Source organism: Agelaius tricolor, unplaced genomic scaffold (genome assembly GCF_023055355.1).
Source record: "Agelaius tricolor isolate 1412-34295 unplaced genomic scaffold, bAgeTri1.0.p SCAF_32, whole genome shotgun sequence".
Lineage (NCBI taxonomy): Eukaryota > Metazoa > Chordata > Aves > Passeriformes > Icteridae > Agelaius > Agelaius tricolor.
In genome coordinates, this window is record NW_027269292.1 from 5,683,674 (window position 1) to 5,746,951 (window position 63,278).

General features: G+C 54.9%; 1 long non-coding RNA gene across 1 annotated transcript; it reads right to left on the reverse strand.

Moving 5' to 3' along the window:
• Positions 1–14,518: 14,518 nt before the first annotated feature.
• On the reverse strand, positions 14,519–53,119 carry LOC139601958 (uncharacterized). The gene is made up of 3 exons (XR_011683074.1): positions 52,894–53,119; positions 45,653–46,044; positions 14,519–15,423 (listed from the first exon to the last, which is right to left on the reverse strand). It is a non-coding gene; the product is annotated as an uncharacterized lncRNA (long non-coding RNA).
• Positions 53,120–63,278: the final 10,159 nt, after the last annotated feature.

Here is a 63,278-nt window from a genome sequence, read left to right on the forward strand (position 1 = left end):
TGTGGAGGTGTTCAGGGTGTCCCCAGGGTGTCCCCTCAAGCAGGACCCGGCTCCTGCAAACCCCCAGAGCTGGAAGGAGTTAAACTCCTCATTTCTGAGGGATTTCTCCCTAATCTGTGCACATGGCCCAAGGGATCAGGGCTGTGGGTGGTGGTGCAAGCCTGTGGCAGTGCTCAGGCCCTGGGCCCAGCACCTGACTGCTCTGCAAACCCTCTTAGCCCAGCACTTTTCAAATTTAATTAAGAGGCTCCTCTGAAGGGCTTAAAGCTGCTGCTGTGCCAGCCCCAAAGTGCTCCCAGGAGCCTGACAAGGGCAGGAGGGAGCAGGGACACTCACTTTGCAGAGTTTCACCCAAACCACAAAGCCACGGCAGGGAGGGGGGCAAAAATGTAAAAAAAAAAAAAAAAACCAAACCCTGAAGGTGATGCTGAGAACTCGGGGTCAGATTCTTTTCTGCAGAGGTAATGGGGGAAGAGGGAGGAAATTCAGGTTAATAAAAAACGGGCTCTGGTGGTTAAAGTTTGCCAGCCCTGAGGATGTGCTCAGCCTGAGCCACCCTGGGGCTCCCAGGGCAGGGCAAGGCTGGCACTGCCAGGGCACAGGGCAGCCCTGCAGGTGGCAAAACTGCTGGAAATCCCCATCCCTCCTCAGCTCCTCAGGAGGAGGAGAAAATCCAGGAAAAATCCAGGAAAAATCACAGCAGCAGCAGCAGGCCCTGGGTTAACTGTGTAATACTCAGGACAAGAATTATGTAGTTATAAATCAAGTATTATGTAGTTGTAAATATGTGTATATATATATAAAAATACAAGTATTATATAGTTATAAATAGATATAAAAATACAAGTATAATATACAAGTGTAAAACATATACATATATATAAATATAGAAATACATATATATATGTATAATATATAAAATACCGGTATTATGAAGTTATAAATATATATATTTAAAAATACAAGTATAATACGTATATATGTATAGAAATACATATATATACATATAGAAATACATATATATACATACATAAATACAAATATAATAGGAATGCAAGTATTAAATCTTTGTATAGTTATAAATATAAATATATAAAGTACAAGTATAATACATAGAAATACAAGTATTATATAGTTATAAATATATATAAATACAAGCATAATACATATATATGCATATATAAACACATATATATACATATGAAATGCATATATATATATACATATATACATATACATATATAAATACAAATATAATATATAAAAATACAAATATAATATATAGAGAAATACAAGTATTATATAGTTATAAATCCAGGGAAGTTTTGCATCACTTCCCTAGATTTCCCTCAATTCCAAACTAGGACCCAGCACCATTCTCCTATCTCTCCAGGAGAATTTCTCCCAGGAAAACCAGCTCGATGCAGGCAGGGAGCCCGGTTTGGCAGTGTAGAGGTGAGAAGCTCCAAGCACCACCCAGGAGGAAGATCCCAGCTAGCCCAAACAGCCTCAGTTCCCAAAATTAGCCCCGGACCAAGCTCCCAGCTGGAAGTTCTGCCCGGAGCTGCAAACTCAATTACCTGCATGACAGCAGCTCCATGCCCTGACTTGAAATTTGAAGTTTGGGGTTGAGGAGTTTGGGTTCCCGCCCCCCCCCCACCCCCATTTTTGGCTACTTGGCAAAGTTCCCCCAGCAGGAAATTCGGAAGAGAAACAGTCTCAGTGTCAATAGTGCCCCGAGCTTATTTACCCAGGGCTATTTGCACGAGATAATCGCTCACAAGTGTCTCACCTCCTCCACTCCAGGTGATGTCATGGAAGTGGCATCCAGGGCAGGAGCCAGAGTGAACCAACATAACCCAGGCCCAGCAGGAAACGGCTCAGGAGCCTCTCCACGTGCAGGGAATGGAGCTCCCCTTCTCCCCTGGGACTGTCCAGGCCATGGAACCTGCTCCCCTTCTCCCCTGGGACTGTCCAGGCCATGGAACCTGCTCCCCCTCACCTGGAACAGAAGTTCCTGTCCCCAGAAGTGCCCTTCACATGAAATCTGCTACCCTTTTCCCATGGGATTGCCCAGGACATGGAATCTGCTCCCCTTTTCCCCTGGGACTGTCCAGGACATGGAATCTGCTCCCCTTTTCCCATGGGATTGCCCAGGACATGGAATCTGCTCCCCTTTTCCTTTGGGACTGTCCAGGACATGAAATCTGCTCCCCTTTTACCTTTGGGACTGTCCAGGACATGGAACCTGCTCCCCTTTTCCTTTGGGACTGTCCAGGACATGGAACCTGCTCCCCTTTTCCCCAGCACTGTCCAGGACTTGGAATCTGCTCCCCTTTTACCTTTGGGACTGTCCAGCAATGGAATGAGCTCCCCTGGGACTGTCCAGGACATGGAATCCTCTCCCCTTCTCCCATGGACTGTTCAGGATGTGGAATCAGCTCCCCTTCACCTGGAATAGAAATTCCTTTACCCCCAGAGCTCCCCTTCACATGGAATCTGCTCCCCTTTTCCTTAGGGACTGTCCAGAACATGGAATCTGCTCCCCTTTTCCTTAGGGACTGTCCAGAACATGGAATCAGCTCCCCTGAACTGTCCAGGACATGGAATCTGCTCCCCTTTTCCCATGGGACTGTCCAGGACATGCAATCTACTCCCCTTTTACCTTTAGGACTGTCCAGGACATGGAATCTGCTCCCCTTTTCCCATGGGATTGTCCAGGACATGGAATCTGCTCCCCTTTTCCCATGGGACTGTCCAGGACATGCAATCTACTCCCCTTTTACCTTTAGGACTGTCCAGGACATGGAATCTGCTCCCCTTTTCCCATGGGACTGTCCAGGACATGCAATCTACTCCCCTTTTACCTTTAGGACTGTCCAGGACATGGAATCTGCTCCCCTTCACCTGGAATAGAAGTCTCTTACTCCCAGAACTCCCCTTCACATGGAATCTGCTCCCCTTTTTCCCTGGGACTGTCCAGGACATGGACTATAAACCCCATTTCCTTTGGGACTGTCCAGGACACGGAATCTGCTCCCCTTTTCCCATGGGATTGTCCAGGACATGGAATCTGCTCCCCTTTTCCCATGGGATTGCCCAGGACATGGAATCTGCTCCCCTTTTCCCATGGAATTGCCCAGGACATGGAATCTGCTCCCTTTTTCCCTTGGGATTGCCCAGGACATGGAATCTGCTCCCTTTTTCCCCTGGAACCCACAGCAGCAGAGCACTTGTTTTGTATGTAACTGAACGCAGCTTTTGTAGGAGAAAAAAAAACCAAATTTATAAAAATAAATAAATAAATAAATAAAACTTTGTATCATTTCCAACAAGCACAGCCAGCAGGGTCCTGCTTGGAGGGGACTCCTGCACCTGGGTGGATTTCCAGGGCTCATTAAAACAAGGACAAGTGGGAAGCTGACGTTCCCTCCAGCTCCTTTCAGCTCTCCCTGTTCCCAAAAGCTCAGGGACCACAGGGACAGCCCTGCTTGGCAGCCCTCAAAAAGAACCCTCTTGCCATTTTATCCCATTCTTTAAACAACTAAAAGCCAAGAGGGAGCTGGAGCCCGGGGGGGGATATCAGACGATTAAATATCCCCAGCAGCCCAGAGAGAGAAGAGCACAGGAACAAAGGGGTGGGGAGGGAAGAAAAAAAAAATCTGCTTTTTATTATTAAACTATTCTCTCAAATTTCTAATAAGCAGGTTGAAGTTTAAATTACCAGATCTCTGACAAAGTCAGGATCCGAGCAGCTCAGGAGCCTGCAGATAACAATCGCCTTCCCCCGGATCGCTTTCAAGGCCCTTTCTGCCGAGACAAAGCTCCCATTCAGAGGGCACAGGCACCTCGGGGCTTCGGTTTCCCCCAGCCCCGGAGCCCCAAAGGCTCAGCCAGGCACAGAGGCAGCTCCTGCACCTGCAGCAGGACGGCACAGAAAGGATCGGGAATGTTGGAAAAGCCAGGATCCACGGCAGCCTCACGCAGCCCTACAAATCTGCCAGATCTGGGGGGGAAAAATGAGGGAATGAGGAGCCCTGAGTGCTCCCAGAGCTGCCCCAGCGTTTGGGTGCTGGGAGGATGGAGCAGAGGCAGAGGATGTGCCACAGCTTGTCCCAGGTGGGATTAAAGCTGGGAGAATTCCTGGCCTGGGAATGGGGCAGGAAGGATGCACCAAATCCCCCTGATCATCAAAGTTCTGAGGGAATGGAAGGAAAGGAGACATTTGATAGTGGATCAGGGAGGTGAGACCGGGCTGGGAGAAGGGGCAGGTGACAAACACAGAGCACCTGGGCAAAGAGCAGTGAAATCTCCATTTCCAGCACCACAAACACACCCAGATCCCAAATGCACGGAAGCATCTGCAGCTCCCAGGCTGATTCCTTCTAACTCCTGTGCCACGCTTCCCCTGGTGTGATACAAGAGTGTGTGCTACAAGCTACAAGAATGGAAAGTTTGGTGGGTGATTGGTTGATGATTTATGATCATGGTTTGTGGTTTTGTTTGGGGGTTGGTGGTTATGGGGGGACGATGGCAGCTGGCACGGGGTGACAGACACAGACACCCAACCCCACTTCCAGCTGGGGCTTTGCACATGCCAAACCCATCTGCAGCTCAGGCCCACGGGCTGTGTCACCAGGGGAGCCCCAAGGTGCCACCAGCTGCTGGGCAGGGCTGTGCCCCGGCTCCCCTCGACCCCGGAGGCACCAGCAGCGGCGCTAATTGGGGTTAATTAAGCAGGAGCCAGCTGGGGGACCCTGGCTCATCCCGCGGGATCAGCTGGCAAACAGCATCCCCATTCCTCAGCACGGGAATTGAGGATTCTCCAGGAAATGCCGTCCCTTGCGCCTCCCCTCGCCCCGGGGCTGCTCCTTCCTTGCTGAGTGCTGAGGATAATCTGCTTCCCCTGGGTGCTCCCAGCTCCCCCTGCTCGGCTTTGGGGCCGGTAATTCCGAGAATTCTGGCTGGAAAGGCTCCACATTCCCGCGCTGCCCTCCCTTCCCTCTGCCCCTGAAGCAGGAGGAAGCCAGGCAGGCTCACCTGGGGCAGGTGAGCTCCCAGGGATGCTGCACAGCCAAAACCTGCGGGAATTTCCCTCATCCTTCCCGAGAATGTTTAGTCCCAGCTGCCCAGCAGCTCAGGGAGGTGTCAAAGAGGAGAAGGACAGGAACAAACCAACATCCCCTAAATCCTCTTCTCCTCTGGAGCCTGGAATTGAGGCTGAATTTCCTCCCCCACGTAGCCCTGGAAGGGCCAGAGCCCAGCACTGCCCAGCCTCAGGGTGCTGGGTTCCACCTCCTCTACTTCAGGATGCACCAAAACTCCCAAAAAAGAGGGGAAATGCCCTGAATTTGGGATTTGGGATCTGGGACAGCTTCCCCAGGGACAAGCAGTGCCCAGGACCTTCCCCCCTGCCCACCCCAGTCGTGGCTGAGAGCGGCTCCAGAACCAGCCTGGGAAGGCAGAGGAAGGAGATTTAATTCCTGCTCTGCCAACAACCCATAGATCACCCTGGAAAAACTGCCCCCACACCTTCCCAGCCTGGCCTGCCGTCACAATTCCTCTAATTAATTCAGGAGAAAATTAATTACAGCAGGATTTGCGGCAGCACAGCATCTAATGACCGACTCCAGTGCTCCAAAGCAGATCATCCCAGCTCCCGCCTGCGCTGCCAAACCCGGCCCTGCCTCCTCCCCCTTCCCAGCCCAGCACAAAGCCCTGCTCTAAATTAGGCAGGGAAAGAGTGGCTTGGCAAAAACCAAGCAGAGCACCGAGGTCAGGCCCTGAAAAACAACAGCGGTGCCTAAAGAAACGCCGGCCTTAATCCCGTCATGCTTCCGCCAAAGATTCCCCTTTTCAAGGGTTTTCTTCCTGGTAAACAAAGTCCTCTCCATTGGGCTGTGAATTTTAGGACATGGTTGCTTGGTAATGCCAGGCTGCAAGGCAGGAGGTTTGTCCTGCAGAGGATGGCTTGGGCTTTAGGGAGGAAATTCAAAAGGAGTTGGAATCTCAGGGCAGCCAGAGCTGATCTGCACCACAATTGCTCTGACCCGAAGCAGAATTCTGCTCCTGGTAGTTTGGTTTTTGTGAAGCTGCTCTTCCCATCCCTCCCCTGCAGCTGGCTCTGCCCATCTCCCCCTGCTCCAGAGGAAATTCCCAAAGCTCTGTGATGCTGAGTGCCCAAAGCCCAGGATTCGCCTCTCCCAGCCAAGCCCTGGCTGCCCCAGCCCTGCCCTGCACCTGCTCCCCATCACCCAGGGCTGGAGGTGTCCCCTCCGTGTCCCTGGGGTCACTGCACGCCCTCAGCCCCCTCAGAGGACACAAAACCCTTCCCATTCCCAGGGAGCAGCTCCTCCTCCAGCGCCCCCACACCGCTTCAGGCAGGACGAGCTGGGGCACCAGGCAGGGTGGGGCATGAAGGGAGAGCAGGAGCTGGGAATGCTGGAGCCAGCCCAGTGTCCCTGAGCATCCCCAGTGTCCCTGAGCATCCCCCTGTGCCATCCCAGTGTCCCTGAGCATCCCCCTGTGCCATCCCAGTGCCCCTGAGCATCCCCCTCCCAAACCCCAACCCCAACCCCACTGATTCAAAGGCAGCTCAGTGCCCAAATCCAGCTGCATTCAGAGCATCCCCCGGGTCTGAGCGGCTCCTGGAGCTGCCACATCTGCTCCCAGCACCCTCAGCCCTGCAAACAGCACCCTGAGCTCCCTGAGCTCCCTGTCCCTGTCCTGGAAGGAGCTGCCCAGCCTGGGCACGGGGCTGGCACAGCCTCCACTCCCAAACCCCAACCCCACTGATTGAAAGGGACCTCAGTGCCCAAATCCAGCTGGCCCCAACTTCAGATCATCCTGTGGGTCTGAGCGGCTCCTGGAGCTGCCACATCTGCTCCCAGCACCCTGAGCTCCCTGCCCCTGTCCTGGCAGGAGCTGCCCAGCCCGGGCACAGGGCTGGCACAGCCTCCAGCTGCCCCAGGGAGCCTTTGGGAAGGGTTTGTTCAGCTCCTGGCTGGCCCTGCCAGTGCCACTCGTTGTTATATAACGGGTGAGAGGTGCCAGTGCCCGAGTGGCACTGCCAGCAGCCAGCCTGGGGAGGGCACAGAGCTCAGCTCCAGGGCCACCTCGGCTGCCAGATTTTCATTTTCAGCCCTAATTTATCCCCTGCTCGTGGCACGGATGAAATCTGAGGAGATCAAAGCAGACTCGCGCTTATTTCAGCCTCTGGAAGCTCCAGTAAATTTTTGATGGAGTGGGGACACACCCAGCTGGGGCAGAGGGGTTCAGAGCATCCTGCTCCCACCTCCTCCTCCTCTCCCTCAAGTCCATTTTCCCCAGGTTTCTGCTGGAGGGAGCAGAACCAGGAAATTTGCATTTGCGGGAGCCCAGAGCAGAGCTCAGGAAATTTGCATTTTATCGGTATTCCCACTCCAGGGAACCCAGCCAAGGAAACTGCACAAAGTTCCAGAAAGGGCCAGAGGATGTTACAAAGTTACCTTCAAAGTTGCTTGGAATTTTGGGCACTGGGGGTGTTTTTCATTAAAAACAAAAAAAAAAAAACCATCCCAAACTTGTGCACAACTCAGCTCTTCACCCAAACAGTTCCTAAACCCGGATTTGAATAAAAACCTGATAAGATTTATAGGGAAAACAGAAGGGATTATTCCAGGAAAAGCCTCTCTCCCCTGAGAAAACGAGGCCTGAGGGTGCTCCCCCAGGCTCCAGGAGCAGAGAGTGAACCCCAACGCCGCAGTGGGGAGCCCCAAACGCGGCAGGGAGAAGAGAAAGCCCCAGCTGTGCCTCCTGCAGCCCCTCCAGCACCCCCCAGCTCCTCGGGCTGTTTGTTTTCCCAATTTCTCCGCAGCAAACCAGGCCAGTTGGAAAGAAAAGGAGTAAAAAGCAGAGAGGAGGGGGAGGGAAGGAGGGAGGGAGGGAAGGAGGGGGAATTAACTCTTTGCCACCGCGCTCTGTCCATCTCCAGCAGATTTTAATCCTGCCACAGCAAGGTCAGAGTTGAAGCCTGGGCTAAAGGGCTTTGTTTTGTCCTTGGGAATCGCGTGTGACCAGCGGCAGGTCGGGGCCGCGGGCTGGAGGAGGCAGAGCCGCAGCCCCTGCTCCGAGCACCAGCTGCTTTTACCTCCCACATTTCGGCGTTCTCGCTAAACTGTTTCTTTTGTAGCGTTTGAAAGTTTCTTTTCAGCTTTCTCCTGCAGCGGCCGGGGATTTAAGAAGTGTTATTGGGGGGCTGGGGAAAGATTAAACCGCGCTGGAGGAGCTGAACGCGGCTCGTTCGACTCCCAAAGGAGGCGGAGAGTGGAAAAGGCTCCCCCGAGCTGCTGGAGGTGCGGGCCGGGGCTCTCAGGAGGAGGCCAGAGGAGCCTCTCCCGCCCTTCCCCGGCTGCCAGCGGGGAATTCCACCAGGATCAGCCCGAATTCCACCAGGATCAGCCCCGAGTGCCGTCGCCGATGGCACAGGAGCGCATCCCCAGCCGGTCCCACGCTCCCCGCGGGCAGAGCGCGCATCCCGTTCCCATGGCAACGCCGCATCCCCGCCGGGATGGGAGGGATGGCGTCATCGGCCCGGCAGCCAATGGGAGGCCGCCGAGGTGATGTCATGGCCGCGCCCTGCCCGGCGGGAGCGACCCCCGGGCCCCGCTGGGGTGGCACCAAGCGGGGACAGCGACACCGGGGACACCCCAGGGGACAAATCCACCGCGTCCCGCCGCGACTCTGCGCCCACAGAGCCTCGGCCCTTCCAGATTTTTGGCCAAATTTTTGTTTTTTCCTTTTCCCCCGAGCTCGGCCAGGGGTTGGGAGCGCCCCAGGCTGGGCCCGGCCCGAGGTGATGCCCTGGGACAGCTCAGCCAGGCCGGGAGCAGAGCAGGAGCAGGGAGAGGCTCGGGGGCACCAGGAGGGACACGAGGGGCCCTGCAGAAAGGAGAGAACGGGAAAACGAGCAGGGACACGGCCAGGGAGCGATGGGAGCACACTGGGGAGGGGCTCAGCAGCGCCAGAAGGGCTCGGGATGGCACAGCTGGGTGACAGAAGTGTCCCCTCTCTGTCACACAGCACTGGGGAGGAGCCCAGCAATGCCAGGAGGGCTTGGGATGGCACAGCTGGGTGACAGCAGTGTCCCCTCTCTGCTCCAGTGTCCCCTCTCTGCTCCACTGTCCCCTCTCCGCTCCAGGGTCCCCTCTCCGCCCCCCGCCTGCCAAGGACACGGGTGACTCAAGGGTGACTCAGCCCCAGCCCAGCCAGCACGGAGCGCTCGGTTCCGCCGGGCTTTCCATGAACTCTGCCTCCTAAAAGCCTCTCCAGGGAGGGCCCCGTGCCCCTCGGCAGAGCCCTGCGGCCCCGGGTGGCCGTGGCACGGTGCCAGCAGCGCTGTCACCGCTGTCCCTGCCCGCTCCCAACGCCCCGCGCCACTCCCGGCCCGCGCTGTTGCCAAAACTGCGGCTCGGCCGCTCCCAAAGGAGAGCGGCAAAACCCGGCCGGGCACAGGCTGGGGACGGTGGCACCCGGCCCCTTCAGCCACCCCAGGGGACAGAAAGGTGGCACCGCCGTGCTGGGGTCATTGCCTGCTCCTGGAGCTGCCTGGGGGCTGTGCGAGCACCCTCAGGCCTCATTTCCTCAGGGGAGAGAGGCTTTGCCTGATATAATCCCTTCTGTTTTCCCTATAAATCTTATCGGGTTTTTATTCAAATCCGGGTTTAGGAAGAGTTTGGGTGTAGAGGAAGGGGCTCAGAGGGGAGCAGAGCCCCAGAGCCAGCCCAGCTCAGCCCCAGGAAGCGCCGCTAATCAGGGAATCGGCAGCGCAGGAATTTTATCACCTGGGGACAGCTCCGGGCAGGTTTCTCCTCGTCAGCCCCGGTTTGATAAACACCCGGCCCGGCCAGCACCGCACGGGCGGGTCCTGCTCGGCTCCGGGGCACGGAGCGGGGGGTGCATGCTGGGCTTTGTCCACCTGGCTGAGACTGAGCAGAGCCTGAGAGCAGGGCCTGAGAGCGGGGCCCGAGCCTGAGAGCAGGGCCTGAGCCTGAGAGCAGGGCCTGAGCCTGAGAGCGGGGCCCGAGCCTGAGAGCGGGGCCCGAGCCTGAGAGCGGGGCCCGGGCCTGAGAGCGGGGCCCGGGCCTGAGAGCGGGGCCCGGGCCTGAGAGCGGGGCCCGGGCCTGAGAGCGGGGCCCGAGCCTGAGAGCGGGGCCCGGGCCTGAGAGCGGGGCCTGGGCCTGAGAGCGGGGCCTGGGCCTGAGAGCGGGGCCTGAGCCATGAGAACGGGGCCTGAGCCTGAGAGCGGGGCCTGAGCCTGAGAGCGGGGCCTGAGCCTGAGAGCGGGGCCTGAGAGCAGAGCCTGAGCCTGAGAGCGGGGCCTGAGAGCGGGGCCTGAGAGCGGGGCCTGGGCCTGAGAGCGGGGCCCGGGCCTGAGAGCGGGGCCTGAGCATGAACAAGATCTTGAGCCTGAGCAGAGCCAGAGCCTGAGCCTAAGCAGCTGCGGTTCCCAAAACCCTTGGGGAGGTGAGGCAGCTCCTCTCCCAGCCATGAGTCACCTCCTGCCGGCATCGATCAGGAATTTCTAAAAATAAACCCAGATAAGGATCTCAGGCTCAGGTGTTGGCTCCCAGGCAGGGAGAGCAGGCACAGCCAGGGCTGAGCTCCAGAACATCAGCCCACCTTTGACTCAGGGCTGGGGTATGGCACGACAGCCCCAGACACCCCCGGGGGATTTCCTGCACGGGATTCGGGGGAAGAACAAAATAATCCCAAAAAGAAGAAAAAATAATCCCAAAAAGAAGAACAAAAATAATTGCAAAAAGAAGAACAAAATAATCCCAAAAAGAAGAACAAAAATAATAGGAAGAACAAAATAATCTCAAATAGAAGAACAAAATAATTCAAAAAACCAAAATAATCCCAAGAATAAAAATAAAATAATCCAAATAACAAAATCATCCCAAGAACAAAATAATCCAAAAAACAATATAATCCCTAAAACAAAATAATCCCAAGAAGAAGAACAAAATAATCCCAAGAAGAATCCAAGCCCATCCGACCTTGAACACCCCAGGGATCCAAACCCATCCAACCCCAAAAAATCCCAGAGGCAGGGACATTTCCACTTCTCCCAGGTTGCTCCAAGCCCATCCAACCCCAAACACTCCAGGGATCCAACCCCAAACACTCCCAGGGATCCAACCCCATCCAACCCAAACACTCCAGGGATCCAAGCCCATCCAACCCCAAACACTCCCATTTACTGCCCTCTCCCCTGCTCCCTGCCCCTTCCCGACAGGAATTCTGCGATTAAATCCCATTTACTGCCCCCTCCCCTGCTCCTTCCCGACAGGAATTCTACCGGCTGGGCAAGGGGAAGGGCTGCTCTGGTCACTGAGGGGAGGGAAATCAGGAAATGTTTTATTATTTTGGAATAATCCTCCCCACGAGCCAAAACCCCTCGGCTGGGTGCAGGGCTGGCACTGCCCTGGGCATCCTTTGGTGCTCGCTGATCCAAACCCCTGGGAATCACCACCCTTGCCTGGGGCGCTGCTTAATTAGCAGGCCCTAATTACCACTTGAATCCCCGCTGGGATGTATTTTTAGCCCAAACCGAGGAGATCCATGTGGGTTTCTCGGCGTTCTCTCAGCCCAAAGCCGCAGCCCCATCACCACCGCAAGAACCACGGGAGAACATTCCTGCGCTTCCCACACCCACAGCATCCCCGGCGGGGGCAGCCGGTGCCTCCCAATTACAGCAATTAACATTGATGGTGTTAATAAAGCAGCCCGCGTTTCCTAACAGGGAAACCTGCAGGGGCTTGTCGGAGGAACGAGGGGCCGCGGGCGATTTCGGGAATCATTGGGATTCCAGGGTGACACCGTGGGGTCTCTGCAGAGGTTTTGGAAGCACATCCCGCCGTGGGGACACCACGAGCGTCCTCCCCGTCCCCAAAGCTCCCGCAGAGCCTGGGAGCACGAGGTGAATGAAGCTGCATTTCCATCCGGGAAGGTGAAAACTCCGTTCCCATGGAATCATCCAGGGGAGATTTCTGTGCCTGCACCCCCCAGGATTTATGGGCCACCCATAAACAACGTTCCCTGCAGGAATGCGCCCCAGGAGGAGTGCAGGGAGACAGGGAAATTGAATATTTCCTCCTCTGAGGCCAAGAGCAGCTCCTCACCCTCTCCTTCCAGCCTGGGAAGGTTTATCCCCCTTTATGGATGGGTTTTTGGTGTTTTTTTAAGGCTCCAAGTCCTGCCCTCCCTCCCCTCTTTCCCAACACCTCAGTTCTTGTTTTCCTTTTCCAAGCACCGGAGAAAAGGCTCAGGAGCAAGACCAGACACAGAGAGAGGAAGCAGCAGCTTCCTTCCCCATCCCAGGCCAATTATCCCAGTGTTACACAAGGCACCGTCCCCACCCCAAACTTTGGGATTGGGATCCTCCACCTCCCCTGGAGCAGCCTGGAAATGCCCATCCCAAAGGAGTTTTCCAAAGTGCCCAGCTGGGATTCCCTGTAAATCCCCCTGGGCCCAGGCATTTACATCCCATTTTATGTGGAAAACACTAAAAATGGGATCACACCTTTTAAAACAGATATTTCCACCTCACTGAAGCCCAGGCCCTGCCTCTGCCACCCCCCTCCCCACCAGGCTCTGCCATCAGGCCTGGGATTTTAATTGAAAAAACATGATTGAGGTTAATTGGCTGCAGATGAGTTACAGGGGAACATTTGATGCAGATTTGCAGATTTATGGCAGCAGGGACTCGACCATCCCAGGTTTTGCATCCCCCTCACAGCCCCAATGCCAGAACAGCTCAGCTGGCCAAAAAAAGGAAAAAAAACCAACAAGAAAAAAGTAATTAGTGTTTAATTTCTTAACAATTTTTTTTTTACCTTCCTTTTAATTGCTCCACATAAAACTGTCCTAGAATTTTACAGCCTGGCCCAGTCCTCATTGCTGGTTTTAATTAGGCTGAGGCAAGGCTGGCACTTAATTTGGAGAGGGGGAGGATGTCAGACCAGGCTTGGGGAAGGTTTTGCCATCCCAAGCACCCAGAAAACATCAGCAGGAGCAGGAGCTGGGGTGGCTCATCCTGCCCAGGGCTCCATGAAATCTCTGGTGGAAAGGAGCAGAACTTCCTCTCCTTGAGGGTGACCAAAGCACATTCCTAGAGGGAAAATGAGCTTAGCTCAGAGCAGCTTTGGGGTAATTCTCGTTCCTGGGGGATTGTGGCTCCCAGCCCTTCCTCAGAGAGGGGCTCTGGCACCCTACAGAGACCCCAAACCTCTCCCAGCCTGGAGGAACAGCCAAGGAATTCCCTGCAGGACAGCAGAACTCCTGCCCAGCAAGGGTTAATGTTTGCATTTGGCAAAGCAAACCCACAAATCCATGGATTCCCCCTGCAGGACAGCAGAATTCCTGCCCAGCAAGGGTTAATGTTTGCAGTGGGAGAGCAAACCCACAAATCCATGGATTCCCCCTGCAGGACAGCAGAATTCCTGCCCAGCAAGGGTTAATGTTTGCATTTGGGAGAGCAAACCCACAAATCCATGGATTCCCCCTGCAGGACAGCAGAATTCCTGCCCAGCAAGGGTTAATGTTTGCATTTGGGAGATCAAACCCACAAATCCATGGATTCCCCCTGCAGGACAGCAGAATTCCCACCCAGCAAGGGTTAATGTTTGCATTTGGCAAAGCAAACCCACAAATCCATGGATTCCCTGTGCAGGACAGCAGAATTCCTGCCCAGCAAGGGTTAATGTTTGCAGTGGGAGAGCAAACCCACAAATCCATGGATTCCCCAGGCTGGGGTTCCTGGCTGCTCACCCAGGAAGGTCCCACCCTTCCCTGGCTGTGTTTGCTCAGGCCTGGGGGATCCAAAGGGGAACGTTCCTCAGGAACCCCAAAAATCCCCAATGCCTGGATCTGTCCCCGTGCCCATCCATGGATCCACGCAGGATTCTGGGCAAGGATGGCACAGGGGGAGCAGGAGCTCGGGGTTGTGGTTTGAAGGACAAGGTGGGGATCAGCCACAGCTTGGACTCAGCCTTGGAAACCTTTCCCAACCTAAATGATCCTGGCAGAAAGTTCCAGCCACCCTGGCTGCTCCCAAATCACCATTCTGAACCCATGCTCATCAGGCCATGGTGCTTTTTATACAACAGGACCTCTTTTTTTGGTTAAATAATGTTCAAAATCCTAAAAAAATAATGGATATTTCCACTACCTAAATATCCCTCTCCTGTTCTGTTTCCACAGGGCACCTTCTGGTGCTCACAGGGTAGGAGGGAACAAGATCCAGGCCCAATTAACAACAGGATTTTAGGGGAAATAATTGGCATTTCAGTGGCTTTTGGAGCAGGAGGGAAGGCAGTGGTGGTTAAAGGCTGGAGAGGGAGGAGGGAAAGGACAGGGGAGAATTCTCCTGCAAAATGAAGGTGTTCAACTCCTGGGTTTCTCATCCTCAAGGTTTCCTGGACGATCCAAAGCATCCCAAAACCCCCTGGAAATGTGGGAAAACAACATCCAGCACTGACAGAGCCAATGGGGTTTATTAATTAAATGCAGTTTAATTGTCTCTGAGGGTGACATTCTCCATGCTGGGGTTTGGTTTCCCCCCATTCCTGCCCTGGGATCCACTGCAGCTCCAGCATCCTCAGGAAACACCCAAACCCCCAAAAAACAGCAAAAAAAAAAAAGGAGCAAAGGGGTAAAAATAAAAACCAGAAATATCCACTGGAAAGGAGGCAAGGTCTTGGTCCTTGCCAGAGAAAAGCACTGAGCTCCTGCTTGACCCAGGAGCTCTCCACCATCCATCCATGGCCAGGATCCACCGGGACAATTCCCAAATTCCCAAAGCCCAGCAGAAACTGCTCCTGAGTCCTGTCAGTTCCACGGGGAGGAGCTCAGCTCCTGCAGGGATGTGCAGCCCAGCACTGGCTGTCCTGTCCTGTCCTGGGGAGCTGCTCCTGGCTGTCCGTCTGTCCTTCTGTCCATCGTGTCCTCAGGAGCTGCTCTGGCTGTCCATCTGTCCATCCTGTCCTCAGGAGCTGCTCCTGGCTGTCCATCTGTCCATCCTGTCCTCAGGAGCTGCTCCTGGCTGTCCTTCTGTCCATCTGTCCATCCTGTCCTCAGGAGCTGCTCCTGGTTGTCCTTCTGTCCTTCTGTCCCAGCTGCAGTGTCCATCCCATCCTCAGGAGCTGCTCCTGGCTGTCCATCTGTCCCAGCTGCAGTGTCCATCCTGTCCTCAGGAGCTGCTCCTGGCTGTCCATCTGTCCCAGCTGCAGTGTCCATCCTGTCCTCAGGAGCTGCTCCTGGTTGTCCCTCTGTCCATCCTGTCCTCAGGAGCTGCTCCTGGCTGTCCATCTGTCCATCCCATCCTCAGGAGCTGCTCCTGGCCGTCCTTCTGTCCCTGACCCCGAGCCTGCAGCAGGGCCCCTGTGAAGGAAAAGCAGCGTTAATGGAAGGGCCAGGTGAGGGTGGCTCAGGGGCTGATCCTCGCCCAGCACCAACTCCAGGGTTTGCAGGGATGTGGGCAGGAGCAGCTGCCCCAAACCCTTCTCCTTTCCCCCAAGCTGTTCTGTGCACTCCCAGGAGCTGAGGGCTGCAAATCCTCCTGCCCACCCCCTGGGCACCTTGGAGCTCTGCAGGGCCCTGAGCCCACACCCCAGGGCTGGGGATTGCTGCACAGAGGGATGTGGGATGACCAGGCAGGTGAAACACTGCTGGGGACACCCCTGAGCTCTGCAGGGCCCTGAGCCCACACCCCCAGGGCTGGGGTCTGTCTGTCTGTCTGTGCACAGCAGGATGTGGGACAGGCAGGGACACTGGGGACACCCCAGAGGCACCCAGTGCCTGAGGAGAACATCCAGAGGGTCCAGGCCCTGGGCTGGCAGCTCACACACCCTCAGGGGGTGCAGGGGGGTGCAGGGTGGGTCCCCCCAGCCCAGGGTGGGTGCAGGGTTTGTGCAGGGTGGGTGCAGGATGGGTGCAGGGTTTGTTCCCCCCGGCCCAGCCCAGTCCAGGGGTGCAGGGTGGGTGCAGGGTGGGTGTAGGGGTGGGTTCAGGTTTGTGCCCCCAGCCCAGGGTGGGTACAAGGTGGGTGCAGGATGGGTGCAGGTGGGTGCAGGTGGGTGCAGGTTTGTGCCCCCAGCCCAGCCCAGCCCAGCCCAGCCCAGCCCAGCCCAGCCCAGGGAGTGCCCGGTGTTTGAAGGCGCCGCGGCCGGGAGCGATCAGAGGGCACGGGGCGATAGCGCAGCCCCGGGGCTGCTCTGATCTTCTGATCTCTTATCTCCAGAGCGGGGAACACCCGCACTTCAAAGCGCTTCCTGCCCAGCCCAGCCCGGAGGGGCAGCTCGGGATGCGGCCGGAGCTCGGGGAGAGCCGGCACTGCGGGGAGAGAGGCACGGGAGAGATGTCCCAGCCTGTCCTGGGGACACCACAGCGCTGGACACAGCAGCAATGATGTCCCCTGCCCATCCTGGGGACACCACAGCACCGGACACACTGGGAGCAATGTCCCCTGCCTGTCCCCTGCCTGTCCTGGGGACATCACAGCACTGGACACAGCAGCACTGATGTCCCCTGCCTGTCCCCTGCCCATCCTGGGGACACCACAGCACTGGACACACTGGGAACAATGTCCCCTGCCCATCCTGGGGACACCACAGCACTGGACACAGCAGCAATGATGTCCCCTGCTCATCCTAGGGACACCACAGCGCTGGACACACTGGGAGCAATGTCCCCTGCCTGTCCCCTGCCCATCCCGGGGACACCACAGCACCGGACACAGCAGCACTGATGTCCCCTGCCTGTCCCCTGCCCATCCCGGGGACACCACAGCACCGGACACAGCAGCACTGATGTCCCCTGCCTGTCCCCTGCCCATCCTGGGGACACCAGCACACCCTGCATGTGTGGATCCAGTTCAGTGCCCAGTTTAACCCACAGGACAGTTTAACCCTTTGCTCTCCCCCAAGGAAAACCCGCCCAGCGCCCCCTGCCCTACAAATCCCCGCTCCTCCCCCCAAACCCGGCAGATTCCAGGTGCAATTTTCTCCATTTCCCTGCCCCATTCCCCGGGAGGGCCCATCTGCTTCCCTGAGCCCCAGGCCACACACTGAGAGCCACCAGCAGCTCCTGGCCACCAGCCCCGGGGTTTTGTCCTCTCCAGGAGCCCTCACAACATCCCAGAAGAGCAGGGATGGAACAAGAGCTCAGCAGCATCCCACAGGGGGAGAGGATCCACCCCGAGCCAGCACAGCAGGTGCTGGGTCTGCAGCAGATGGGATTTGCCTCCTGCCCATTTTGGGATGGGATTTTGGGATGGGATTTGCCTCCTGCCCCCTCCTTGTTCTCCAGGAGCAGAGCAAAGAGCAGGAATAAAATGGGAATTTTGGCTGTGGAGGGTGGGAGCATCCACAGACAGAGAGAGCACAAACTGTGTGGGCAGCAAAGGCAAACAGGAAAGGGATCCAAGAGGCAGGAACAGGATTCTGGCAGCTCCTGCTGCTCCCTCAGACCCCTGGCCCTGCTCAGACATGTCCCAATTCCGCTTTTACTGCTGCAATTCTTCCATCCAAAGGGCTGGATTGACAAAAATGCAGCTGGAGAGCCACAGCCCCACTGCAGGAGCCTCAGCACACTCTGCCCTGGCCCTGCACCCACACCCAGGCTGGGCCCAGCCTGGCCCCAAAAAACTGGAAAATGGAAGTCCTGGCATTTCTGTGTGCATCCCTTTCTCCCTATTTCCATCCCTCTCACCCTGTATCCATCCCTCTCTCCCTATTTCCATCCCTTTCTCCCTATTTCCATCCCTCTCACCCTGTATCCATCCCTCTCTCTGTTTCCATCCCTCTCTCCCTATTTCCACCTTTCTCTTCCTGTGTCCATCTTTCTCTCCCTGTTTCCATCCCTTTCTCCCTGTTTCCATCCCTCTCATCCTGTGTTCCTCTCTCTCTCCCTATTTCCATCCCTCTCTCCCTATTTCTATCTTTCTCTCCCTGTGTCCATCTCTCTTCTCCCTGTTTCCATCCCTCTCTCCCTATTTCCACCCCCCTGTTTCCATCTCTCTCCCTATTTCCATCTTTCTTTCCCCATGTCCATCTTTCTCTCCCTGTTTCCATCCCTTTCTCCCTATTTCCACCCCTCTCTCCCTATTTCCACCCTCCCTCAGTGTCCCACATGTACCATCTCACAAGGGGACCCTCCCAGCTCCTTCCTCCCTGGGCTGGGAATTTAGGATCCTTGGGAAGAAATCCTCTCCACGCTGCCACCTCCAGCACTGCGGGATGTGGAGTCATGGAATGGTCTGGGGGGGAAAAGGGACCTTAAAATTCACCCAGTGCCACCTCCTGCCACGTCCCACTGTCCCAGGCTCTCCAAGCTCCCTTGAACAGCCCCGGGGATGGATGGAGCAGCTTCTCCGTGGGTTCCCAGGGCTGGAGCAGTGCAGGAGGATCTAAAGCAGCCCAGAAGGAGCAGGCAGGCTCAGGGAGCCGCTCACCACAGCCCCAGCAGCCCCATTCCCAGAGCTCTGTTCCCTGCTGGGAAGGTGTTAATGAGCAGCCCTGACCCAGACAGCGCCGTGAGTCACCCGGAGCCGCCGCTGACTCACGGACACCTGAGCCTGGGGGGATGCTCAGTGCTGGGGTCAGGCGGGACGAGACCTCCCAAACTCTGCTCCTTTAGCCCCAGAACATCCCAGGCTGCTGGAGAGCTGCCCTGAGATGTCGCCACAAAAACCTCAGAGGCGCAGGAGGACCTGCAGGAAGGAGGGGGATGGCGCAGGGGAGACCTGGCTGTGCCACATTCACATTCTCTGAAAAATCCCCCTGCCAGGATTAACTCCTGGGAAGCTGAGAAGCCTCGGAGAAAAAGGAAAACAAGAATGATCTGATTGCTTCTCCTGTGTTTTCCTGCTTTGGAATGTGGTTGGAGATTGTTTATCCAACAGGTGATTGTGTCATTGGTTCCATGTGAATTGTTTTCACTTAATGGCCAATCAGGGCCAAGCTGTGTCAGGACTCTGGGGAGAGTCAGGAGTTTTCATTATTATATTTTTAGCCTTCTGTCTGCATCCTTTCTCTACTCCTTAGTACAGCTTAGTATAGCATTCTTTAATATAATACAGTATCATAAAATAATAAATAATTATTTATTATTTTATATAATATATAAATACATATATGTATTATATCATAATATATAAGTATATAATATCTATTATTATTATATAAAATATTTGAAATTTAAATATATAAAATATTTAAATATTCTAAATATTTATTATTATTATAAAATTTATTATTTTACAATACTATACTATACTATATTAAAATGAATTATGTATTACTTTACATAATATAAAATATATAACATATTATAATATAATATATATTATATATATTATAATACAATACAATACATGCAATATAGTATCATAAAATAATAATTATTTATTATTCTATATAATAGATAAATATGTAATATGTATTATAATATATAAATACATAATATATACTATATTATATATACTATATATTAATATATACTATAATATATACTATATTATAATATAGTATAGTATCGTAAAATAATAAATTATTTATTACTTTGCATAATATAAAATAGATAACATATTATAATATATATTATATATATTATAATACAATACAATATATGTAATATATTCTCATAAAATAAGAAATTATTATTTATTATTTATTATGTCTTTCTAAGAACATGGAGTCAGATTCATCATTTCCTTCCTGCCACGGGGGGCACCCCGAAAACACCACACAGAAAACACCCCAGGAGTGAGTCCTGGCTCATTCCCAGAGGGATGCACCCAGAGCATGGCCTCCACTGCTCCCAGCTCCACCTGCAGCTCCCTCCTCAAATTCCAGCCCCGACCCAGCCCCCAAACCTGAGCACAGGTGGAAGCCTAAAAATGGAACCTCTCACCTTCCCGCAGGCCCAGCCCCGGGCACTTTCTGGCTGACACACACCAACCTGTTCTGCCTCCTGCTCTTTCCAGCAATGTCCCCTCCCTGCCTGCCCTCAGGAGGGGCCACCCCGGCTCTGCAGAGCCCCGGAGCTGTCACAGGGCCAGGAATGAAGAAAGTCCCATTTCCCTTCATTTTTGAGAAGGGTGACAAGCACAGGTGACATCAGCCCGGGCCAGCCTACACTGCCCCAGGTTTCAGGAAGGTTCTGGCGCCTGCTGACTGTTCTGGGTCATTTATTCCAGTGTCCCCACAGTGACAAACCCCTGGCAGGCTGAGGGATGGGCCTGACCCTGCAGGGACATTCCCTGAGCAGCAGCTCTGCTGATTTCCAGCATTTCTGCTTTTCCTGCCTCTGGGCAGGCAGGAGCTGAGCAGCTCCCCAAGGTTCCTGCCAGCAGCTCCTGGTGATCCCTGGATCCTCCAAAGGAGCTGGAGGGCTCTGCCCCCTGCTCACCAACAGGAGATCTCCAACAAGGGAGGGGATGCCTCAGGTTTGAGCTTTTCTATTTTTCAGGTTCTGTGCTGCTTTAGTGTGTGGGGCTGGGCTCACATCAGGGGATGCTGAGCTCTGTGCACAGAGCAGGGAGACAAAACAATTCCTGCTCCAGCTGGGCACCAAGGACAAATGATCCAAATCTCAGCCCAGGAGCACAAACCCCGTGGGCTGGAGAGAGAAAAACAAGGATGGGACTGCAGGGGCTAAAGCTGGGATGGGACAATGAACTGCAAGATGCAAATGGAGCAGAACTGATCCCAGGGAGAGACCCCGTGCCCGGCCGTGCATTTTGGGGCCATTTTGGTTCATCTTGGGCTCATTTTGGGGCCATTTTGGTTCATCTTGGGTGCAGCCCTGGCTGGGCTCTGGTGCTGCCCAAGGTGGATCCATGGAGGAGATGCTTTGAATAAATCCCTGCTTTATTCTGTGACTCTGCCCAGCCTCTGCTCCAGCTCAGCCTCCCCAAGGCATCCCAGGGATGCTCTGAGGTACCTCCTGCACCCACAGAGGTGAGCAGGGACTGGATCCCCAGGACAAAAGGGATTACAGGGGGTCCCCTCCTCATTCCCACACCTCCCATTCCAGTGCACAATGAGCTCCTCCCAGGGTGGGCAGAGCTGCAAAGGCCCCGTGTCTGTCCCCAGGGAGGGGATGGGTTTGGCTGTGCCTCCCACCCCAGGGACCAGCCCTGCTCCCCACGCCTGGGGGTGCCCCAAATCCGCACACCTGGGGCCAGGTGCTCTCTGGAAAGCTTTGGATCAGGGAGTGACACCAAACAAGGGTGCAAAAGCCACGCTGGAGTCCTGGCCTGTCCCCACCCCCTGTCCCTGGAGCTGGGAGGGAGGGAGGGAGGGAAGGAGGAAAACCCATCCGGAGATTTCGCAGCTCTGAGCTGATTTCCAGCCCAGGGATTACCCATTTAAGCAGTGTTTTCTCCTGTGCTGACCCTAAGCTGATTAATTCTCTGTGCCCCCCCCCCCTCTCCCTTCCTCCTTTCCATAGAAAATGAAGGAATGAAATCCCTGGAAGGAGCTGAGGCAGAGCTGGATGCAGTGAGAGCAGGGGACCCTCCCTCCCTGCAGAGCTCCCAACCACCACAATCTTTATCTCCTTATCCCAAAGGATCTGATATCCCTGAGGGAATGGATAAATCCCCCTGCCCACCATCCCAGCAGGTCATGGTGGGGCCCAGCAGCACCAGCACTGCCCTCCCAGTGCCATGGGAATTACTGGTCCTGGAGGTGCTGCTGGGAAATAAATAAAATAGACTTAAATAAAACAATTCACCAATTAATCAAGTAATTAATTAATAATTCACCAATTAATTAATTAACAATTCACCAATTAATTAATTAATGAGCTGCTGAAGCCATTCCCTGCTCCTGCTGCTCCCCCAGCACTTTGTTCTCCCCTTTGTTTTTGTTCTGGGCAGGACAAAAAATAAATTGAAATAAATAAAATAAATTTGAAATCAATTTGAAGTAAATTGCCCTGGCACAAACCGGGAGCAGGATGGTTACCCCAGATCCAAGGAACAACACCCCCCTCTCCCAAACTGCTCAGGGAGCCAGGGAATTCTGCATTCCAGGACAACAACAGCCCCAAAGCCAAGCTGCTTTTTCCAGCTGGAGCCTCGGGAGCCCCAGCTCCAGGCAGGAAGCTGGAGAGGACAGAGGGACGTTTGTGGGGTTGGAACATCTGCTCTGCAACACCCAGGAGCCCCTTCTGGCAAAAAGCCTCGGGGCTGGAGCACAGGGGGTCTGAGAGATGCTGCAGCTGCTGGAAGAGCCTGGCTGAGCTCCTGGCATCCCACAAATCCCAGGAATCCCAGGAAATCAGCCCAGGGAGCCATCCCAGGGACAGAGGGGTGGCAGGGGACAGCCCCAGGTCCTGTTTGCTGGGAAGAGCAGGGAGAGCCCCGTTCCTGCCTGGGAATCCCCCCAGCTCTGGGCTCTGCGCCTGGGGGCAGAGGAAAACAGGGATCGCACCCAGCCCTGAGGCCAGGGAGCCTCACACGGCAAAAGCAGCTCCCAGCCCTGCTGGAGCCCCTCCTGTGCCCTGAGCTGCTGCTGCCAGCAGGATCTGCCACCCTCCAGGCACGGGAAGGGCAGGAAAAGTCCCAGGCACAAGGCAGGGATCACCCAGAGCTGTCACTGTCCCCTGTCCCTCAGGCTGAGGGAGTTCAGCCCCGCTCCAGGGATGGAGATGCAGATCCAGGCCTTTTCCCTCCCCACCTCAGGGAACTCGCAGGGATTTCAGCATTTCCTGCCAAGGAATTGTGCAGATGTTGGACTCCTGGCAGAGACCTCGTGTGTGCTCCCTGAGGAGCTCAGGAAAAGTCTTGGGAGGGCAGGGACAATTCCCTGTGCCCACAGTGACCCATGAGGACAATTCCCTGTGCCCACAGTGACAATTCCCTGTGCCCACAGTGACCCATGGGGACAATTCCCTGTGCCCACAGTGACCCATGAGGGGACAATTCCCTGTGCCCACAGTGACAATTCCCTGTGCCCACAGTGATCCATGTGGGGACAATTCCCTGTGCCCACAGTGACCCATGAGGGGACAATTCCCTGTGCCCACAGTGATCCCAGCAGGGACAATTCCCTGTGCCCACAGTGATCCATGTGGGGACAATTCCCTGTGCCCACAGTGACTCCAGCAGGGACAATTCCCTGTGCCCACAGTGACCCATGTGGGGACAATTCCCTGTGCCCACAGTGACTCCAGCAGGGACAATTCCCTGTGCCCACAGTGACCCATGTGGGGACAATTCCCTGTGCCCACAGTGACAATTCCCTGTGCCCACAGTGACCCATGGGGACAATTCCCTGTGCCCACAGTGACAATTCCCTGTGCCCACAGTGACCCATGGGGACACTGAGAGGACCCTGAGGGGACACTGTTGCTGCTGGGCCTTGCCCCCTGAGCCCGGCCTACCTGGGGGGAGTTTCTGTGCCTACAAGAGGTTAAATCCCTGCCCTGGGTTTGCTTTCTTGGCTGCCTGGGTGCATGAGGAGCTGTCAGCACCTCAGCTTTGGATTTATTTGGGCATTAAAAAGGGCCCGGGGCGGGCGGATGCAAACACTCCCTGGAAAATGTGCCTGCAGCACAACCCCAGCCCCTGCACACAGCTCAGCCTTTAATAAGTGCATTTAATTAAAGTCATATAACTTTTTTTTTTTATTATTATTATTATTATTAAAAAGGAGGGAGAGGAGGGGAGGGATAATAAAATAAATAAAGAAGTGGGGCCTGCTGAGCTGTGAGCAAAGGCTGGGATACAAAGAGAGGGTTTAGAGTGGGGGTTTAATGGAAAAGTCATCAACAATGTGTTGTGTTGCTCCTTATTTCCCAGCCTTGCTTGGGCTTGGGGAGAGAATTTGAAGGGGTCTCTGAATTTCCAGGCTGCCTTTTCCTCCCTTTCCCCATCCTCTTCCCCGCTGCTGAAATTTTGCAGAATTATCCATTTTTCCAAACCCAGTTGCCAAAGGCTGTTGCTGTTGGACGGAGCTGCCGTTGCTCTCTGTGCTTGTTTAACCTTTCCTTTCTTTTCCTTGGATCTGGGGGGATCCTGGAGCCCCCAGGTTTGTTGTGAGCCCCTCGAGGGCTGCACTGCAGGGAAGAGGGGGAACAGGACGAGCTTTGGGAAGGGGCTGTGGGGTGGGTGAGGTTTTGGGATCCTTCATCCACACGCTGATCCCTGCTGGGCCTGGGGGCAGCAGGATCAGCCCTGTGGGATGGGAGCCACGAGCTCATGGTGGCCACCTTGAGGTGCTGCTCATCCCTGGGGCCCCACCTTGCCCTTGAGCAAGTGCTTAAGCCAGGTTTAATTCTCCAGGCAGGTCAGGCTGGGGCTGTTTCATCCCTGCAAGTGTCCAAGGCCAGGCAGGACAGGGCTTGGAGCACCCTGGGACGGTGGAAGGTGTCCCTGGCCAGGGCAGGGGTGGAGTGGGATGGGCTTGTCCTGCTCTGATATCCTGCACCAGGATAGCACAGCAGGAGCTGTCAGTCCCAGATTGCTCCTGGAGCCTGGCAGAGCCCTCCTGCCCCGGCTGCTGAGCACTCAGAGGGGGTTAGTGGTGTTAGACAGGGACAGGTGGGATATTGGGGAGCAATTCCCACCTGGGAGGGTGGGACAGCCCTGGAACAGAATCCCAGGAGAATCCGGCTGTCCCTGGATCTCTGGAAGTGTCCCAGGCAGGCATAGGAGGGATTCTGGGGAGCAATTCCTGCCTGGGAGGGTGAAAAGGCCATGGAAGAGAATCCCAAGAGCAGCTGTGGCTGTCCCTGCATCCCTGGAGTGTCCCAGGCAGGGATAGGTGGGATACTGGGGAGCAATTCCTGCCTGGGAGGGTGGAACAGAATCCCAAGAGCAGCTGTGGCTGTCCCTGCATCCCTGGAGTGTCCCAGGCCAGCCTGGGGCAGTGGGAGGGGTCCCTGCCCATGATGGATCCATGGCCTGCATGGGATTTCAGGTCCTTTCCGAGCCAAACCATCCCATAACTCTGTGATAACAGGAGGGCTCTGCCTGTCCCAGCTGGAATGCGAGGCTGGAGAGGTGATGGAGAACATCCTCTCCTCCCCTGGGAGCCCTGAGGGTTGGGGTTCTGGGGTTGGGGTTCTGGGGTGCCAGGCTGGGCCTGACTCCACAACACCCCCAGAGCCCCCAGGATTTGCATCCCTGTTCCAAAGCCCAGCCTGGGGTTTGCAAATTGGCAGAGGGGGAGCAAAGATGGAGCAGATAATGAGCTCCAAACTGCAAACAAAGCCAGGAGAGGAGGAGAGGAACCAGAGCTACAAAATGCTGCTCTTTCCCCGGGCAAAAATCGATGTTCCCCTTCTCCAGTGCTGGACAGGAGTTTCACCAGAGCTGCCACACTTGGAAACAGCAACTCTGAATTCCAAACGTGTCCAATTCCCAACTCCCAGTGCAATTAACAGCCACTAATTAACTCCGTGTGCTCAGGGCCTGCCAAAGCCAGGCTGGGCTCCTCAGAGCTGCCAAGAGCAGCAGCTCCCAAAGCCTGGATGCAGGAAACTCCTCCCGGGGATCCCAGGGGGCTGCAGCCCCTCCTTGGCCAAAAACCGGGAGATTCCAGCAGCCCCAGCTCCTGGGTGAGGAATTCTGAGGGGAAAGAAAGGAGGGATGGGATATGGGATATGGGATGGGGAATGGGGATGATAGGAATGGGGAATGGGGATATGGGGATATGGAGATATGGGGATATGGGGAACGGGGATGGGGAATGGGATTGGGATGGGATGGCATGGGATGGGACTGGGATGAGGTGGGATGATGGGGATGGCATGGGATGGGATGGGGATGATGGGATGGGACTGGGATTGGGATGATGGGATGAGATGATTGGGATGGCATGGGATGGGATTGGGATGATGGGATGGGATGATGGGGATGGGATGATGGGGATGGGATGGGATGATTGAGGAGGGATGATGGGACTGGGATTGGGATGATGGGATGGGATGGGACTGGGATGATGGGATGGGATGATGGGGATGGCATGGGATGGGACTGGGATGAGGTGGGATGATGGGATGGGATTGGGATGATGGGATGGGATTGGGATGAGGAGGGATGATGGGATGGGATTGGGATGATGGGATGGGATGAGGTGGGATGATGGGATGGGATGATGGGATGGGATGATGGGATGGGATTGGGATGATGGGATGGGATGATGGGATTGGGATGATAGGATGGGATTGGGATGATGGGATGGGATGATGGGATGGGATTGGGATGATAGAATGGGATTGGGATGATGGGATGGGATGATGGGATGGGATGATGGGATGGGATGATGGGATGGGATGATGGGATGATGGGATGGGATTGGGATGATGGGATGGGATGATTGGGATGGCATGGGATGGGAAGGGATTGGGATGATGGGATGGGATGATTGGGATGGCATGGGATGGGACTGGGATTGGGATGATGGGATGGGATGGGATGATGGGATGGGATTGGGATGATGGGATGGGATGATGGGATGGGATTGGGATGATGGGATGGGATGATGGGATGGGATTGGGATGATGGGATGGGATGATGGGATGGGATTGGGATGATAGAATGGGATTGGGATGATGGGATGGGATGATGGGGATTTGCTGTCACTGCTTCCCCTCCTGCAGCACACACGGGTCCCTGGGAGCCAGGGAGCCTCAGCCCCTGCTCCAGAGGGAAAAGCTGGGATCCTCTGGGCTGCCCTGCAGAGCACCAACAGTTGGATGCCCCTTGTGAGCCCCGTCCAGGCCGGGATATTCTGGGATGCTCTGGCAGCTCCCGTCTCAGTCACAAGTGGAGAGCAGCGGGATCCTCCATCCTGCCAGCCTGCACTGCTGTTTTTAAGGACTTTTTTGGGAATTTGCAGCAGCCCAGGCCTCAGTGGGTCACTGGGGCAGCGTGTGGCAGGGCTGGGCTCCAGCAGGAGCCTCCCCCTTGTCTGCAGGAATTACAGCCCCGGCCGCTGCTCCCACATCTGACAAGACGCCGCATGCTCGGCTAATCCTGCTGGAGATTAACTCTGCCCCTGGAATTCCTGCCTCTCCAGCAAAGCTGCTCCTGGGGGGGCTCCTCCCTGCTTTAAGCTCTTGGCAAGGGGAGCACTTGCCCCAGGCTGGCTGGGAAGGGCTGGCTCAGGGTGGATCTGGGGTCACTTCCCCTCTGGGAGCCTCCAGGGTGTCCCTGGTGTCACCCCAAAGGTGCTGCCTGCTTGTGCGGAGAGGAAAGGAGAGGATTTGGGGTGGATTTGCTGCCAACAAATCCCACCTCATCCCAACCCCATCCCATGCCATCCCCATCATCTCTCCTCATCCCAATCCCATTTTTGGTCCTCACCAAAATGTGCTCCTCCTCCTCTGGCTCAGGAGCCCCCAAAGTGCCACATTTCACCCCAAAACAGCTGAGATCCAACAGGGGACCCAATAGGGGCATGGAAGGGATCAGCTGCTCCAAGGAACCCCACAAAAGCTCGAGGCCTTCAGTCACAAAACAGGAACAATTCAACCTAAACCAAGACTTAGAGAGGAAATCATTCCAAAAACACAAGGACACCATTTTTTATGGAAGGCCCAGCCTGGTCCTATGCAGATCCCAATCCCACCCCACGGGCACTGAGTGACTCCAGCAGCCCTGGAGCAGCTTGTGGGAAACTCAGGAAAGCATTCCCTGAACAGAGCAAACACAACTCCCACTGTACACTGAGAAAAAGGAAAAAAAAAAAAAAAGGGAAAAAAAGGAGAAAAAAAAAATGTATCGAGTGCCTGGAGCTGTCAGAAAGGTTTCTGAGGTTTCTGCAGCTTTGGCAAGACAGACACAACTAATTTAGCACGGCCTGGCTCGGGAATATGAAGGAATATTAAGCTGTCAGTCTGGATGATAGGAATTTAATCACTGGGAGCAGATCAAAGCTCAGCAGCACCATCGGTGTGGGCCGGACACGCAGGATCAGAGTGGGATGGGCAGGAAAAGCCTGTCCTGCAGGGACAGCCCCCTCCTGGATGTCACTGTCACTCTGGGACGCTGGGTCCCTCAGGGAATGCCATGGACAGGGAGGATGAGGCTCAGGAGAGCCCTGGATCCCAACAGAAACCCCCTCCAGAGGGTGGCAAGGCCCTGGCACAGCTGGGACTGTGCCACCTCCTGCCATGTCCCTGTGTGCCACCTTTGTCCATGTCCCTGTGTGCCACCTCCGTCCATGTCCCTGTGTGCCACCTCCCTCCATGTCCCTGTGTGCCACCTTTGTCCATGTCCCTGTGTGCCACCTTTGTCCATGTCCCTCTGTGCCACCTCCCTCCATGTCCCTCTGTGCCACCTCCCTCCATGTCCCTCTGTGCCACCTCCTTCCATGTCCCTCTGTGCCACCTCCCTCCATGTCCCTCTGTGCCACCTCCCTCCATGTCCCTCTGTGCCACCTCCCTCCCTGTCCCTGTGTGCCACCTTTGGCCATGTTCCTGTCTGCCACCTCCTTCCATGTCCCTTTGTGCCACCTCCTTCCATGTCCCTTTGTGCCACCTCCTTCCATGTCCCTTTGTGCCACCTTTGTCCATGTCCCTCTGTGCCACCTTTGTCCATGTCCCTCTGTGCCACCTCCCTCCCTGTCCCTCTGTGCCACCTCCCTCCATGTCCCTGTGTGCCACAGGAACAGCAGCTGGGGAGAAAAAAATTCCCAAAATTCCCAACCAGACCCCAAACCTGGCATGTTCCAGCCTTTGGCTGCCCCAGTCATTTTTCCCGGGGTTTTTTTTGGGGGGCAGGAAACAGAATTCCCATAAATTTTTCCCACATCTGCAGCTGGGATAACCCAGAGCTCGCTCCTGGGGGGGCAAACCCCTCTGGCACTGGGTCAGCCCAACCCCTCCTGGTGCAAACAATCCCTGGGAGCCTCAGGCCCTGCTCCAGAGGGAAAAGCTGGGATCCTGCTATGGGATCTGTAAACCCTATAGGACCTGTAAACGCTACAGGACCTGTAAATGCTACAGGACCTGTAAACCCTATAGGATTTGTAAATGCTACAGGATCTGTAAATCCTATAGGATCTGTAAACCCTACAGGATCTGTAAACGCTATGGGATTTGTAAACCCTATAGGATCTGTAAACCCTATAGGATCTGTAAACCCTATAGGATCTGTAAATGCTACAGGATTTGAAAATGCTATAGGATCTGTAAACCCTACAGGACCTGTAAACCCTACAGCACTTGTCAATGCTATAGGATCTGTAAAGGCTACAGGATCTGTAAACCCTACAGGATCTGCAAACCCTACAGGATCTGCAAACCCCACAGGATCTGCAAACCCCACAGGATCTGCAAACCCCACAGGATCTGCAAACCCCACAGGACCTGTATCTTGGACTAGACTGGCTAGAGAGAATTGAAATATTCAACAGAGAAGAAGATTTATGGTATTGTAACAGGAACCTCGCTCTCTTACCCTCTTATCCTCTCTTCTCTCATCCCCTTTCTCACTCTCTTTACTTCTCTTTGCTGCTCTGAGCTGTGGCTGGCAGCTCCCAAGCAGGTCCCTGCACTTGGCTCTTTGCAATAAATCCCAAATTCCAGGACCAGAAGAAGATTTTTTGTATTGCAAGGGGAACCTCGCTCCCTCATCCTCTTTACCCCTCTCTCCCTCTCTCTTTGCTGCTCTGAGCTGTGCTGGCAGCTCCCAGCAGGGCCCTGCACTTGGCCCTTTGCAATAAATCCCAAATTTCACAGCCTGGCTTCAGGGATCTCTCACCTCCATCCATCCCACCCCTGTCAATCCCACACCAGCCCAGCCTCCAGCAGCTCAGAGCCCCCATCCTGCTCCCCAATTAAGCCCTGCCCGGTTACATAAACCTAATTAGCAGGGCTGCACTTGCAGCAGGGCCACTGGCTCTGCTAATCCAGGATTTGTCCCCCCAGGAGCTGATGGGAGCTGGCAGTGCCAGCCAGGCTGCTCACGTGGGCCAGCACAGCACAGGCAGCTGGGCAAAAACACCTCCCAAAAGCTGGGGAGGAAGGTCAGGGTTAGGGGAGGAAGGTCAGCCCCAAAAAGGATGGATTGCTGCAAAAAAAAACCCCAAAAATTGGGGAGGAAGGTGGGGGTTAGGGGAGGAAGGTGAGGATTAGGGGAGGAAGGTCAGCTCCAGACAGGTTGGACTGCTCCAAGAAAACTTTCCAAAAATTGGGGAGGAATGTCAGGGTTTGGGGAGGAAGGTGAGGGTTAGGGGAGGAAGGTCAGGGTTAGGAGAGGATGGACTGGTGCAAAAAAACCTCCCAAAAATTGGGGAGGAAGGTGAGGGTTAGGGGAGGAAGGTCAGGGTTTGGGGAGGATGGACTGCTGTGCAAAAAAACCTCCCAAAATCTGGGGAGGAAGGTGAGGGTTAGGGGAGGAAGGTCAGCCCCAGAAAGGTTGGACTGCTGCAAAAAAAACTCCCAAAAATTGGGGAGGAAGGTGAGGATTAGGGGAGGAAGGTCAGGGTTAGTGAAGGATGGACTGCTGCAAAAAAAAACCAAAAACCTCCCCAAAAACCAGGGAGGAAGGTGAGGATTAGGGGAGGAAGGTCAGCCCCAGACAGGTTGGATTGCTGAAAAAAACCTCCCAAAAATTGGGGAGGAATGTCAGGGTTTGGGGAGGAAGGTGAGGGTTAGGGGAGGAAGGTCAGGGAAGGATGGACTGGTGCAAAAACACCTCCCAAAATCTGGGGAGGAAGGTGAGGGTTAGGGGAGGAAGGTGAGCCCCAGACAGGACGGACTGCTGCAAAAAAATCTCCCAAAAATTGGGGAAGAATGTCAGGGTTTGGGGAGGAAGGTCAGGGTTAGGGGAGGATGGACTGCTGCAAAAAAAAACCTCCCCAAAAACCAGGGAGGAAGGTGAGGGTTAGGGGAGGAAGGTCAGCCCCAGACAGGATGGACTGCTCCAAAAATACTTCCCAAAATCTGGGGAGGAAGGTGAGGTTTAGGGGAGGAAGGTGAGGGTTAGGGGAGGAAGGTCAGGGTTAGGGGAGGAAGGTCAGGGTTAGGGGAGGAAGGTGAGGGTTAGGCTGGAGCAAAGCTGGATCATTCAAAACTGACCCAGCTCCAACTTTCTGGAGTTTTTGGGATGGGGAGAGGCTGCAGCCACCCTGCTGGACCCCAGAATGTGCATCCCCAAAGTCCTTCCCAGGGAAATGTGGAGTCAGGGACGCTCCTGCGCTGCCAGGCTGAGCAGGAGCAGCTCTGAGTTAAATCAGTTTTAATGAGGGATCTCCAGGCTAACCCCACATCAATTGCAGGGTTCCCCAGGCACTGCAGGATGGCACCAGCTCGTGGTAATTGGATCACTCCAGCTTTGAAAATCAGGATTATTCCAAGTGAAATAAATCCCCAGATCTGACCACAGAGAAAATTCAAATTCTGTTCATTTTTTTCTTTCCTTCCTGCCTTTTCAGACTTCGGGGCTGTGCTATCAAACTCAAATTACAAACAGAAAAGCTGCAGAGTTGCTCAATAAAACAGAAAAAATGAGGTTGCAGAGCCCTCAGCTGACAGCAAATCTCAATTTTTAAGCCAAACCATCACCCCAGAGCCAGGAGAGGCCCCAGCTCTGGCTGCTCTCACCCAGCCCATCCAGAGGGAGCAGAGCAGGGCCCAGCTGGGATGGGTTTCATGGATTTTCCTGCTCACACTCCTGCCCTTGGCCATGGGAGCAGTTTATGCCCTGGATTGTGGGGAGGTGAGGCCAGCACAGCCTCCAGAGCCCTGGCAGCAGCGTTGCCCCACAGCAACCTGAATTCATAACCCGCTGCTGGCAGCCTGGAGAAAGGCAGGCACTGGGCTCCTAATCCCTGAAATTAAAGGGGATTCAGGAATCCCGAAATTTGGGAGTTTTCTCCCTCCTGTGCTTCCCACAGACCCCGTGCTGCTGCCTGGCCAAAGGCAGATTTCACACACTGCCTTAAATGAAGATTAAATCCCCCACTGACACGTGGCTCCATCATCCCAGAGGATCCCAAAAATCCCTCTGGAAAAGGAACTCCAGGAGTGCCAGGGCAACCCCAGCCCTCACTCAGAGCTTGGTCCTCAGGGCTGCTCCTGCCCCCAGGGTGATGCTCCCACCCCAGCCTCCACCTTCCCTCAGGTGAGTCCTTATCAAAGAGCCCCGCCCCCGCCCCAGGTGAGCCCTTATCAGCCCGCGGCACCACAAAGGGCCATAAAGGGCTGGGAGGTGACAGCTGTGCTCCAGGTGTGCCCCAGGTGGGGCAGGGCCCTTTCATCTCGCCCCAAAGCTGGCACGGAGCAGGAAAAACCCAGCGGGATGGGCCTGGGGCTTGGGAATTTGTTATTGCCAGGGAAAACCCACCAGGATGGGCTTGGGAGAGAGTTTGGGAATTTGTTATTGCCAGGAAAACGCAGCAGGATGGGCCTGGGGCTTGGGAATTTGTTATTCCCAGGGAAAACCCACCAGGATGGGCTTGGGAGAGAGTTTGGGAATTTGTTATTGCCAGGGAAAACGCAGCAGGATGGGCCTGGGGCTTGGGAATTTGTTATTCCCAGGGAAAACCCAGCAGGATGGGCCTGGGGTTTGGGAATTTGTTATTCCCAGGGAAAACCCAGCAGGATGGGCTTGGGGCTTGGGGAGAGTTTGGGAATTTGTTATTGCCAGGAGAAACCCAGCAGGATGAGTTTGGGAATTTGTTATTGCCAGGAAAACCCAGCAGGATGGGCCTGGGGGAGAGTTTGGGAATTTGTTATTCCCAGGGAAAACCCAGCAGGATGAGTTTGGGAATTTGTTATTGCCAGGGAAAACCCAGCAGGATGAGTTTGGGAATTTGTTATTCCCAGGGAAAACCCACCAGGATGGGCCTGGGGCTTGGGGAGAGTTTGGGAATTTGTTATTCCCAGGGAAAACCCAGCAGGATGAGTTTGGGAATTTGTTATTCCCAGGGAAAACCCAGCAGGATGGGCCTGGGGGAGAGTTTGGGAATTTGTTATTGCCAGGGAAAACCCACCAGGATGAGTTTGGGAATTTGTGATTCCCAGGAAAAACCCAGCAGGATGAGTTTGGGAATTTGTTATTGCCAGGGAAAACCCAGCAGGATGAGTTTGGGAATTTGTTATTGCCAGGAAAAACCCAGCAGGATGAGTTTGGGAATTTGTTATTGGCTGGCATCCATGGGAGCAGCAGCAGGAGGAGCTGGGCTGTGCTGGTGCTGCCCCATCCTGAGGGATTTGGGGGGGACATTTCAGCAAGGAGAGAGCCAGCAGCATTCCCAAAGGAAGGATGGGGCTGTGGGGACAGCAAAATCCGGGAAAAACGGCAAATGGGAGCTCCTTTGGGATCAGAGCTTCCCCTTGGCCAAACTCCCTGAGGACACAGCACAGAGGGACTTGAGCCACACTGGGAATTTAACAACAGTGGGATTTTAACAACAGTGGGATTTTAATTCTAACCCCAGTGGGATTTTAACCACATTGTGATTTTAACTCCAGTGGGAATTAAACCCCAGGGGGATTTTAACACCAGGGAGATTTTAACCACACTGGGATTTCAACCCCAAAGGGATTTTAACTTCAACCCCAGTGAGATTTTGATTTTAACCCCAGTGAGATTCTGATTTTAACCCCAGTGGGATTTTTACCACACTGGGAATTTAACCCCAGTGGGATTTTAACTTTAACCCCAGTGGGATTTTAACAACAGTGGGACTTTAACCACAGTGGGACTTCAATTTTAACCCCGGGGGATTTTAACCACACTGGGATTTTATCCATACTGGGATTTTAACCCCAGAGGGATTTTAATTTTAACCACACTGGGATTTTAACCAGAGTGGGATTTTAACCCCAGCCAAGCACATCCCAAGGGCAGAGGTGCCTCCTCCCTTTCCCCTTCCAGCTCCAGGTGCCAGCCGTGCCCATGGGAAGAGCAGTGCCAGCCCCGCCAGGTGCCACCACAGGTGTCACCCCAGGGCCAGGGGACCTGTCCTGCCCGGGCAGGGGCTGGCCCTGTCCTTGGGCTGGCAGCAAACACCCCCTTATCTGCCGTCCCTTATCTCCCGGGCAAACAACGGGGTCGCTCCGTGCCCTGCCCGGACAATGTTTCATTACCCCGGTGTTTAATTACCCGGTGTTTAATTACCCCGGTCCTCGTGGGAAGGGGCAGCACGGGGGAGGTGGGAACCGCAGGGGAATTCCACAACGGGAGATGAAACAGAGCTGGAAAAGCAACGGGTAAACAGCCAGGGAATGTCCCACTGGGATCTGCTCAGTCCCCTACAGGAAAAGCTCACACCATTCCCAAATTCCAGCCAGGAAATGTCCCAGTGGGATCTGCTCAACCTGAGGGAAGTGTTCACACCAGATCCCAAATTCCAGCCAGGGAACGTCCCTGCTCAGCCTAAGGGAAGGGCTCACACCATTCCCAAATTCCAGGTAGGGAATGTCCCACTGGAATCTGCTCAGTTCCCTGCAGGAAGGGCTCACACCATTCCCAAATTCCAGCCAGGGAATGTCCCAGCCAGCAGGAAGGGCTCACACCGAGTCCCAAACACCACAAGCCCCAATCCCAGGATGTTTCCCCCCTGTTGTGTGAGGAGTTCCCTTCTCCTGGAGCTGGGAATTTCCAGCTGGAGCAGGGGCTGCTATCCCAGCAGCTCCATCCATCCCACAGCCCCATCCATCCCAGCGCACTCCAAGGGCTCATCCAGAGCCAGGAATTCGGGGGAAGGGCAGGGAGCACATCAGGGAAGGTGTTAAAGAGCCGGGAGTTGTTTACAACCCCGATTACCCCTTAATCCTCTCTGAGCGCCGCTTTACGAGCCCGGCCTCCTCCCGCGGAGCTGCAAAACACCTGGGCAAGGAACCCTGGAGCACCAAATTCCCCTGTCCCCAGCTGCCCAAAAATCCCTGGAGCACAGAAATCCTCATCCTCAGCTGCCCAAAAATCCCTGGAGCACAGAAATCCTCATCCTCAGCTGCCCAAGGAACCCTGGAGAACAAAAATTCCCCATTCACACCTGGGTAAGGAACCCTGAAGCACAAAAAACTCCCATCTTCACCTGCCCAAAAATGCCTGGAGCACAAAATCCCCAGTGTTCACCTGGGTAAGGAACCCTAGAGCACAAAAAAATCCCATCCTCAGCTGCCCAACGAACCCCAGAGCACAAAAATCTCTGTCCTCACCTGCCCAAAAAACCCTGAAGCACAAAAATCCCCCATTCACACCTGGGTAAGGAACCTTGGAGAACAAAAAACCTCATCCTCACCTGGGTAAGGAACCCTAGAGCACAAAAAAACCTCATGGGGCATTTCCCCCCATGGAAAAGGGGCATTTCCCCCATGGAAAAGGGGCATTTCCCCCCATGGAAAAAGGGGCATTTCCCCCATGGAAAAAGGGGCATTTCCCCCCCATGGAAAAGGGGCATTTCCCCCATGGAAAAAGGGGCATTTCCCCCCCATGGAAAAGGGGCATTTCCCCCATGAGAAAAGGGGCATTTCCCCCATGAGAAAAGGGGCATTTCCCCCCCATGGAAAAGGGGCATTTCCCCACATGGAAAAGGGGCATTTCCCCACATGGAAAAGGGGCATTTCCCCCTACGGAAAAAGGGGCATTTCCCCCATGAGAAAAGGGGCATTTTCCCCAAGGAAAAAGGGCATTTCCCCCATGGAAAAAGGGGCATTTTCCCCCATGGAAAAAGGGGCATTTTCCCCCATGGAAAAAGGGGCATTTTCCCCCCATGGAAAAGGGGCATTTCCCCCATGGGAAAAGGGGCATTTCCCCCATGGAAAAAGCGGCATTTTCCCCCATGAGAAAAGGGGCATTTCCCCCATGGGCAAAGGGGCATTTCCCCCATGGAAAAGGGGCATTTCCCCCTATGGAAAAGGGGGCATTTTTCCATGGAAAAGGGGGCATTTCCCCCCATGGGAAAAGGGGCATTTTCCCCCATGGGAAAAGGGGCATTTCCCCTCATGGAAAAGGGGCATTTTCCCCCCATGGGAAAAGGGGCATTTCCCCCCATGAGAAAAGGGGCATTTCCCCAGGGAATGCAAAAGCAGCACCCACAGAATTCCAAGCTGCAGAGAAGAGCTGAGCAGCAGCTCCAAGAGAACAAGAAGTGCCTCCCCTGTGCAGGTGCCCCCCAGAATCCCCCCAAACCCAGAGCTGCTCCTTCCCCTCCCAGGTGTGTCCCCACCCAGAGGAAGCTGCTCTCCACCTGCCCATGGATTTGCCTGAACTTTGTTTTCCAAGATTTGCTTATCACCCCCATCCCAGATCTCTCCCACTCATGGGGGGAAAACATCAGGAAAAATAAGAAAAAAATAAGATGGGAATGACTGAAGGGAAAACTCCAGGAGGAAGGAGCTGGACTTTTCATTTTTAAATTGTCATTTTCAAGTTACTTAAACGTGTTTAATTTTAAAGTCGTTTAACTTTGAAGTTATTTCATTTTAAAATTTTAAGGGATTTTCAACCACTGTGGTTTTGTCCTGGGGAGTTGGGATGCACTGGATGTGACAGATCCTCAGCTCAATATTCCATCCCAGCCAGGAATTTTTCACAGGGCCTCCCGAGGAACTCAAGGACTTGCAATTCCCATTCTCCTGAAGCAGGAGGCTTTAGGAAATCCCAGCCCTAATCCCTGTGTGCCTGCTGTAAAAAATGGGATAATCTCCCTTATCCCAAAGGAATATCGGCCCGGAGCTGCTCAGAGTCTGCCCTGGGAAGAGCCTGGGGGACCTGGGCATGGAATTTCTCCCCAAACTCAGCTCCTGCAGCCCCTGGAAGCAGCTGGGCACGGAATTTCTCCCCAAACTCAGCTCCTGCAGCTCCTTTTCCTTGGGATCCCTTTCCCCACAGCTCAGCTCAGCCATTCCCCAGAGCCAAGGATCCAAACCCATCAGATCCCACCATTCCCACTTTGGATTGGCCTTTTCACCCCTCACAGGCTCGGTTTCCCCCCTGGATCAAGGAAAAGGACACAAACACCTCTCCACCTGCCTGGCCACCGGGGTTTCCAGCCCCAGGGGATTCCAAAATCCTTGGAAAAGAGGCAGGAAAAGCGTGAGAACAGCCAGAGCTCCCGTGGTTGTTTATGGGATGAAGAAATCGAGGCTGAGTCACAGAGCCAGAGCTCAGCACTCCCAGGAGAGCACCGGATCCCAGCAAACCGAGAGGATTCCAGAGCTGATCTCCCAAGAGCATCCCAAGGTCCCAGTGCCAGGGATTCAGCAGGGCAGGAGCAGCTGGGAGGGGATTTGGGGCCGTCACTTGCAGGGGAGCTGGGATGAACACTCCACATCCTCCCAGAACTTCCCAGAGGAGCCTTCCCAACCACCCCAAGGGAGGCCTTTCACCCCACAGGTGCCATCCTGCAAAATGAGGAGGGAAGAGCTGAGATTATCCCAGCAAAAAGAAGAGGGAAAAGCTGGGGTTATCCTGGGAAAAAGAGGAGGGAAGAGGTGGGGTTATCCCTGCAAAAAGAGGAGGGAAAAGCTGGGGTTATCCTGGCAAAAAGAGGAGGGAAAAGGTGGGGTTATCCTGGGAAGAAGAGGAGGGAAAAGCTGGGGGTTATCCCTGCAAAAAGAGGAGGGAAAAGCTGGGGTTATCCCTGCAAAAAGAGGAGGGAAAAGCTGGGGTTATCCTGGCAAAAAGAGGGGGGAAAAGGTGGGGTTATCCCTGCAAAAAGAGGAGGGGAAAGCTGGGCTCATCCCAGGAAAAAAAGAGAAGGGAAAAGCTGGGGTTATCCTGGCAAAAAGAGGAGGGAAAAACTGGGCTCATTTCTGCAAAAAGAGGAGGGGAAAAAAGGGCTCATCATGGGAAAAAGAGGAGGGAAAAGCTGGGTTCATCCTGGGAAAAAGAGGAGGGAAGAGCTGGGCTCATCCCAGCAAAAAGAGGAGGGAAGTGCTGGGGTTATTCCAGCAAAGTGAGAAGGGAAGAGCTGGGGTTATCCTGGCATAAAGAGAAGGGAAAAGGTGGGGTTATCCTGGGAAGAAGAGGAGGGAAAAACTGGGGTTATCCCAGCAAAAAGAGGAGGGAAAAGCTGGGGTTATCCCTGCAAAAAGAGGAGGGAAGGGCTGGGGTTATCCCAGCAAAAAGAGAAGGGAAGGGCTGGGGTTATCCCAGCAAAAAGAGGAGGGAAGAGCTGGGCTCATCCTGGGATAAAGAGGACAGAAAAAAATGGGCTCATCCCTGCAGAAAGAGGGAAAAGCTGGGCTCATCCCTGCCAGCAGAGTGTGACTCCACAACTCCCTCACCCTTTAGACCCCCCTGTCCCTGCTCCTGGCCTCGCCCCCTCCTATCCCGGGATATTCCTTATCCCGATTCCCTAATCTGCAGCACGTGATGCTCAGCACACACAGAGGCAGTCAGGAGCCCTGGAGGATGTGGGAAAACTTCCCTGGCTCCTGCAGGGGCTGGGGACAGCGGGATGGGGGCAGCAGCTGATGAGGGAAGGATGTTGGAGGTGGGAAAAACAAGTGGAGCTTCCCCAGGGACTCGGCTGAGTCACGATGGTCCCACGATGGAGCCAGGGGCCAGCAGGACTCCCTGGATTCCATCTTTCCACAGATTTCATGGAGTCAGGAGGAGGAAATCTCCCTGTGAGGGACAAATTCTGTCCCAGAGCCATCCCCTGCACCCTTTATTGCTTTAGAGCATTCCCAAATCTGATCCTGCCCTGTCCCCAGGAGGAGGAGATCCTGTGTGGGATAAATTCCATCTCAAACCCATCCCCTGCACTCTTTACCCCTTTAGAGCATTCCCAAATCTGATCCTGCCCTTTTCCCTAGAAGATCTCCCTGTGAGGGACAAATTCCATCTCAAACCCATCCCCTGCACCCTTTATTGTTTTAGGGCATTCCCCAACCTGATCCTGCCCTTTCCTAACAAGATCTCCCTCCCTGTGTGGGACAAATTCCATCCCAGAGCCATCCCCTGCACCCTTTATCACCTCAGAGCATTCCCAAATCTGATCCTGCCCTTTCCTCACAAAAAAAGGGAATCCCTGTGCAGCCAGGCCAGGCCAGGCTCCTTCCCAAGGGCAGGGAAAAGCCTGGAAGCAAAGGAACTGCAGCAGAGCAGGGCAGGGCAGGCCTGGAGAGCCTTGGGGCAGCTCCTGCAAGGGCAGCAAAGCCTCCAAGGGAAAAGCAGGAATTTCACAGGATCAGGGAATGGTTTGGATTGGAAGGGACCTTAAAGATCACCCAGTTCCAAACCCCTGCCACCACCAGCCCGGGAAGGAGGACTGGAAACAAAGCCTTGGGGCAGCTCCTGCAAGGGCAGCAAAGCCTCCAAGGGAAAACCAGGAATTTCATAGGATCAGGGAATGGTTTGGCTTGGAAGGGGCCTTAAGGATCACCCAGTTCCAACCCCCTGCCACACATTTGGTGGCCAAAAGGCACCACCAGCCCGGGAAGGAGGACTGGAAACAAAGCAAGAAGGAGCGGGAGTGAGGGAGAGAGGAAGAGGTGAAGGGCATGGACGGGAGGGGATGGAAGCAGAGGGAAGGATTTGCTCGGAGCCTGCTCCTGGATCTTGCCAGGCACTCCCGAATACTAATCAGAGCTGAAAAAATATCAAACAATTAGGAAGGAAAGTCTGCTGGCAGGGCTTCTCCTGGAGACGTCGGGCTGGTTTTGTTTATGAGCGGGAGGAAGTGGGAACCGCTCCTGTTTGTTCTGCGGGAGAAAAGAGAGAGCTCCAGTGTTTTAATTTCTCTGCTGAAAACCCTGGAGATTTGGCCTGAAACGGAGCAGAGAAGCCGATCCAGATTCACCCCGCAGCCTTTTGTTACAAGAAAATATTTGAGTCGGTTTTTTTTTTTTCCCCTCCCTCCCCTTCTGCGTGGGCAAAGAAAGGGGCAGTGGATACAAAGCCGGCATTTTTTGTTCCCAGAAAATATCAATGAAAAGAGCATTCCAGAGGCCAAGGGCACAGCACAGCTCCCAGGGCACTGGAGGTGTCCTGGCTGAGCCCAGGAAAGGCAAAAACATCACCTCAAAAACTCCTTTTTTGTTAAAAAAGGCAGGAGAGCAATGCTTGGGAAGCCTAAATTAAATTTTTTAACCAGGTTTTTGCCTCCCAAGGACACACACGAGGCTGGGAGGGGATGAGGCCGCATGCACTTCATTTGCTCAGAGGTGCAACTTGCAGCAGCTCCTCAGATGCAAAACCCCTGGATCAACATTTCCCTTTGGTTTTCACACGGGAGGGCCTGAAGCTGCGCCTCAGAAAATGAAATAAATCAGGTTTAGTGCGGGCTGTAAGAGCAGGAGGAGCTGGGGAAGGAGCTGGGTGAGGAGCTGGGACGGTTCCTGGGTGAGGAAAAGCAGATGCCAGGACAAATCCCAGCATCCCAGGGCCAGAGGGGACTCCTGGAGTGCAGAGCAGTGTGAGAACGGAGCTCAGGCTGTCCCCGAGGCTCTCGGGGCCCTTTCAAAGCTCTTTTTCCCCCACAGGGAGCAGCCTGGGGATGGACAAAATGTGCCATTCCCGGCTGAAAACTTCCCAAAAACCCGGCTTTTCACAGCAAACCCCAAATGCCTTCACCATGGAAACCCAGCCCGGGGCTGGTATCGCCGCTGGAATTCGCCCTTGGCTGCAGCTCGGGAGGAGCCCGGACAGGGAAACCTTTGAGCTCGGGAAGTGCCAGCCCAGGAGCCTGGGACTGCTCGGGAAGGGCTTCCAAAGCAGCCCCAGACGTGGAATTATCCCACAGTAATTCACCCCTTCCAGACTTGGGGTTATCCCGCAGTAATTCAGTAATTCACCCCTTCCAGACACGGGGTTATCCCTCAGTAATTCAGTAATTCACCCCTCTCAGACATGGGGTTATCCCTCAGTAATTCAGTAATTCACCCCCTCTCAGACATGGGGTTATCCCTCAGTAATTCAGTAATTCACCCCTTCCAGACTTGGGGTTATCCCTCAGTAGTTCAGTAATTCACCCCTTCCAGACACGGGGTTATCCCTCAGTAGTTCAGTAATTCACCCCTTCCAGACACGGGGTTATCCCTCAGTAATTCAGTAATTCACCCCTTCCAGACACGGGGTTATCCCTCAGTAATTCAGTAATTCACCCCCTCTCAGACATGGGGTTATCCCTCAGTAATTCAGTAATTCACCCCCTCTCAGACACGGGGTTATCCCTCAATAATTCAGTAATTCACCCCCTCCAGACATGGGGTATCCCTTAATAATCCACCCCTTCCCAAACTCAGGGTTGTCCCTCAGTAATTCACCCCCTCTCAGACACGGGATTATCCCTCAGTAATTCACCCCTTCCAGACTCAGGGTTGTCCCTCAGTAATTCCATAATTCACCCCTTCAAAACACGGGGTTATCCCTCAGTAATTCACCCCCTCTCAGACATGGAGTTACCCCTCAACAATTCAGTAATTCACCCCTTCCCAAACTCGGGGTTATCCTGCAGTAACTCACCCTCTCCAAAACACGGGGTTATCCCTCAGTAATTCAGTAATTGACCCCTTCCCAAACTTGGGGTTGTTCAGTAATTCAGTAATTCACCCCCTCCCAAAAACGGAATTATCCCTCAGTAATTCACCCCCTCTCAGACACGGGGTTATCCCTCAATAATTCAGTAATTCACTCCTTCCAAAACACAGGATTATCCCTCAGTAGTTCAGTAATTCACCCCTTCCCAAACTCGGGGCTGTCCCTCAGTAATTCACCCCTTCCCATGTGCAAGCAGAGCCAGCCCCAGCTCCCAATCCCAATCCCTCTTCTGCCCGGGGAGCTGGGGAAGGGAGAGGCAGAGCAGGAGCTTTCCAAGCTTTTCTTTAGGAGAAGGGAGCACGCTGAGCCATCCCACAGGGAGCTGGGAATGCTGGAGCCATCCCAAGCAAACCAAACCCCCCCACCGTCCTCCCCCATGCTCCCCAAATCCCACATTCCTGCATCAGCAGCATTCCAGATAAAGTTTAAAAGGTTTCCCAAGTGCCACAGGTTTTGGGCTAAAGGCAGATCGGTAAAAGTCACATTTATCACCTCAGATCTGCTCCCTCCTCATCCTCATCCCTCTGCTCTGGGGAGCCAAGAACCACACTGGGCTTTTCTGGAGTACCCAGAGCTGGAAGCCACCCACAAGGAGCAAGTCCAAGTCTGGAATAACCATTGGGGTTTGGGGCATCCGTGGGCATCCCGGGAGGTTGGGAATTGCCCTTCCCAGGGAGCAGCACCCTCGGGAACCCGCGGTGCAGGAGCGGGAGCGGGGGATGGATGGGGGGGATGGATACAGAGCCGGGAGCGGGGGATGGAGGCAGTGCCGGGAGCGGGAATGCCGCGGATCGGGAATGCCGCGGATCGGAGCGGGAACGCCGCGGAGCGGAGCGGGAACGCCGGAATGCCGCGGAGCGGGAATGCCGCGGATCGGAGCGGGAATGCCGGAATGCCGCGGATCGGGAATGCCGCGGATCGGGAATGCCGCGGAGCTCCGCTGCCATCCAGCGGCCGCGGGACGCGTTCGTTGGAAGCCGCCGTCACCTCCCCCGTGCGATTTCTGACACAACCAACACCCCCTGGATACGTTTTCCCCAGTATCACACCTCGTCTGGAGCAGCCCTACGGTGTTTAACTGCGGCTCCCAAAGTTATTGGTAGTTCCATGGGGTTTTTACGCGTTTTTCCAGGGCTGGAGCACCTCTGCTCCAGAGCCAGGATGGGAAAGCTGGGAATGTTCAGCCTCCGGGGAAAATTTAAAATCCCTTCCAGCGCCTGAGGAAGCTCCAGCGGACCTGATGAGGGGATTTGGACAAGGAATGGAGTGACAGGACACAGGGAATGGCTTCCCACTGCCAGAGAGCAGGGATAGATGGGACACTGGGAAGGAATTCTTGGCTGCCCCATCCCTAAAAGTGTCCAAAGCCAGGCTGGACGGGGCTTGGAGCAGCCTGGGATAGTGGAAGGTGTCCCTCCTCTCATGGTAGGGTGGCATTGGATGGGATTTAAGGTCCGTCCCATCCCATCCCGTCGATCCCATCCCATCCCATCGATCCCATCCCATCGATCCCAGCCCGGCGATCCCAGCCCAGCGAACCCCGCGCGCCCCCTGCGGGCCCCGCCGGGCACTGCAGGCGCTGCCGCTGCTGCCGCCAGGGGTCAGCGCGAGCCCGGGAGAGAGACCCCGATCCCGCTGGGATCCCCCTGGAACCACGCTGGGATCACCCTGGAATCCCCTCTTGGATCCCCCTGGAACCTTGCTTGGATCCCCCTGGAATCCCCTCTTGGATCCCCCTGGAACCCTGCCTGGATCCCACTGCGATCAACCCTGCTGGAACCAACCCCATATTTCCCACCCAGGATGTGCCCCCAAGCCCCCCACAGGCATCCAGCATCCCATGCCTGAACTGTGCTCCCGACCCCTGGTGGATCCATAGGAAATCCCTTCCAAAGGGAACAACCTGTGGCACTGGGGACATGGGTCAGATCCATGGGAAATCCCTATTTCCAAAGGGAACAACCTGTGGCAATGGGGACATGGGTCAGATCCATAGGAAATCCCTATTTCCAAAGGGAACCTGTGGCAATGGGGACATGGGTCAGATCCATGGGAAATCCCTTCCAAAGGGAACAACCTGAGGTACCACTGGGGACATGGATCAATGGTGGATCCTTGGCTGGACTCCCTGACTTTTGAGAGCTTTTCCAGCCAGAATGATTCTGTGATTCCATGGGATGCCACAGGGGCTGAGCAGCATCAGGGAGTCCCTAAAATTGTTTGCACCTGGGTTTCCCTCACCCAAAACCTCACCTGCCCCCAGCAGCCCTGGGCTTCCCTGGAGCATCCCTCAGGGACAGATCCTGCTCTGGGAGTAACTGATGGGGACAAAGTGCTGGGACAGGGAAGATTTCACAGCCAGGGGTTGAAAAGGGGCTGCTGAGGATCCTGATAAAGATCTGGCCTGCAGCTGGATCCATCCTTCCTGCAGGGCTGCAAGGCCAGACTGGACAGGAACGTGTGCTGAAGAAGGTGTCCCTTATCTTTGGTATGTGATAAACTTTAAGATTCCAAATCTAAACCATTTCATGAAGAAGTGCAGCACCAGGACAGGACTCAGCCACCATAAGCACCAATATCCACACCACAGACCCAAAACCACAGGATATCCCTCAGAAAAAAAGGGAAAAAATGCAAAAAAACCCCAAAGCAAATCCCAACATCAGCCCAGCCCCACCTCACAGAGGAGCCAGGGAGGGCTGGGCTGTTTTACACCAGTGCAGGGATAAAATCTCTGCCCAACCCAGCCCAAAGAGCTCAGCTGGAAAATGTGGAACTGCAGAGAGATCATGGGCACAAATCTTATCCCTCCTCCTCCTCCTCCTCATCTTCCCTGTGCTCAGAGGCAGGGACAGCACAGGGAGACTCCTGCTGAAAGGGATGAGGTCAAGGGCTGGATACCTTCATGGGATCATCAGGGGAAAATCATAACCCATGGGATCATCAGGAGAAAGCCACAATCCATGGGATCATCAGGGAAAAACCACAACCCATGGGATCAAAGGAAAACCACAACCCATGGGATCATCAGAGGAAAACCACAATCCATGGGATCATCAGAGGAAAACCACAATCCATGGGATGATCAGGGAGAGCCACAACCCATGGGATCAAAGGAAAACCACAACCCATGGGATCATCAGGGGAGAGCCACAACCCCTGGGATCATCAGGGGACAGGCACAGTCCATGGGATCATTACAGGAAAACTACAATCCTTTGGATTAGGGGAAAACCACAATCCATGGGATCATCAGGGAGAGCCACAGCCCACTGGATCAGGGGAAAAACCACAATCCATGGGATCAAAGGAAAACCACAATCCATGGGATCAAAGGAAAACCACAGCCCCGAGGGACTGGGGAGAGGCTGAGCAGCACCAGCAGCACTCAGGAAGTGGCTGAGAGGAAAATGAGCAGCCCCAGCTGTGCTCAAACAGATGCTGCAGTGCTTGAAGACTGAAATCCAGAGCTGCTCCCGCCACTCGGAGCTCCAGGTTTGCAAACACCCTCAGTCCCTCAGCTGTCCCCAGCAGCTCCTCGGGCATCTGTCCCATGTCACACCAGATGACAACACCTGCACAAGTCCCCTCAAAATCCAAAGTCTGGCATCATTTCCTAGCAGGAAAAGGGGTTTTCCATCCCAAGGAGGTTCACAGCAGCCTCCTCCCAAAGGGAGCCTTCCAGCTCCTCCCCTGGAGCCACCAGGAGCCCCTCAGGACATTGTCACACATTGTCCCCAGTGACCATGACAAGGTCCTGACCCTGTCCTGGTCATCCTGGTGGTTTCCCACTCTCCCTGCAGCCACCACCGGCTTGGGAGAGTGGAAAACCATCAGGATTCCCCTCCTGAGGGGAAGAAAGGAAAACCTCTCCTGGGAAGCTGCAGCCTTTAACCTTTTATCCATTTCTCAGCAATAAAACTCCAGGAAGAAAACTCCTGCTTGGGATTTCAAGCTGGAATGGCACTAAAAAACTCATGTATTGATTAAAGCAGCCAGTCCAGCTGCCAGAACAAACCTGGCTGCTCCCTCATTCCCTCCCAGCAGCTCCCAGGTTTGGGCAAGGGGGAAAATATCATTTTCCAACAAGTCCAACAGGAAGGTGCTTTTAAAAACATTTTTAGAAAGGAAAAATTCATGTTCTTGACTCACATCAGAGCAGCAGGATTTGTCCTCCAGCAGTGCATGGAATCCTTCCTCCTGCAGAGCCAGGATGCTCAGAGCAGCCCAGAAAAAGAGGGAATTGCAGGCTCAGGCTGCAGGTGCTGCTTCTCCCTCGGAGATTCCCGGTGCCAGAGCCAGGCCCAGCAGGATGATGTGAAAGCCATAAATCCACAGGGTTTGGCAGGAGCAGGAGGAACGGCCCTGCCATTCCAGCTGCTGACAGAAGGGAGCATCCAAAGCCCTCAGAGGAACCATCCAGGGACAATCCAGCCTCGGGAGGGGACAGGTGCCACCCCTGCCCCGTGTCCCCAGCGCTGGCACAAGGGGGTTCCAGCAGCTCCTGGGGCCCACGGGAGCCGTCCCTGCAGGGATCCCAAAACCTGTGGAGAAACAAAGGTCAGGGTGAGGGACAGGAGTGACCCTGGACACTGCAGCACCACCGCGTGTCCTTGCTCTGCTGGGGCACCTGAGCACATCCCGCAGAGCGGGGCTGCAAGAGACGCCCAAATTCAGCACCCAGGTGGGGCCAAGCTCCAGGAGCCAGCTGGATCTCCCTGCTGCTGCTGCTGCTGCTGCTGGGCAGAGGTGCTGGCCATGCTGGTGGCACCAAGGGACCCAAGGGTGGTGGCACCAAGGGAGCACTGGCCACTTCCTCGCCCAGGACTGGTCCCACTGGCTCCTGGCACACAGGATTCCTGTTTGGACCCACCACAGCCCAGGGTTGATTCCTGTCTGGATCCACCACAGCCCACGGTTGATTCATGTCTGGATCCACCACAGCCTGGGATTGATTCCTGTTTGGATCCACCACAGCCCAGGGTTGATTCCTGTCTGGATCCAAAAGAGTCCAGGATTGATTCCTGTTTGGATCCACCACAGCCCAGGGTTGATTCCTGTTTGGATCCACCACAGCCCGGGATTGATTCCTGTCTGGATCCACCATAGCCCGGGATTGATTCCTGTTTGGATCCAGAAGAGCCTGGGATTGATTCCTCACAGGAACCACAGCAAACACCCAGAGGTGACAATTCCCAAGCTGAATTCCTGTGGGGAACAGGAGCTGAGCCCCCCGAAGCTCTGGGCAGGGCTGTCCCTTCTGTCTGGCGACAACCCCAGCACAGCAGCAGCAGCAGCTCTTCCCAAACCAGGAGCAGGGACAGGGGACAGCCAGCAGATTTTGGGGGGGTTTTGGAGTCCCTGCTGTGTGCCAGGTCCCCCTGGGGACAGCCAGCAGGGATGGGGGACAGCCAGCAGGTTTTTGGGGGGTTTTGGAATCCTTGCCATGTGCCAGGTCCCCTCGGAGACAGCCACGAGATTTTGGGGGGTTTTGGAGTCCTTGCCATGTGCCAGGTCCCCCCAGGGACAGCCAGCAGGGACAGGGGACAGCCAGCAGGTTTTTGGGGGGTTTTGGAGTCCCTGTCATGTGCCAGGTCCCCTCGGAGACAGCCACAAGATTTTGGGGGGGTTTTGGAGTCCCTGCTGTGTGCCAGGTCCCCCTGGGGACAGCCAGCAGGGATGGGGGACAGCCAGCAGGTTTTTGGGGGGTTTTGGAATCCTTGCCATGTGCCAGGTCCCCTTGGAGACAGCCACGAGATTTTGGGGGGTTTTGGAGTCCTTGCCATGTGCCAGGTCCCCCCAGGGACAGCCAGCAGGGACAGGGGACAGCCAGCAGGTTTTTGGGGGGTTTTGGAGTCCCTGCTGTGTGCCAGGTCCCCCTTGGGACAGCCAGCAGGGACAGGGGACAGCCACCAGATTTTTGGGGGGTTTTGGAGTCCCTGTCATGTGCCAGGTCCCCCCGGGGACAGCCAGCAGGGACAGGGGACAGCCAGCAGGGACAGGGGACACAGGCAGCAGGTTTTTGGGGGGGTCTGGAGTCCCCCAGAGCCCCTCACGTGGCCACCCGGGCTCGCAGCAGCCCCGCTCGGGCTCGTTAGGGCGCCGCTGCCGCCGGCACAAAGTCCGTATTTGTTTCCCCGCAGGGGTGGAAAGAAAGGGGGTTTTGTGTTTTCTTCCTCTGCTCTTTGCAGGCTGCGGGGAGTTTATTTGACACTCCAGCACTCTTTGTGAGCTGAGTGCCCCGGGATAAATGCTACCCTTAAGAGTTACTTGGCGTTAGACAGAGGGACCCTCTTCAGAGGAGAATGGGGGCTTGTTGGGATGGGGTGGGAGGGGGCACGGCGAGGGGGGCTCGAGGAGAGCCCTCATAGAAGGGTCTCTGTCCTGGCCTCACAATGGAGTGAATTCTTCAAGATACCGGGAGCTGAAAGGAAGGAAGGAACTTTCCTGCTTTTAAAAAGGATTTTCAGGAACAATTGAAGAAGCCATAAAAAGGGGAGCATTATTCCCCATCCAGGCCGCTGGGCTGGGAAGCTTCTCCCTCCCCCTCCGAGCCCTGGGCTGGGCCCATCCCACAGATCCCTCTGGGACAAGCACAGGGCTGGCGTCAGGGTCACGGGCACTTCATGGAGGGGACTGCCCAGACCCTGCCAGCAGGACATGTCCTGGTCCTTGTCCTCCCTTCCAAGGTGCCACTTCCACAAGCCAGCTGCCTCCAGGCCCTTCTGCATCCAGAGGAAAAAGGGATTGTCCCAGGAACAGGGATTAAACACCCACCACCCTGCCAGGGCTGCAGGAACTGCTGTTCCCGGGCACCCCTGCAGACAGAGGGTGGCATTTCCATGGAAAACAGCTGGAGAGGGCCCTGCCAGGCACTTGCAGATGTGCAGCTCCTCCTCCCCAGCTCACGGGGAGGTTTCTGCACACCCTCAGCCTCACACAGCCCAGCAAGAGGAGCTCAGCTCTGGCTGGAGAGCTTCACCTCCAGCCTGGCTCCAGCACAGACCCCAACCCCTTCTGGGGTGATGGATTCACCTCCCACTCCCTCCCAGTGGCCACTGGGGGCCGGGTCCCCCCCAAGCCCAGCCAAGCCAGACCCTCCTGTCCCCATCCCACCCCAAATGGAGTCCCAGAGGGTCCCTCCTTCCCTCTTCCCCTCCAGTTGCTCAGGAAATGCTGGAATAAGAACCAAACCAAGCCCAAGGAAGAGCTGGCTGTGAGGAAACCTCCTGGAGCTCATCCCAACCCCTCCCATCAGAGAAGGGCCCTGCTCTCCAGGCTCTGGAATTGCAGGGAAGCTCCTGTCAGCTGGAATTCCTGCAGTCCCAGGTTCAGGGACAGGCACCTGCCTCTTGGTGTCACTGGCAGCCCAGGTGCCAGCACTGGCAGCAGCTCCTGTCCCTCCAGGGCCACCAGCCCTGGTTTTGTGTGCTGGGAACGAGGATGGGCAGGGACAGCACCACAGGAAGCCCCTGAGCTCCCACCCCACTGCTCCTAAAGCACCTCAGAATTCACAGAATCACCAGGCTGGAAGAGACTTAAAGATCATGGAGTCCAACCCAGCCCCAACACCTCAACTCAACCCTGGCACCCAGAGCCACATCCAGGCTTTGTTAAACACACCCAGGGATGGGGACCCCACCACCTCCCCAGACCACTCCAGAACTTTATCACCCTTCCCATGAAAAACTGTTTTCCTAAGATCCAAACCTCCTGCCTGCCAGCAGGACCCCGCACCCCAAAACCGTCTTTTCTCCTATAAACCCAGGAAAAACTTCCAAAACCCTCATGGTTTGGCCTGAGAGCGCAGTGTAAAGGAGCAGCAGCAGTTCCAGTGACAGCAGAGACACTGCAGCCATCCCAGACTGGGGACAAGGGGACACCGGGGTCCCAGAGCAGCTTCTCCACCCAACCCTGAGCAGGACCAATTCCAGGAGCCCAGATCCAGGAGCCCAATAGGATCCAGAAGATCCAGGAGATCCAGGAACCCAGATCCAGGAGGATCCAGGAGATCCAGGAGCTCAGCAGGATCCAGGGAGATCCTGGAGCTCAGCAGGACCCAGGGAGATCCAGGGCAGACCCTCCGAGCCAGCCTGAAGCTCCTGTAGGGCCCAAAACCCCTCTGGCCCTGCTGATCCAGGCTGCCTTAGGCTGAGCTTTACCCAGCAGAGCCCTCGGAAGCTTTTCCTGCAGCTCTGATCCCCAGCCAGGGAATAAAAGCAGGAATAAAACCTGAGGAATCAGCTTGAGGAACAACCCGAGCAAGCGACGTTTGCTCCCCATACAAAACCCATCCCGAGATTGATTTTTTTTTCCTTAGGAAAGCTGCACAACCACCCAGGGATCAAACATATTTATTTAAAGGCTTAGGTTTTAGCCCTTAAAAAAAAAAAAAAACACATCTGCGGCTTGGCAGGAGGAGCAGGCAATTGAATGGGAAAAATGTTCCTTGCTGAGGGCACGGCCCGGGCCGAGGCCTTCGCACCTCATCAGCCCCGCCGGAGATCGCACCCGGGAGGGGCCCGAGGTGACAACGAGCCCCCTGCCAGGCCAGCAAAGCTCTTCCTGCGACTCCTGTGCTGCCAAAGAGGGAGGAAAACCCTAAAAAATGTGAAAAAGGGGAAGCCTTGGAGCGCTGAAATCAAACCGGGAGCAGGAGAGAGGCACAGAGTCCTCAGGGAGTCATAGGGAGCGAACCCCAATCCTGCGCTGAGAGATTCCCTCAGAAAGGAGCAGCATTTAATAAATAATAAAAGCCATAATAAAAGCCTTTCCGTGCCGTGTTTATCTCAACACGGGGCACTTTTTTGCCTCCTCATTTCTGTTTTAAACCCATCTTTGGTGGTGGAAGCAGCCTGGCTGAACAAGGCCAGGCTTTGTAAAGCAGCTCCAGCTCTGGGCACTGGCAGAGCCTTGGGCTCTCCTCGGCCTCTCTTTTGTTGCTTTTATTTTCTGTTTAAAGTTCAAACAACCCCCAAACCCCCCAGGAAGCTGCAGTGTGCTCCTGGCATGATCCCCCTCGCTGTCTGCGGGGCGGGTGTGGCCCTAAACTTTTGATCTCCGAAAATTTAAGGGTCATTCCTTATCCAGGAGAACTCCCAGATGGAGAAGCTTGAGTCCAAAACTGTCCAGATCCGAGCCAGCTGCTGTTAAAAACCACCAGGGACAAGGGATGCTGCTGGATTGAACAGATTTAAAAGCAGGCAGGACGGGAATGGAAAAAGTTCAGCCTTGGAAGAGCCAGGTCAGAGCTGGAGGCTTCCAGATGTCAAAGGCAGAGCGATCCCAAAAAAAGCCAGGTCCAAACATTCTCCAAGCCCTCCTAAAAAAAGCCAGGTCCCAACATTCCCCAAGCCCTCTCTGCACCTGTAACCCTGAGCCCAGCTCAGCCAGGTGCAGCTGAGGTGGCACCTGAGCTTAGAGACCCCAACCCCCCCAAAATCCCATTTAAATCTGAACTGTCCCCCATACACTGCAGGTGACACTGCTCTGCTTGTGTGGCCACTCAATGTCCCAGGCTGCTGGGGCATTCCTCATTTTCCAGCCCTTCAGGGCTGAACCCACCTTCCCCAGCAGGTCCCAGCCATTCCACAGGGATCTGGGGGATCCTTCAGCCAAGGGGAGCAGCCCCAGTTCAGCAGCTCCAAACCAGGTCCTGCCAACACCCCAGAGAGTGGGATGAGCCCATTTGGGATCTTTTCCCTCTCTCAGCAGGCAGGAGGATCCTGCTGGACTCCACAGCCTTGAATTCCTGGCTCAGCAGAGTGAGCAGGGACACTCCTGTTCCCAAATCCCTTGGGCAGGAGAAACACCTGCAGCTCCTGAGACCTGCCAGGGCAGAGCACCTGAGCCTGCTCCCCCTGCCCAGGTCAGCCCTCCCAAAATCCCTTTTTCCTCAGGAGGCACCTCAGCCTTCCCAAAATCCCTTTTTCCTCAGGAGGCACCTCAGCCTTCCCAAAATCCCTTCTTCCTCAGGAGACACCACACAGGTGTCACCACTCCTGGCCCCAGGGGTATTTTGCCTCCTCCTGACCCCACAAGAAATGGGATTTGGGGTTCATTTCACCCAGCTGGGAGCCTCCTCCCAAAGGATTGATATTCCTACAGCCAGAGTGACCCCACTGTCCCAAACGGGGCAATCACTGCTGCATCAAATGGAGTTTGAGGGGTGCCATATCTCCCAAACCTTTGTTTTGGGACACCTGAACATGGAAAGCACCTGGTAAACTTAAAAAAAAAAAAGCCCGAAATTTTGACAGAGCTGGTGTTGCAGCAAAGCTTTAGAAAACGAGAACACAAAGTGATTGTCTCCATATCAAGAGCTCCAACTTCCCTCACATGGCAGATCCCACACCTGGGGGGGATGCCTTCAATTTCAGCTTTCACATTCGCAGGCTTGAGGCGAACCAGGAAGATTTCTGCCCCGCAGCTCTACAGGGAAATGAGAAACTCGGCGCCCTGACAGCATCACCTGCCTGCCAGCAGAGAGGGCCGCTGTCCTCGGGAGCCCCGCTCCAGTTTCCCAGCTGGGATCTCCCCCCACAGCCCCGGGCAAAGCCAAGCGCAGCCTCTTCCCAAGGCCTGAGTCACCAACGCTCTGCCCCCACTTCCCTCCCGCGGCTGCGCCCGTGATTATAAAAAGATGTCTCAATTAGCGAGAGCTGAGCAACCCCCGCAGCCTCCAAAGCCTTCCGAGGAAATTCCGAGCCGGCAGCGAGCGACACCAGCAATGTCCGGGCAATAAAACCCCCTCTTGTTCCTATCCGAGTAACCTCAATCATCCTTTCCCCTTGCAAAGCAGCAGCCCCGGCTCTCCGGAGGGATCCCGGGCTGGAGCTGCCCAGGACACTCCACGGAGTGGAGCAGACAGCGCTGATTTCTGTCTGTGCCGTCGGCTGCAGGTCTAGACTGGTGTGGTCTTTTTGTTGTAGCCAGCGAAAGAAGGGAGTCATTCATTTTTTATTTTTTTTTCTCCAGGATTCACACAAAAGTGCTCTTGTGCATCCCAAACCCGGGCTCCGAGGGGCTGCGGGCACTGCCCAAAGCCCCGCCCGAGCACCTGCCCCGGGGCGAGACTTTTGGGGAAAGAATTCCCACGGCAGGGAAGGGAAAAGCCGTGTGCGAGTCCTTAAAAATAAACCGAAAAAAAAACCCACCTAAAAATAAAAAATCCGCAAACGGCGAGGGGAAAACAGCGGCCACGCGCTTTTCCTTGGAGAGAAGGGGAAAACTCCACCAGGAGCATCCCGGGCAGGGGAAGGGACACAAAGGGGACGGCAACAGGGGGAGAAGCGACAGCGGGTGCGGGCACCGAGGGGACCCGCAGAGCCCGGCCCAGCCCTCCCCGTGCGGGACGCAGGAGCCCCGTACCCCGAACCGAGCGGGGCACCCACCTCCATCTCCCGGAGCCTCCCGGAGCCGCATCCTCCTCATCCTCGTTCCGCAGAGCCTCAGCCCGCTCCGGGTACCGCCCTGCTCCGGGCACCGCCCCGCTCCCACCGGGAATATCCCCGGGAGCGCCGGGATGGGCAGCGGGAGCGGCCCCGCCGCAGCCAGGGATGCTCCGACTGCGGCGGCCGGGCCATTCCCCCTTTTATAGCCCCGCAGGGAGGGCGGGCGGGCGCCGCGGCTTCACGGGACTTGTAGTTCCTCCCCCCGGCCTAGAGCCGCCTCCCTCTGCCCTTCTGTCCCTCCCTCTCTCCCTCCGTCCCTCTGTCCGTCCGTCTGTCCCTCCGTGGGGAGGAACCGAGGGTCGGGGGCTCCTCACCGGGACCCCGCCGCTCTCCAGGCTCCAGGGGAGGGAAGAGCGATGGTTTTGACTGGAAAAGTCCGGTTTTCCACGGGATTGCGGGAGCTGCATCCCTGGCACAGCCAGCCCTAAAGTGAATGAGTAACCCCAAAACCCCGGCACGACCAGCGAGCGCTTCAATCGTGCCGGGCTATTGTATGGGCTATTGTTTTGTTTAATTATTCTCCCAATTATTAATTTAACTTAATTATTAACCCATCCGAGGAATGAATGAGCAATTAACCTTGCTGTTGACTTCGGGGCTCATTTAAGGCCCGTCGTCCCCAGCCCTGGGTGCTGGCAGAGTCACCCCCGGGATGGAGCCGTGTCCCACAGGTTCCCTCTGCCCTCTGAGCCCCACGTGCTGTGGGCACAGCGGGCACGAGGAGGGGGTGGCACCGTGCCCAGTGTCCCCTCCAGGAGCTGGGACAGAGGGAAGGGTGCAGAAGGTGCTGCTCAGGGGGATGATCCTGCACAAACCTGCTCCAGGTGGGAAATGTCCCCTCCCAGCAGGGACAGGGACACGGATCCAGCCCCTTCCCACCTGCACCGGGCTGGGATTCACCATCCCAGAATCGCTGCTGAAGCAAAACCACTGAAGTTTTTTAGGACAAGGAGGGGGGCTGAGGGAGCAAGAGGGAGAGAAGAAGGGAAGGAAAAAAATCCCTCCTGGCAGCTTTTCAGGGCCTGAAGCCGGAGTGGAAATGCTTCCCTGCCCGTAATTGCTTCGAGAGCAGATGAATTTCTTGAAGAAACCGCAGCTGAAACGCTGCACAAATCACATTGTTGTGCTTGTGTTGGCTGCCTGCTGAAGGAGGGAAAAGGTCATTGTTTAGGGGATATTAAAAAGGGGGAAAAGCCATATTTTAGTGCTGTGCAGGAGGGGGCTGAGCTGCGTTTTCATAGCCACGGTCTGGAAATTCAAACCTGTTTGGCAAGAGGCAGAGCGGGGCTCACAGAGAGGAAAGAGCTGGGAAAAGGCTCCAAGGGATGGGGTTTATCCTGCCCTGGATCCCTGGAAATGTCCAAGGCTGGGCTGGATGAGGCTTGGAGCAGCCTAGGACAGTGGAAGTGTCACTGAGCTGGGTGTCCAGAGGGCTCCTGTGGGCTCCCAGAGCCGTGGGATTGGATACCTGGGATTCCCAAAGGCAAATTTCCCCTTTTTTGGAATAGAATTCTGAAGTTTTACTCCCTTTTTCAGTGGCATTTCCTTCAAAGCCACAAGCCTCCAGGACACAGAGCTGTCAGATATCATCTCCCAAAAAAAAACCCCGGAGCCAAAACCGGCTCTGCCACAGCTCTGATGGCGTAAGGGACCACGACACAGCCCCTGTGTGCTGCCCAGAGACCCCCAAAGGAGCAGGAATTGCCATGGAAAACTGCAGGGCTCGTTCCCAGAGGAGCCCGACGCTGATTCCCGGGATGCTCCCAGCCCTGGCTGTGGCACCGCGATGCTGGGAGGTGCCGGGAGATGCCGGAACGGGACCCAGCTCCAGGTGGGGCAGCATTCCCGGCCCTGCAACCACGCGGGCACTGTGGGAAGTGCCAGCCGTGCCCCTTCCCGGCTCCTTGGAGAGCTCAGCATTCCTGCCCCGCATTCCTGAGCCGCGGGGAAAAGCCCTGGAATGCTGCGGGCGGGCGGGGTGGGCAGGGGAGGAGCAGCATCGCCCATGTGGGGGTGGGAGGATGGCAGCCAGATGTTCCCGAGGCATGGAAAACCCACTGGGAGCAGCTGGAATCGTCCTTTGTCCCCCAGGGATCTGCAGCTCCGCGGTGGCGTGGAGAGCACAGAATCCCAGGAAATTTATCCAGGCTGGAAAAAACCTCTGAGATCATCGAGGTCACCCTGCAAACATCAAATCCAACGTGGGAATGTGGGCCCTGGATCTGCTGGATCCGAGCTCTGGGGGAGCTTTGAAGGGAGGAAATCCTCAGTGCAAGGGCCAGGGCCAGGGGAAAGGGTTCTGCTGGGAAGGGAAGAGGGTTTTCATGGAAAAGGGTTTTCATGGAAAAGGGTTTTCATGGGAAAAGGGTTTTCATGGAAAAGGGTTTTCATGGGAAAAGGGTTTTCATGGGAAAAGGGTTTTCATGGAAAAAGGGTTTTCATGGAAAAGGGTTTTCATGGAAAGAGAAGAGGGTTTTGATGGAAAGGGAACAGGGTTTTCCTGGAAAAAGGGTTTTCCTGGGAAGGGAAAGGGGTTTTGATGGAAAAAGGGTTTTCCTGGAAAAAGGGTTTTCCTGGGAAGAGAAGAGGGTTTTGATGGAAAGGGAATGGGGTTTTCCTGGAAAAAGGGTTTTCCTGGGAAGGGAAAGGGGTTTTGATGGAAAAGGAGGAGGATTTTCCTGGAAAAAGGGATTTCCTGAGAAGGGAAAAGGGTTTTGATGGAAAAAGGGTTTTCCTGGAAAAAGGGTTTTCCTGGGAAGAGAAGAGGGTTTTGATGGAAAAGGAGGAGGATTTTCCTGGAAAAAAAAGGATTTTCTGGAAAGGGAAGAGGGTTTTTATGGAAAGGGAACAGGGTTTTCCTGGAAAAAGGGTTTTCCTGAGAAGGGAAAAGGGTTTTCCTGGAAAAAGGGTTTTCATGGGAAAAGGGTTTTCCTGGGAAGAGAAGAGGGTTTTGATGGAAAGGGAACAGGGTTTTCATGGAAAAAGGATTTTCCTGGAAAGGGAACAGGGTTTTCCTAGAAAAATGGTTTTCCTGGGAAAGGAAGGGGGTTTTGATGGAAAAGGAGGAGGATTTTCCTGGAAAAAGGGATTTCCTGGGAAGGGAAAGGGGTTTTGATGGAAAAGGAGGAGGATTTTCCTGGAAAAAAGGGATTTTCTGGGAAGGGAGTTTTCCTGGAAAAAGGGTTTTCCTGCTTTTGCTGGGAAGGGAAGTCTTGCTCCTCACTCCAGGCATGGCTTTAGGCCTCCCAAGGAGACCACCAGGAGGATGGGCTGGCTCTGCTCCAGCGGAATATTCCCAATGGGCAGGAACTGCCAAGGAGGAAGGACTGGGTTGTTGACTCCTCCAGGAAACCAGGGAAAGCTCTGGGAAGCCCCAGGAGCTGTGCCCTGGGAAGGGGGAGCCAGGAAATCTCTCAGTTCTGTCAAAGTCGTGTTGGTCCCAGCGCTCTGTGGAGCAGTTTGGGGTCACAGCCCCAGCTCGTGCTGCTTTTCCCACCCCAGCTTGGGAATGGCACATCCATAAATCCACACCCTGGAATTTGCTGGTGGTTTTTTCCCAGAGAAACGAGAAAATAAAGTGTTTAGTGATGGGCAGCGCTGGGAAAACGCAGGGACAAGGAAGGGTGAACTGGGAATGAGTTCCCACAGGATGGCTGCTCCCTGTTCCCAGGGCCTGGCCAGCACAGTAACCTCTGCAAGTCCTCTGACCTTCAAATACCCTCCCCAGCCCAGTTAAATCCATATAAATATATGGAAATATGGGAACAAAAAGCTTTTTCTTTCCAGTGCTGAGAGTGCCAAGTGCTGCAGGAGCCAATAAAGAGCTGCTGCTCCAGGGAGCCGTGGCAGGTAAAACACAAACAGCCCCAATCTCTCCCCAAAACTGCAGCCAATCCTCAAATTAAAAAAAGAAAAAAAGAAAAATAAAACTAAACCCAAGCCCCAAAGCTGAGGTTTGTAAAAGAGGAGGAAAATGTGGTTTTAGCTCTTGCCTGGTGCTGGATCCCAGCCTGGGAAGGAGCACTGGGAATGCTCAGAGGGAGCTGGAGCAATGGGGAGCCCTTGGGGACACTCCTGTGCTCTGGGGACAAAGGGACACGGAGCAGTCCCAGCTTGGGATCGTCCCAGAACACGGGGAGGATCTGCTGCCACCACAGCCCTGCAGTCTGAGCCCCTCAGGCCCTGAGCAGAGCGGGCGAGGCGGGAGCAGCTCCCAGGAACAGGGACAGGAGCTGTGCCAGGGAGGCTCCGCGTGCATGTTCCAAAATTCCCGCTCTGCAGGGGCAGCCAGGCACTGCAGGGGCTGCCCGGGGCACTGAGGGTGTCCCCATCCCTCAGAAAGGAGCACAGGTGGCTCTGCTTGACAGGGGCTGTTTGGGCTGAGCTTGGACTCGATGCTCCCGGAGTTCTTCTTATGGAGCCACAGAGAGAGGGAGAGCCGCTCCAAGCAGGAGCAGTTTGGTACCTGGAATTCCCTGCCCGCTCCCAAGAGGCTTCCCAGCAGCCTGGGGAGGAGCACGAAGGCAGGGCTGAGCTGTGTTTTGTGTCACTGTTTGCTCAGTGACACGGGCACAGCAGGGCACAGAGCTGCAAGTGCCATGGCCAAGGTCACACGGGACACCTGGGAGCTTCCAGACCCTGCCCCATCAGCCAGGGAAGGGACACAGCCCCAAAGCCCACAGCAAATGTCAGATAAACCTCCCAAAATCACCACAGAGGGGACAAATGAGGAACCCCAGGAGCCAAACCTGCTCCTCAATGGGACAGAGACACAAAATCCCAATTCCTGCCATGCCAGAGTCTGGATGGGCTCAGTGTTTGACCCTTAAACCACTTAAAAGGAGCCTTAATGCTAAAAAGTGCCTAAAATGAGCTCCCAAAATCACCACAAAGGGGACAAATGAGGAACCCCAGGAGCCAAACCTGCTCCTCAATGGGACAGAGACAGAAAATCCCAATTCCTGCCATGCCAGAGTCTGGATGGGCTCAGTGTTTGACCCTTAAACCAGGGTCAAACACTTAATGCTAAAAGGAGCCTTAATGCTAAAAAGTGCCTAAAAGTGAGCTCCCAAAATCACCACAAAGGGGACAGGTAAAATGATGAACCCTAAAAGCCAAACCTGCTCCACAATGGGATAGAGACAGAAAATCCCAATTCCTGCCACACCAGAGAATGGATGGGCTCAGTGTTTGATCCTTAAACCACTTAAAAGGAGCCTTAATGCTAAAAAGTGCCTAAAATGAGCTCGGCTGGGGAGATAAATCCATTCTGTGAACCCACCAAGGTGGGGAAAAGGCAGCAGCAGCTCCCGGGCTGAGCTCTGAGCTGTGCTCCGAGGAGGAGGAGGAGGAGGAGGAGGAGGAGGAGGGCAGTGATTTAGTGTCTCTCCCTTTCTCTCCCCACACTCCTTGCCTCCTGCACAAGGATCCATTGAGAGGCTGCAGAACAAACGTTCCCTTATGCGGCTCCAAAAAACTCCCGGCTCGGTTTGTGTGAGGCAGCTGCCCCGGAGCTCGCTGTGGTTACTCATTAACCGCGGCTCCCAGGGCACGGGAAGGAGGAATCAACTTAATAGGCCCTAAAAAAAAAAAAAAAAAAAAAAAAAGAGAAAAGAAAAAAAAAGAAAACAAACCAGCAATGAAAATAAATAAATACATCAGGATCAGGTGTCCTGGAAAAGGACGTGTTAAAAACAGGTGGCCCCGGGTGGGCTGAGGGAGCAGGGGGACAATGGCACCGAGGGAAATGCGTGGGGACAAAAGGGGACGATTTTAAAGGGAAGGGAGGACAGAGGGGACAGAGAGGCGCTTGTGCTCCACAGAGAGGGGTTTCTGTGGCCGGGCTGTGGGGCGGGATCCGCTCCCCACCCCAGCCATTCCCTGCTCCTGAGCATTCCCTGCTCCTGCCCCCGGCGTTTCCCAGGAGAATGGGGGCGGTTTCCAGGGGTCGCTCCCTGCCCTGGCCGGGAGAGCCCCGCGGTGCCCTGTCCCTGCATCCAGATCCTGATCCTGGATCCATCCCCACCCTGCCTCCCACAGACCAGGAGCCTCCTGCAGCCCCAGGTGCTGCCCTGGCCGTCACCAGCTCCTTCAGCTGCTCCTCCTCCATCCCTTCCATGGAAAACACATCCCCTGGGTGCCTTCATCCCTCACCTCCCCCTGATGTGGATTCTGGGGAGAAAGGCGTTCCTGGAATTACAGACTAGGCTGGAAAAGCCCCCTAAGATCACCCAGTCCAACCTCCCTGAGCGCTGCCAATGCCACCACTGCCGCTGTCCCCAGGTGCCACATGCACACGGTTTTCAGTCCCTGCAGGGATGGGGTCTCCAGCACCTGTGCCAGGGCAGGACAGCCCTTCCCATGGAGCTTCTCCCAATATCCAACCTCAGCCTCCCCTGCTGCAACCTGAGGTGTTTCCCATTGTCCCATCCTTTGTCACCTGGGACAAGAGCCCGACCCCAGCTGCATTTGTGCAGCCCCTGGGCTCACCTGCTCCATGGACAGGGTGCTGCCACAGACACATTTTATGACAAATCCTTTCCTTAGGATCTTTTCTCCTGAGAAGCTTCAGCTTCCCCATGTTCTGCTGCTCTGGAATGTGATTTGGAGAATTGTTTAGCCAGCATGTGAAATTGCTTTTACTTGATGACCAATGACAGCCACCTGTGTCGAGGCTGTGAGCAGCCACAAGATTTTATTATCACTCTTTTTCATTCCTTGCAAGCCTTCAGATTAAATCCTTTCTTCTATTCTTTTAGTAGAGTTCTAATATATAATTTTCTTTTATTTTAATTTGTACCATAAAATAATCAATCACTTCTGAAACATGGAGTCAAGGTTCTCATCCCTTCCCTCATCCTGGGACCCAGCCTGTCCCCAACCTGTGTCCCCGAGGTGGAGGCACCTCCCTGCCAGCCCTGAGGCCACAGGAGAGGGAATTCCTGACACCTCCATGAGATCCTGAGGGAGAACCACAATTAGAGCTGGAATAAAAAGCTCAGTATTGCTGGGACCAGAACGCTGAGCTCCCTGCCAGGCCGGCCGGTGCTGCAGGGGAGCAGGTACCCGGCGCTGGAGCTCTTGTGGGATGAGGAACATCTGGAGCTCAGAGGCACAAGGCAGCCTTTGTGCAGCTGGGAAAGGCCGTGCCAGAAGGCAGCACTTGTTTGGGACAGCTTCGGGGAGAGGGGGAGGGAAAAGGGAAAAGGAAAAAGAGCAGAGGGAAGGAATCTCAGCCTCCCCCTGGCCCATTCCCACCTCCTCCTGAGGGACTCTCTGCATCCCTTTCCCTGTGGGAATCCCTGTGAGCAGCACTAAGGGGCTGGTCCTGGCTGTGTTAAACAATCAAATCAAATCATTTGGGTTCCTTTTGGCTCTGGGAGGGCCATCATCCCCTCCTGGCTGGCGGCATTCCAGCAGCAGGGATGTTTCCCTGCTGGGATTATCAGATAGCCTGAGCTGAGAAGCGCTGATCAGGTGCTAATCCCAAGGGTTGGTGTCCCTAAGGAATATCCCAGGCACAGGGAGCTTGGGAAAACCGGAGCTGAGGATTCCTGTGGAGGCTCCTGGTGCTTCTCCTCGTGGGATCTCATCCTGCTGAGCACAGACGACCCTGGAACCTGGAATTTGGGAATTTCACACCTCTCTGGAGCCGCTGCAGCTCAGGATACGCAGGGTTTTTTTTTGGGGGGGGGAGGTGGCTTTGGTCACCTTCTCAGAGGGAAAAACGTCTCCAATGAAACTGGAATGTTCCAACGGTGGCAGAGGCTGTGGACTGGGAGCTGGGGTCCATGAGAGAACTGGAGCTCACTGGGAGGATGGGGAGCTCTGCCCACACCTCCCCCAGGGACAGGGGCCTCAGCTCATCCCAGGCTCTGCTCCAAACCTCCGAGCGCTCCATGCATCCAAAAAGAGCTGGAGCTGCTGCTGGCTGCACCAGGGGAGGAAAAATCCCCCAAATCCCCCCAAAATCCCCCCAAATCCCTTTGTCTCTTCCACCCACCAGAGGTGCAGAGCAATTACCGAGCCCCCGGGGGTTTCACACGCAGTCGCAGGGGCCTCCTCCTGCTAACACTTCATTTGTTTAATGACTCCCGAGGCCCGGGGGGCTCCTCGGTGTCAGCGTTCATCTCCCTGCTCTCCAAAGGATTTCATCTCCGCCCAAAACTGGGGGGTTCGGTGCAATCCTCACCAAGGCAAGATTTAAGAGATGTCCCCCAAATTCCCGGGCTCTCTGACCTCCAGGGACACACCAGCAATGCTGGATTCAGGGAAAGGACCTGCAGATCCTCCTGGATTTGTGTCCGTCCTCCAGCAGAGATGAGCTGGGATAAATTAGACCAGGAAAAGGAAAGGAAAAAGCCAAATATGTTGTGAGCTGTGATTTGTGTTTGAAATCCAACCCCACTCCTACCAGCCTGGCCTGACACATCACGGGGGGAGGAGCTGGGATGCCCAAGCCTTCACTGGACTCTAAACCTTGGGAAAGAAAGGGAAATAAAAAAAGTTTGGGAATGCTGATGGTGTGTCCTGGGTGGGGGGAGCAGCACTGGAATAGCAGGATGGGGGGTTCAATGGGATTGGGGTCATGGAGGAGATGTGGGGTTCAATGGGATTGGGGTCCTGGAGGACATGGGGGGCTCCAGTGGGATTGGGGTCATGGAGGAGATGGGGGGTTCAATGGGATTGGGGTCATGGAGGAGATGTGGGGTTCAATGGGATTGGGGTCCTGGAGGACATGGGGGGCTCCAGTGGGATTTGGGTTCTGGAGGAGATGTGGGGTTCAATGGGATTGGGGTCATGGAGGACATGGGGGGTTCAATGGGATTGGGGTCATGGAGGAGATGTGGGGTTCAATGGGATTGGGGTCATGGAGGAGATGGGGGGTTCAGTGGAGGCTGATATCCCAGAGGAGTTGGGATCCTGGAAAAGATGGGATCCTGGAGAAGCTGAGGGCCTTGACAGAGGTGGGACCCTGGAGGAGATGGGATCCTGGAGGAGATGGGAGTTCCAGTGGAGTTGGGATCCTGGTAGAGATGAAGGTCCTGGGGGAACTGGGGGTCCCAGTGAAGTTGGGATTTTTGAAGAGAAGGGGTTCCTGATGGAGGCTGGGGTTCCTGATGGAGGTTGGGGTCCCTGGAGGAGCTGGGGGGTCCCTGGGAGAGCTGGGGGTCCCTGGGACACCCGGGGCTGTGGGACATCCCCACCCCAGCCGTTACCAGCACCTCCCTCCATTGTTTCCCAACCCGTGTTTTTCCCTATGACCTCACCTTCCCTTGGCTCCTGCTGGTGATTTTATGGCAGGGAAATGATTCTGCAGCCAAAGGAGAGCAGACCCAGGGCTCTCTTCCCCCCCAGCCCGGGTTTGTTTCTGCCCCAGGCACAGCTCAGGGACCGTGTGAGACGAGCTGGGAGCTCCGGTCAGGAACGTTTTCCATGTTCCTGCAGGAACACGAGAGGCAGCAGCCAGAGGTTGAAACAATTCTCCCCCCCCAGGAACCAGCCCTGGACACAAAAGCTTTTCAGTTATCATCAGCATTTTGTAAGATTATATTAAAATAAACCTTCAGGCTCCATTTCCTGCTCTGGAGATCCCCCTGGCAGGATTATGAGGCACAAAAAACACTTCCCAGAAATCTCAACCAAGGCCACACCAGGAATGTTTCCCCCCTGTTCTCACACAAACCCTGCACGCTGTAAAAGACTCAAAACAAGAAATGAGGCACTAAAATGGGAGCTGGGCCAGCTGCAGATCCCACAGCGAGGATTTTCCCTCTTTTCCCATTAGGAACAACCCTGTGGGTTGAAGAAGTGGAGTTGGAATCCTTCTGGGACCGATGGGATTTCACCTTTCCCACCTCACACAGCTCCTAAGGAAGCACATGGAGAACATCCCCCTGAGGTGGCACAGTGAAAATGAAGGATTTCAGGTAAAAGAACCAGGAAAAAGGGAAGCAGGAGCTCATCCATGGATGAGCAATCCCAGGAATCCAGCAGGGACACAAGCACGGAGCTGTTCCAGGGCTGGTTGACCATGCAAGACTAAACAAACCTGCTGAGGGAGAGCCAATAAATACCTGAAAAATAACTGGAATTCAATTAAAAGTTGGGATTGTTCAGCCTGGAAAAGAGAAAAGTCTGGAGAGACCTCAGAGCCCCTTCCAGGGCCTGAAGGGGCTCCAGGACAGCTGGAGAAGGACTGGGAACAAGGGATGGAGGGACAGGACACAGGGAATGGCTTTAAACTGACAGAAGGCAGGGAGGGATGGGATCTTGGGAATTGGGAATTCCTGGCTGGGATGGAATGGCTTCCACTGCCAGATATT